Source organism: Rhinoderma darwinii, chromosome 1 (genome assembly GCF_050947455.1).
Source record: "Rhinoderma darwinii isolate aRhiDar2 chromosome 1, aRhiDar2.hap1, whole genome shotgun sequence".
NCBI classification, from domain to species: Eukaryota; Metazoa; Chordata; class Amphibia; order Anura; family Rhinodermatidae; genus Rhinoderma; species Rhinoderma darwinii.
The window spans coordinates 226,653,274-226,725,362 of NC_134687.1; positions in this window are offsets into that span (position 1 = coordinate 226,653,274).

Consider the following 72,089-nt stretch of genomic DNA (forward strand, 5'->3'; position numbering starts at 1 on the left):
AGAACTACATAATACAATTCAAGAAGATCACACACCTCATACCACCCGCAACGACACTAAACTAAATAGAATCCCATTTGTACATACATATCACCCTTTGGTTCCAAAATTCCAACAAATTATTAGAAAACATTGGCACCACCTCAGTACGGCCTACCCGACCATTCAAGAATTTACGTCGCCCGCTATGACTTTAGCAAGTCGCTTACTACCTCAACTTTACCAACTTTTGTTGCAATAAAACTTAAATTTGTTTGCATCTGGATCTCTTGTGTACCTCTGTGTGTGCTGGGGTTATATATTTCCTATACATTACCCCTTATACAGACAACCTAAATAAAGCAGTATTTTAAAAAATCCAGTTACCACATATCTTCTTTGAATTTAGCGCCGTTTGTTTACATGCACTCCAGGTCCGGTTTGTTGATGTTTCCTTCTGATGAAACTTTTTTCCCTGCATGCATTGCAGGCTGTAATGAGCGTGCATGTAGGGTCCATGTGTGACACTGTTTGTTAGACCCCGTATCTAAGCCTAACACAATGTAGGCTTAGATACAGGACCCCAGCAGACAGTAATCTTATACAGTATACTATTATAGGCTCTGCTCCGGGACTCTGTGGAATCCCCTGACATCGGAGCAGAGCCTATACTAGCATTGTGAGGCTCCTCCTTGGGTCTGCTCTGTCCTCTCCCTAGGGAGCAATGGGCAGCAGATAACAGGCTCAAGGGCCTACTATGTGTAGGCTCTGGCAGTGTATGCATACCTCCCAACTTTTGAATTTGGAAAAGAGGGATATTTTAAGCCACGCCCCCTAACCACGCCCAATATCCCGCATAAACACATCAAACACATCAAATCACGGCCAGATCCTTCTGCAAATAACAAGCGCACATTCTCACTGCAGATCACTGTCTGGATATCACAGATATTATGGATCCGGTTATATCGTCTTTACTTTACTTTTCCTAACTTGGGTATAACATTTGCTCATCATGGCGGCAGCAGCTGCAGGACAAACCAAAAGGCTGAGAACCATGAAAGTCAAGAGGGAGACCCTGTGGTTGATGACTTTTCAATTGTCAGGTAGCAGAGTTAGGGGGGATTCACACGAGCGTGTATTCGGTCCGTGCGGGCCGCGTGGTTTTCACACGGCACGCATGGACCAATACAAGTCTATGGGGCAGTACAGACAGTCTGTGCTTTTTGCGCAGCGTTTGTCTGCTGCGCAAAAAGCGCGACAGGTTCAATAACTCTGCGTATTTCGCGCATCACTCACCCATTGAAGTCAATGGGTGCGTGAAAATCACGCGCACCACACGGAAGCACTTCCGTGGGACGAGCGTGATTCGCGCAACAGCAGTGAAAAGGATGAATGAAAACAGAAAAGCACTACGTGCTTTTCTGTTTCCGAACATCCAAACGGAGTGTCTTTGCCATGAGCGAAGCCGGACAAGCGAACCGAACTTCACCGGGTTTGGCCAAACTCGTTTTGGCCGAACCCGGCAAAAAAATTATCGGTAAGCGACGTCAGGAGATAGTCACTGTCCATGGTGCTGAAAGAGTTAAACTGTTTCAGCACCATGGACCGTGACTTCCGATCCCAATATACATGAACCTGTAGAAAAAAAAACGAAGTTCTGACTTACCGATAACTCCCGGCTTCTTCCTCCAGTCTGACCTCCCGGGATGACAATTAAGTCCAAGTGACAGCTCCAGCCAATCACAGGCCAAGCACAGGCTGCAGCGGTCACATGGACTGGCGCGTCATCCAGGGAGGTGGGGCCCGATGTCAAGAGAGGCGCGTCACCAAGGACGCGTCACCAAGGACGCGTCACCAAGGCAACGGCCGGGAAGTTCTCGGTAAGTACGAACTTTTTCTTTTTTTTCTACAGGTTTTGCGATATTGTGTTCGGCATTCACTGTCGAGGGTGCTGAAAGAGTTAGCTCTTTCAGCACCTTGGACAGTGACGGCCGTCGACTAGCCTCATCTCTATGATGGCGGCTGCGCGAAAATCACGCAGCTGCGCATCAGACACAGATGACACACGCAGCTGTCAAATGGTTTTTGCGCGCGCAAAACGCAGCGTTGTTTGCGCGCGCAAAAACGCAACGTTCGTGTGTATATGCCCTTGCATGATGGGGATTTTTTTTCTTCAGTTGTGTAACTCTGCTACTGGTCAATGGAAAAATCATCCGCCAGAGCCCCCTTGTAGATTGCTCCACACACAGCCCCCCTGTAGATAGCTCCAGATACAGCCCCCCTGTAGATAGCTCTACACACAGCCCCCCTGTAAATTGCTCCACACACAGCCCCCCTGTACACAGCTCCAGACACAGCCCCACTGTAGATAGCTCCACACACAGCCCCCATGTACATAGCGCCACAGACAGCCCCCTGTAGATAGCTCCAGATACAGCCCCCCTGTAGATAGCTCTACACACAGCCACCCCTGTAGATTGCTCCACACACAGCCCCCCTGTACATAGCCCCACACACAGCCTCCCTGTACATAGCGCCAGACACAGCCCCCCTGTAGATAGCGCCACACACAGCCCCCTGTAGATAGCTCCAGATACAGACCCCCTACAGATTGTTCCACACACAGCCCCCCTGTACATTGTTCCACACACAGCCCCCCTGTACATAGCGCCACACACAGTCCCCTGTAGATAGCTCCAGATACAGCCCCCCTGTAGATAGCTCCACACACAGCCCCCCTGTAGATTGCTCCACACACAGCCCCCTGTACATAGTGCCAGACACAGCCCCCCTGTACATAGCGCCACACACAGCCCTCTGTAGATAGCTCCAGATACAGCCCCCCTGTAGATAGCTCCACACACAGCCCCCCTGTAGATTGGTCCACACACAGCCCCCCTGTAGATAGCTACACACACAGCCCCCTGTTACATAGTGCCAGACACAGCCCCCCCTGTAGAAAGCTCCGCACATAGCCCCCTGTAGATAGCACCACACACAGCCCCCTGTAGATAGCTCCACGCATAGCTTCACACACAGCCACCCTGTAGATTGCTCCACACAGCCCCCCTGTACATGGCGGCAGACACAGCCCCCCCTGTAGATAGCTTCCTGTAGGTAGCGCAACACAACCCCCTTATAAGAGGTAGCCGGCCCTACTGCTGCCACTCTCCACTCTGCTTTCACTCACCGTCAGAAGAAGGCAGGAGTCTTGCGGCGGCGTTCTCACTGGTGTCAATGCCGGCCCGGGAGTGGACCAGTCCAGTCACCTGACCGGTGAGGTCAGGTGACAGGTCAGGTGACTGGACTGGTCCACTCCCGTGCCGGCATCGATCCCAGTGAGAACACCGCCGCAAGACTCCTGCCTTCTTTTGATCGCTGCTGCAGACGTCTGGCATGCAGGGCGCCTGTTAGCAGCGATCAGCTGTTTTGATACAGCTGCAGCACCCAGCGATGATATTTTGCAGACCACCCGGGACAGTGGCACAGCGGTGAGAAGCCGGGAATGTCCCGCCGGATCCGGGACGGTTGGGAGATATGGTGTATGTAGTTCTAAAACATAAAAGTGCCGGTGCTGACATTGTACCTCGTAGACCGGGATAGTCATACGCAGGTGCCGTCCTTGTTCACTGTGAACACGCACAGGCGCGCCCACAGTAAACAACTACATAGGCTGGGTGGGCACTAAAGAACCAGCACCCGCAGAAACAACACGTCACCAGTGACGTGTCGTATACCATCCAAGGTCTCTCTGGTCCGAGACCATGTGATCGGTATACGACACGACAGTGGAGGAGACAGAAAACGTGACGTGATGTGCTCATGTGATGAGCAGGAAAAAGCTGCCAGCACGGAGAACAGAAGCAAGATTGCAAGGGTAAGTATATTATGAAATTGTAAATATCTGCAATGTGGTTTTAAATGTACAAAAAAAAAAAAATCTTGGAAAACCCCTTTAATGTCCAAGCAATTTTTTTAATTTTTTCCATTGTCTCATTTAAAGAGCAATAACTTTTTTTATTTTTGCATCGACATAGCTGTATCTTGTTTTTTACGGAACAAGTTGTAATTTTTAATAGCACCATTTTGGGGTACATAGAATTTATTGATTAACTTTTATTAACTCTTTTTGGAGAGGAATAAAAAAAAACAGCAATTTTGCAATACTTTTTTGCGTCCTAAATTTACGCAGTTTACCGTGTGGTATAAATAACACAATAACTATATTCAGAGGGCTGTTATGATTGCAATGATACCAAATTTTTATAGATGTTGTATATTTTACTACTTTTACACAGTAAAAACATTTTTTTTCAAAATTATTTTTGTGTCTCCATATTTCAAGAGCCATAACTATTTTATTTTTCTGCCAATGCAGTTGCGTGAGGGCTTTTTTATTTGCGGGACGACTTGTCGTTTTTATTGGCACCATTTTGGAGTCGATGTGACTTTTTGATCACTTTTTATCCCATTTTTTTAAAGGCAGGATTCGCAGAAAACAGCAATTTTTGCATTGTTGATTTATTTTATTTTTTACGCCGTTTACCTTTGCAGGTTACGTAATGTAATAACTTTATAGTTGGGGCCGTTACAGACGTAACGATGCCAAATAATGTGTAACTTTTTTTTTTAATAATAAAGCATTTTGTAAGGGGAAAAAGTGTGTTTTTCATTTTTTTTCACTTTTTTTTAAATTAACTATTCTTTTTTTATTTTTTTCACTTTTTTACTAGTCCCACTAGGGGACATCACTATGCAATCCTCCGATCGCTTTTATAATGTTCTGCAATACTTTTGTATTGCAGTGTATTAGTGCCTGTCCGTGTAAAATGGACAGCATCTGCTTGGCCATGCCTCTAGCATGGCCTAGCAGGCATAACTGGTGACAGGACCTGGGTGCCTTTTATAGACCCCCCAGCTGCCATAGAAACCACCGACACCATGCGATCTTACTCAGGGTGCCGGTGGGGGTGAGAGAGGGAGCTTCATATTGGGTGCCGCATCTGTGCGGTTAAACTGGCAAGATCGATACTGATATTGATCTCGCCCGTTCTCAGGTAGATGAAAGCAGGGAGATTTAACGGCTCCCTGCTCTGTTTATTTATTCTGATGCAGTGCCGTTAAAAGGCGTATGCATTGGAATAAAGTCTATTAGTGGCCGCCGTGAAATGGCGTATTGGCGGTCACTATTGGGTTGCATGTTTAGAATCCTCTGTAAATATTAGATATATGAGAATTATTCTCTTACTTTCTGATATACTTTGTATCACTGTAATTAGAGGCAGTCCTCTCATTCTCTGTATGTACAGGTAGGCTGGGTTGCTAATTTTTTCTGTGTTTTTCAGAGTCTAGTACCTCGGGTCCCATGGATTACAAAGCCAGAGAATGTGCCTGGCGATCTCTGATGTATCAGGTTTTTAGAGATGAGTCATCAATACTTCATTTTAATGGGTGTGGAAATGTGAGTGAACCTCAAAACAAATATAAGAACTTCACTGACGTATGAAGGTCTGGTGGAATAAAGTTTTTCTTGAGAATTATATACAGAGAAGCCTTATTAAAAGAGGTCTTCAAATTAAAAAATTTCCATCGTTTCCTGTGATGATACCTTTATTTCAAGATGGGTAGAGGTGTGTAATAATGGCTCAATGAAATTCATGGAACTTTTGATTGGGCCCAATCAACATATGCTTGATCAAATGGATGCTGAAATTGAAGGCATTCAATCCCAATTGATTACATCTATGTCAGCAGACAATATGTCAAATTTCAAACAATCTTTGGAAGCCCAATTTATAGAATGGGAAAAATAAATTCAAGAAACAAGAACCAAGAAATTCACAAGAGATGTGGGCGATTTTCAACAAATCAAAGTATATAGATGGAGGAGAGTTAATCCATCTGTAGGTCGTAGCCGAACTCCATCCATAACATCGATCTCAGTGTACATCGCAAAGAGTAAATCAACCACTTGGTTTAAGATCCAAAAGGAAACTTACACAGCAGCAAGCGGCCAATAAAAAGAGACCAGATACACAACTAATCGCCTCAAGGTAATTAACCTGTCTACACATGTGTTTTCTAAAAACAGATCTAGAGGTAACAGAGAGAGGTCTTACATTCTCACCATGTGCTTGTTTTGAAATTTTCTCAGCAGTAAAAGATCTCCACATTTTTGGCCGATCACTGATATATAAAAATTGGTTCCATAAGTCCGAATATGATGATCTATTCCGCACTGCCGGTGAACAACAAGTGTTATGTGTACTTGAAGACCTTTTAGATAAACAAGACCCCGACAAATCAGGTAAAATTCCATCAGTCACCCGTGTTAAATCTAAAGTTTCCTGCCTTTAGCATCCCGTTGTTGATTTATTTGTTAAATCTGTTAGCAAGGAACTTGAAAAAATTTCTAACAGTATTAAACATGATAATCTGACCTCACTGCAGCGGCAGACCTTGAACATATTGCAGAAAATGAACAACATAGTATTTAAAGTGGATAAAGGCAGTAATGTGGTAGTGTGGCCTTGCAGTATGTACGAGGCGGAGGCCAATAGGCAACTGCGGGATAGGCAGTGTTACAAAAAGCTGACCTTTACCCCATTGTTTTCTTATAGATCAGAATTACATAAGATACTCTCTCAAGCCGTACAAAATAACATAATCACAAAAGAACTGTCTGCAGCCTTGACTAATGACGAACCAACCAATCCCAAGCAATATTTACTTCCAAAAGTGCATAAAAATTAAGCAATTCCCCCAGGAAGACCGATAATCTCAGGTAGGTGCAACATCACTGAGAGAATATGCAAGTTCATTGATTTCCATCTTAAAGGGTTGGTTGAAAGTCTACCATCACATATCCGTGATACAGCAGATCTTCTACAGAAGATTACCGGCATCAGTATTGAGGATGACATGTTACTGGTCACCGTTGATGTAGAGTCTCTTTATACCAGTATACGGCATATGGATGGTATTAGGGCTGCCCCTTATTTTCTCTCTATGGCCAATTTAGGGAGACCATTGTGTGCTTTCTTGGTCAGGCTGCTTAAGTATGTTCGGATGCATAATTTTCTTGTCTTCAATGGGTCTTTCTACCTGCAGCTCCAGGGTGCGGCCATGGGGGCAGCTTGTGTACCCTCATATGCCAACTTGTTCCTGGGGCTGTGGGAGAGAGACCTGTTGGAAGATGGTCAGGATAGTTTGATGGAGCAAGTCCTCCTTTGGGTTCGGTACATTGATGACATCCTGATCATCTGGAAGGGCACATCATCAGATCTAGATTTGTTTATGACCAACCTGAACAGAAACCATTTTAATCACAAGCTCACCTACAAATATGATAAGCAATGCATTGATTTTCTTGACATCAATCTTACCAAGGATATGCATGGCTTCTTACAAAGCGATGTATACCGCAAAAAGACATCTGTGAATTCACTACTGCACTCCTCTTCTCATCCTTCACAGACCATCCAAGCTGTCCCAATTGGACAATTTTTGAGTATTAGGAGAATATGTTCCTCTGATGTGCTTTTTGAGGTGCAAGCTAAGGATTTATAAAATTGTTTCCTCAACCGTGGATATAGCGGGAGATCTATCAAGAAAGCATATCACAGGGCCAACTAGAGAGGATCTCCTATACCCAAAAAAAAATGATACACCAACACAGGTGAGATTTATAACTAATTATCATTCCAGGTGGCCACAAATGAGAGAAATTTTCAAACGTTACTGGCCGATCCTTCTAACAGATCTCACATTAGAAAAATACATTACTAGATATCCTAGCATTACAGCTAGAAGATCAAAAAATCTGAGGGACCACATTGTTAGGAGCCATTATGATCAATTTCGCTCCATTTTTATAAGCATTGACTCCTCGCGGGTATGTGTGTTTTATTCTTTTAATTCATATATCCTTTATTTTATATATCATTAACTACCCTCCTTTTTTCTTGAACTGTGTTGATATAGGCACGTTAGCTGGTGTTTGACCATTGGATGCATGAGGAATTCGTGGGAACATATATGCTGAACAGCATGGACTAAGAATTATGAGATCTAAAAGTTGCACATGTCAAGATCTATATATTTAGATATATATTTTTGTCATCACTTAATTCATGCATGTATATTACTACTTTTTTCTCTCTATGGTTACTATACATTTATTTACTGATTGTGATATTTATATCATCTTTTTTGTTTGACATCCCTTATTGAGTATATTAGCATTATCGGGTATCCATATATATACATACATCTTTTCACTCTTCATTATTCACTTTTTTCACTGTATACATGTGCACCTGTGTATGTACATGCATATGTACAGTGAAGGAAATAAGTATTTGATCCCTTGCTGATTTTGTAAGTTTGCCCACTGTCAAAGACATGAACAGTCTAGAATTTTTAGGCTAGGTTAAATTTACCAGTGAGAGATAGATTATATTAAAAAAAACAACAGAAAATCACATTGTCAAAATTATATATATTTATTTGCATTGTGCACAGAGAAATAAGTATTTGAGCCCTTTGGCAAACAAGACAATACTTGGTGGCAAAACACTTGTTGGCAAGCACAGCAGTCAGACGTTTTTTGTAGTTCATGATGAGGTTTGCACACATGTTAGATGGAATTTTGGCCCACTCCTCTTTGCAGATCATCTGTAAATCATTAAGATTTCGAGGCTGTCGCTTGGCAACTCGGATCTTCAGCTCCCTCCATAAGTTTACGATGGGATTAAGGTCTGGAGACTGGCTAGGCCACTCCATGACCTTAATGTGCTTCTTTTTGAGCCATTCCTTTGTTGCCTTGGCTGTATGTTTCGGGTCATTGTCGTGCTGGAAGACCCAGCCACGAGCCATTTTTAAAGTCCTGGTGGAGGGAAGGAGGTTGTCACTCAGGATTTGACGGTACATGGCTCCATCCATTCTCCCATTGATGCGGTGAAGTAGTCCTGTGCCCTTAGCAGAGAAACACCCCCAAAACATAATGTTTCCACCTCCATGCTTGACAGTGGGGACGGTGTTCTTTGGGTCATAGGCAGCATTTCTCTTCCTCCAAACACGGCGAGTTGAGTTAATGCCAAAGAGCTCAATTTTAGTCTCATCTGACCACAGCACCTTCTCCCAATCACTCTCAGAATCATCCAGATGTTCATTTGCAAACTTCAGACGGGCCTGTACATGTGCCTTCTTGAGCAGGGGGACCTTGCGGGCACTGTAGGATTTTAATCCATTACGGCGTAATGTGTTACCAATGGTTTTCTTGGTGACTGTGGTCCCAGCTGCCTTGAGATCATTAACATGTTCCCCCCGTGTAGTTTTCGGCTGAGCTCTCACCTTCCTCAGGATCAAGGATACCCCACGAGGTGAGATTTTGCATGGAGCCCCAGATCGATGTCGATTGACAGTCATTTTGTATGTCTTCCATTTTCTTACTATTGCACCAACAGTTGTCTCCTTCTCACCCAGCGTCTTACTTATGGTTTTGTAGCCCATTCCAGCCTTGTGCAGGTCTATGATCTTGTCCCTGACATCCTTAGAAAGCTCTTTGGTCTTGCCCATGTTGTAGAGGTTAGAGTCAGACTGATTAATTGAGTCTGTGGACAGGAGCCTTTTATGCAGGTGACCATTTAAGACAGCTGTCTTTAATGCAGGCACCAAGTTGATTTGGAGCGTGCAACTGGTCTGGAGGAGGCTGAACTCTTAATGGTTGGTAGGGGATCAAATACTTATTTCTCTGTGCACAATGCAAATAAATATATATAATTTTGACTATGTGATTTTCTTTTTTTTTATATATATATATATATATATATATATATATATATAATCTATCTCTCACTGGTAAAATTAACCTAGCCTAAAAATTCTAGACTGTTCACGACTTTGACAGTGGGCAAACTTACAAAATCAGCAAGGGATCAAATACTTATTTCCTTCACTGTACATATGTACACATACACATATCACTTTCACACTTCATTATTCAGCATGATTTTTTTTAGCCTTCATATTTATATATGATTCGTTTTCCACTAATTCAATGTTTTTTTCGTTTTTTTCTTTCCACATGACATCGGTCTCCTTTTTTAACCGTCTTCTGATTTGCGTCACTTATTTTTTAAAACTATTGGCTTCTTTAGCCTTTTTTACAGTTGTTAGTGGTTTATCATTAGCGCATCACGTTCTTATGTATAGGCATGTATTTTAATATATGGATATCTAATTATTACTGGAGGGTTTGTCTATATTATTGGGAAATGTCCATTCTTGTTTAGTATTCTGCATTCATCTACATATACATATATATCCCAGATGCCATTTTCTTTATGCGTTTGTCTATACAGGTGTTAGTTGGGGATCCTGGGGAGGGACAGTGCGCTTGCGGAGGGGGGGAGTGGCCTACACACCTTTCATCCGCTGTCTTTAATCGGCGATGGATGTGGGCAGCGATGTTAGACATCGCTGCATCACATCCTCTCTGGTGACGCGGCACCGGAAGTGGGGCAGCGGCCATCTTTGTACCCTCTGCATGATGCCGTTCTGTATCCCCTCCTCTGTGATCCTCTGACTGGTGCCTGTTTGGTCATGCAAACTTTAAAAGGGAGGTTCCCGCTGGGATGATACCACCTTCGGACAAAGACATCATCCGAAATGAGCGTCGGGTCTGGTGTCTTCCCTGTGAAGAATCATTAACATGGGTATGTATCTTACTCTCTAGGTTTATGTCCTCTTCAGCTCTGTGGTTACTTGGATCTGTGACGATGCCAATGCTCTAACCGACATTGCACACATATGCATCTGCTTTTTTACAAGTTCTACTTATATGTCAGGATCATTAATTTGACAAATTGCTAATTTATGTAGAAACCATTTATATATACACTTTCTATTCAGGTGTGTATGTTGGCCCTGTCCACATCCTTGCATCCATATGTCTGTATATTATGCTTCACCTGATTGTATTTTTCCCTGCACAGGCTGACGCCATGTTTTAGATTGTTTGACTAATTTTTAAGTGTTTTTGTATCTATCTTCTACTAAAGTGATTCTTTTTTACAATAGTTTATTATCTTTTGTGCTATTATTGACCTCTTTGTTTGTTGGTTCTATGCAGTTATTTTCGGTCAATGCACCAAATTACGCTTGGGTTACATGTTTGGATGACTCTGTAAATATTCAATGTATGAGAATTATCCTCTTATTTTCTGACATACTTTGTATCACTGTATTTAGAGGCAGTCCTCTCGTTCCCTGTATGTACAGATAGGCTGGTGTGGGTAAAGGATGCAGACTAGTTTGGGCCTTAAGGCTCAGAGCCCATTTTTTTAATCTGACGTGTCAGTTTGTGTGGTAATAACTCTGGAATGCTTATACCTATCCAAGCCATTCTGAGACTGTTTTCTAGTGACACATTGGACTTTATGTTAGTGTATAATGTCTAAATTTTGGTCGATATATTCAGTGGCTATTTGTGAAAAATGGCAAAATGTAGAGAAAAATTGGAAAAATTAGCATTTTTCTGAATTTAAATGTATCTGCTTGTAAGACAGATAGTAATAGTAATAGCACACAAAATAGTTACTAGTTCACATTTCCCATAGGTCTACTATATGTTGGCATCATTTTTTGAACATTCTTTTATTTTTCTAGGACGTTATAAGCAGCAATTTCTCATATTTTGAAGAAAATTTCAAAAGCCTTTTTTTTTAGGTACCAGTTCAGATCTGAAGTGGCTTTGAGGGGCCTATATATAAGAAACCACCATAAAACACACAATTTAAAAAGTAGACCCCTCAAAGTATTCAAAACAGCATTTAGAAAGTTTCTTAACCCTTTAGGCATTTCACAGGAATTTAAAGCAAAGTAGAGGTGAAATTTACAAATTTAATATTTTTTTCAGAAAATCCTATTTTTTCCATTTTATTCTGTAAAACAGAAGGTTTAACCAGAGAAACGCAACTCAATATTTTTTGCCCAGATTCTGCAGTTTTTAGAATATCCCACATGTGGGGGGGGGGGGAGGGGTGGAGCCAGCTTCGGACCTGCATGGACTCATCCCGCTGAGCTCTGTTACATCCAACAGCCGTTTACACCTTTTGATAGCTCATACTACCTCATTATGGTTAAAATCGGAGGCAGCAAAGCCAGAGACTCCTCTGCTTCCTCTATACCAGCTTCTTCTCTGGGAGACATGGATAAATTCCTAAAGAAACAGTTGGCTAGACTTGTAGCCCCAAGATTGCACCGGATTCTCGCCGCTCGAGGGAGGGCAGGCATTCCGACGCCTCTGATGGAGACAGCGACATGGAGGGAGCTTCACACTCAGGAGACTTACCGTTATCCCGTGACTTCTTCAAACAGGTACTCGCTGTCACGGGCACAGGGTATGTGGACCCACTAGGCCGCTCCGCCGTAGTCTAAGCAGAAGTAAATGGCAGTAAATGGCAGACAGTATGCTTGGGTACCTGAAATAGTCCGGGCAGTGGCTGTGGCTTCAGCTCTCAAGCTGATCCTCTCAACTTGCCCATTGGACTGGGGGTGATAGGCAGAGGAAAAGTCCAAACTCACATCCAGGAGTTTACAGAGGGCTCTCCAGAACTTGGAGGTAAACTGAACCCCCCGGTCGGACACAATGTGAAGAGGCAAGCCATGCAAGCGGACGATGTGCAGAATGAAGAGACTTGCCAGTCGAGGGTAGGCCGGTCAGCGGGATAAAATGTGCCATCTTAGAGAACCGGTCCACCACCACCCAGATGGTGTTGCATCCTGCTGAGAGAGGAAGGTCCGTGACGAAGTCCATAGCAATGTGCTGCCAGGGGGCACTGGGTACAGGCAGGGTTTGAAGCAGGCCGGCAGGCTTGCTGTGAGTCACTTTGTTGGAGGCACACACCGTGCAAGCAGAGACAAAGTCCAGAACATCATTAGGTAGCATGGGCCACCAGAAGTGACGAGCGACCAGGTCTTGGGTTTTATGGACACCAGCGTGCCCAGCCAGTTTAGAACAGTGTCCCCAGCGGAGAATTCTTTTTCGGTCTGCCAACCGAACAAAAGTTCTCCCCGGAGGGATATCTCTAAGCTGCAGAGGATTGGCGGTGACAACGCAGGATGGGTCTATGATCGTCTGAAGCGACTCCACCGTGTCTTCCATCTCAAATGATCTGGACAGGGCATCGGCCCTCACATTCTTGTCAGCGGGACGGTAGTGGAGCAGAAATTGGAAACGGGTGAAGAACAGTGACCACCTGGCTTGACGGGGATTCAGTCGTTGAGCAGACTGAAGGTAAGTAAGATTCTTGTGGTCGGTGAAGATCAGGATGGAGTGAGCAGCGCCCTCCAGAAGATGTCTCCACTCCTCCAGGGCCAATTTGATAGCCAGTAGCTCCCGATCTCTAATGGAATAGTTGAGCTCAGCAGAGGAAAACAGTCTTGAGTAGTAGCCACATACTACTGCCTTTCCTTTGGAGCTCCTCTGGAACAGAAGTGCGCCTGCACCAACAGAGGAAGCGTCCACTTCCAGTGAAAACTGCCGAGATACGTCAGGGTGATGGAGGATTGAAGCTGAGGTGAAGGCTTTCCTGAGGCTAATGAATGCGGACTCTGCCTCTGGAGTCCACACCTTGGCGTTCACACCCTTCTTGGTAAGGGTAGAGATGGGGGCCGTCAGAGAAGAAAAGTTCGGAATAAACTGCCGGTAGAAGTTGGCGAAACCCAGGAACCGCTGTATGACCCTTAGGCCTTGAGGATGTGGCCATTCCAGGATAGACTTTAGCTTCTCAGGGTCCATCTTAAGGCCTTGATCCGAGATGACATAGCCCAGGAAGGGCAAAGACCTCTTTTCAAAGGTGCATTTCTCTAACTTGGCATACAAGCGATTCTCTCTTAGTCGCAGAAGAACTTGACGAACATGCCTCCGATGGGTCATCAGATCTGGGGAGAAAATTAGAATATCATCGAGATAAACTACAACACACGTATAGAGGAAATCTCGGAAGATGTCATTAACGAACTCCTGAAATACTGCGGGAGCGTTACACAGTCCGAAGGGCATCACTAGGTATTCGTAGTGCCCATCGCGGGTGTTAAATGCCGTCTTCCATTCGTCACCCCGGCGAATCCGGATTAGATTATAGGCCCCCCGCAGATCTAGCTTGGAAAAAATTTTGGCTCCTCGTATGCGATCAAACAGCTCGGAAATGAGTGGCAACGGGTACTTGCTCTTGACCGTGATCTGATTGAGACCACGGTAATCAATGCAGGGTCGGAGAGATCAATCTCTCTTTTTGACGAAGAAGAATCCTGCCCCGGCCGGGGAGGAAGATTTTAGAATAAAACCCCTCTCCAAGTTCTCCTTGATATAGGCTGACATCGATAAAGTCTCTGGCAAGGAGAGAGGATACTCGTCCACGGGGAAGAGAAGCATTGGGAACCAGTTCAATGGGACAGTCGTAATTCCGATTTGGAGGCAACGTCTCAGCCTCTCGTTTGCAAAAGACATCCGCAAAACTGGCATACTGAGAAGGTAGATCGGAGAGTGACTGAGGCAGAGGAGGCACAACAGGACGGACTTGTGACAGGCAATGGCTATGGCATCTGGAACCCCATTGAAGAACTTCTCCAGAACTCCAGTCGAGTGTCGGGGTGTGTAGACGGAGCCATGGCAGACCCAGCAGGATAGGATTGATAGCCTTGGGTAGTACCAGGAAGGAGATCTGTTCCGAGTGAAGAGCTCCGACCCGTAGTGTCAACGGCTCAGTGATGAGATGATTCCTCAGGTAGTGCACTAGGAGTGGACAATAGTGGTCTCTGGGCAGAGGGTGCTGGTCTGTGGGCCCGGCTCTCCTGACAAACCTCTTGAGAGCGCTCCCGGATTCTCATGTCAACCCGGGTGGCTAACAGGATGAGGGCATCCAAGGTAGAAGGAAGGTCGCGGGCTGCCAGTTTGTCCTTGATGTGAGAGGACAGTCCCTGCCAGAAGGTCGCCACCAGTGCCTCATTGTTTCATGCCAGCTCGGCTGCTAAGGTTCGGAAGGAGATAGCATACTCCCCTACTGTGGAGCCCTTTTGCTTGAGGGTCAGCAGAGTGGCTGCGGCAGAGGATGTTCGACCCGGCTCCATGAACACGGCACGAAAGGACTGCAGGAACAAGGCTAGGTCCGCGGATACAGGTTCTTGTTGCTCCAAGATTGGGTTTGCCCATGCGAGGGCCTTGCCAGCGAGGAGGGAGATAATAAATGCCACTTTGGCCTCCTCGGAGGGGAAGAGATGAGGCCGTAGCCTAAAATGCACTGTGCATTGGTTGAGAAATCCTCTACATGCTCTGGGGTCACCGTCGTAGCGAGGAGGAAGAGGCAGAGGAACTGAGGATCCGGAACAAACAGGGGGAGCAACAGGCAGTGGCACGGCAACAGCTTCAGGGGGAAGAACCGAGGGTGGAACAGCGAGTAGATCCAGGCGGACCAGGATAGAATTCACCGCCTCAAGGAGTTGATCCTGACGTGTGCGGAGGTCCTGCATCTCTGTCTGAATCTTCTGTACTGGGGTCTTGGGCTGGCCAGCGGGTTCCATGGCCTGAGCGTACTGTCACGGGCACAGGGTATGTGGACGCTAGCGGGGAGGCAGCTGACCAGCTCACAGTCTAAGCAGAAGTAAATGGCAGACAGTATGCTTGGGTACCTGAAATAGTCCGGGCGGTGGCTGTGGCTTCAGCATGGATGGAGGCAGGTGCGGCAAGTGGCGCCAGACGTGGCAGGCAGTATCCGATGACACTTGATGTGGCAGATGGCACTTGACGTGGCAGATGGCACTTGACGTGGCAGAAGGCACTTGACGTGGCAGAAGACACTTGACGTGGCAGATGGCACTTGACGTGGCAGATGGCACTTGACGTGGCAGAAGACACTTGACGTGCAGATGGCACTTGACGTGGCAGATGGCACTTGACGTGGCAGAAGACACTTGAACGCGGGTAGGCACAGGAACAACACGGAATACAGGAACGGTAACAGGGCACGGGCAACAGCTGGAACGGGAGACACTACGGAACCATTTGCGAGACAGACTGGGAAAGACTAACAACGCTCAGGCAAGGATTAGAAGGCCTGGGGCCTTCTTATAGACCAGGAAATCGTGGCAGTTGATGGTGATGACGATTTCCTAATTGCGCGCGCTAGCCCTTTATGGCCGGGCGCGAGCGTGCGCGCGCACCCTACGAGATCCAGCCGAACGGAGCGGAAGTGAGCGCTGGCATCTCCTAGGAGGGAGACGGAGGCCAGCGCTCACAGATCCATGGCTGCGGGTGTCGGGAGGTGAGTAAACCCGACGGCCCGAGGCCATGAGCGCTACACTCGCTAAAGCCCTTGAGCCTGCCATTAGAGATTTATCCGACATTAAGCAGGATATTCTCCATATAGGCCAATGAATTGAAACCCAAGAAAGTATGAAGATTTCAAACACTATAATGAAGATCTGCCTGTAATGGCAGGAAGTAGGTGAAGGGAAAGTGAGCCCTAATCTACCCACCGCCCTGTCCCTGCCTACTTGCAACGACCCGCCCTAGGCGACGGGGTACAACTGGGCGGCGGTCCCTACGCTGTCTAAGTGCACGGGAGAACAAACAGGGAACACGCAAGGGAAGGGGCAGTAGCCCACGGAACGCCGCGAGGAAACGGAGCGGTGAATGAGTAGTCCGGACCAGGAAGAAGTGGAGTATACCCAAGTGAGCACGGAGGAGGAAGCAAGCCAGAGGCAAAGCAAAGCAGGTTAAGCGATACTGCAGCAAGGCAGAAGCACGGCAGAAGCAGGCTGGAGCAAGCAGCAGTGGGGCCAGGAATCCAGAAGAATTACAAGCACTGAGGAGGAGAACACGGCAGGTAATAAAGGACAGGGGGCGGAGCTAACTCCGACTGACCAGGCCGCGATAGGCTCTCCCACTCCTGAGCCTGCCACCCTGGTTGGTGGGAGATGGTGTCAGTCGAACAGGTCTGGCCTCAGGTGTGGATTGATTAATCCCAGGAGTATACCTAGACGTAGTACCTGGCAGATCCCTAACAGTACTCCCCCTTTTATGAGGGGCCACCGGACCCTTACTAAGAGGACCCGGTTTAGTAGGGAAGAGAAGGTGGAACCTCCTGATCAATACCCCAGCGTGAACATCACGGGCAGGTACCCAAGTCCTCTCCTCCGGCCCGTATCCTCTCCAATGGACCAGGTACTGGAGGGAGCCCTGGACCATCCTACTGTCCATAATCTTGGCCACCTCGAATTCCACCCCCTCAGGGGTGAGAACGGGAACAGGAGGTTTCCTCGAGGGGGACCAGGACGGGGAGAAGCGTTTAAGGAGGGAGGCATGGAAGACGTCATGTATGCGAAAGGATGGGGGCAGCTCCAGACGGAAGGATACAGGATTGAGGACTTCAATGATCTTATAAGGTCCAATAAATCGGGGAGCAAACTTCCTGGACGGGACCTTATAGCTCAAGTTCCTGGACGACAACCAGACCAAATCCCCGACGACAAACCGGGGGTTAGCAGAACATCTACTATCCGTCTGAATCTTTTGTGCGCTCTGGGACGCCTCTAGGTTCTTCTGAACCTGGGCCCAGACAGTGCACAGTTCCCGATGACCATCCTCTACCTCAGGATTATTGGAACAACCAGGGGAAATGGAGGAGAACCTTGGGTTAAACCCGAAATTACAGAAAAACGGGGAGACCCCTGACGAGTTACTGACCCGGTTATTCAGGGAAAATTCAGCAAGGGGAAGGAATGAGACCCAATCGAATTGACAGTCAGAGATGAAACACCTTAAATATTGTTCCAGGGATTGGTTAGTCCTTTCCGTTTGGCCATTAGTTTCGGGAAGGAAGGCGGAGGAGAAGGACAGATCAATCTCCAACTTTTTACAAAAAGCTCTTCAAAATAAGGAAACAAATTGTACCCCCTGTCAGAAACGATATTGACTGGGGCCCCATGGAGACGCAGGATGTGTTTCACAAACAAAGAAGCTAACGTCTTGGCGTTAGGTAGCTTCTTAAGGGGCACAAAGTGGCACATCTTGCTGAAGCGGTCTACTACCACCCACACCACCGACTTGCCCTGAGATGGAGGCAAATCGGTGATAAAATCCATGGAGATATGGGTCCAAGGTCTCTGGGGAATGGGCAAGGAACGTAGTAGGCCCGCAGGTCGGGACCTAGGGGTTTTGGACCTAGCGCAAACCTCACAAGCGGCGACGTAAGCCCTAACGTCTTTAGGCAACCCAGGCCACCAATAGTTTCTGGTAATGAGGTGTTTGGTGCCCAAGATGCCAGGATGACCAGATAGAGCGGAGTCATGGTTTTCCCTGAGTACCCTTAGCCGGTATTGCAGGGGAACAAACAGTTTGTCCCCAGGGACGTTCCCGGGAGCTGCACCCTGATCAGACGCGATATCAGAAGCTAAATCAGAATCCGTGGCAGACACGATTATACCAGGGGGTAAAATACAAGCAGGATCCTTCTCGGAAGGAGGATTGGCCATGAAACTACGTGACAGGGCATCAGCCTTAATATTCTTGGACCCAGCCCTATAGGTAACCAAGAAATTAAATCTGGTAAAGAATAGTGCCCACCGAGCTTGTCTAGGATTAAGCCTCCAGGCCGATTCTAGGAAAACCAGATTCTTGTGATCCGTAAGGACCGTTACCTGGTGTCTGGCCCCCTCCAGGAAGTGCCGCCACTCTTCAAAAGCCCATTTAATGGCTAGAAGTTCGCGGTTGCCAATATCCATCAAAAAACGAAGAAGGAGGGGCGGCAAGAAACATAGACCGACAGGATCAGGTCCAAAGCCGTCACCTCCGATCTCGCAAATACCAGTCCTAGATATGAATGTCACAAACCTGTCATCCTGTACTCTTACATTACCACAAATCGAAGTGCTCTCAATGGGAATGAATTTTGCTCCTAATAATAATTTTGACCCTTTCAACACCCTTCTTGATATTAACAAATTTATTCGGAACCTAACAATCAAGAGGCATTTTCTCACACATGAATCTGAGATCCAGGAAGAAGAGAACACACCCTCAATTTTTCCAATAATTCAATCATCTACGGAACATATTGAACAGTCATATCAAGAGCTTCCCCAAACAGCAAAGGAATTTTCATTTCAAGAACTCCAAACCATTGTTTGCCTAGACAGCTTACGCACGGAAGACTTGGACACACTTACTAACAACAGTATTGATTTCCACACTTCAAATCCAAAATATTACCCCAAACAATCAAGGACAGAGTCCATGGAGTGGTTCCAATCTACGGTGGAAAAAGAACTTCAAAAACTATCCAACGAACTCAAGGAAACCAAAACTGAATTTAACCTTCCCCTACGCCTAAAAAACGCAGTTAAATCACTTAAAAATAATAAAGAAATAATCATAAAAATGTCCGACAAGGGAGGAGGAATAACTGTTATGAATAGAACAGACTACAAAAATTCCATCCTAGATTTACTATCAGACGAAAATACATATAAACGTCTAGACAACAATCCCACAGTAAGAATCCAGAACAAAATGAAGGATCTTCTAAAAGAGGGTGTCACAAAAGGCTTCATCAATCAAAAACAAGCAGACTACATTTTTGTGGAACAACCAATCACACCCATTTTTCACGCTCTACCGAAAACCCATAAAAATCAGTTTCCTCCACCAATGCGACCTATCGTTTCGGGCATAGGTTCCATATTGGAAAGATTATCGGAGTGGTTGGACACATTACTCCAACCATTAGCCCAACGAACACCTGGGTTCATAAAAGATACTAAAGATGTCCTAATACATTTTCAAAACAGAGTGTGGAACGAAGACGATGTGTGGCTGACCTGTGATGTCGTTGCTCTATATACAAGTATCCCCCACCAGACTGCCTATGCTGCATTAACACACCATCTAGCCATACATAGTACTTTCACTAAAAATTTTCAAATGTATATACTGGACATTTTAATGTTCCTGATGACACACAATTTCTTCCAATTTGACAAAGATTTTTATCTACAACTAAGGGGGGTGTCAATGGGAGCAAAATTCTCCCCGTCAATAGCTAACCTGACCATGGCCTGGTGGGAGGAACAGTACATTTTTTCACTAAACAACCCATTTGGAGATAACATTGCCTGGTTTGGCAGATATATTGACGACCTCCTTTTCATCTGGAGGGGTGAAACGTCGAGTATCCCCAATTTTGTAGAATTTTTGAACTGCAATCCGTACAACCTACAATTCACCTTTAATCACGACAAAACAACAATAACATTTCTAGATCTAGTCCTAGAGGGAAAGATAGGATCTATCATAGAAACGAAAACCTACAGGAAACCTACCACAGCCAATACAATACTTCATGCCAGAAGTAATCATTCAAAGAAAACCATCATGGCCATCCCCATAGGTGAAATGTACAGAGCAAAGAGAAACTGCAGCTCGGAAGCACAATACATGGTGGAACAACAACAGATACACTCAAGACTAAAAAATAGAGGATACCCCAACTGGTCACTGAACCGCGCAAATGACATTACCACAAAAACTTCCAGAGTCAATCTACTCAAACAGTCAACTAAAAACAAGAAACTAGACCCTAAAACACCTGTACTAGTACTACAACAAAGTAACCAGTTCACACAAATCAAACAAATAATAAATAAGTACTTACCCATTCTGATGGAGGATGATGGATTGAGGACCATTCTACAAGGAGGCTGCAAGATAGTGGCTCGGAAAGCGCCCACATTGGGAAACACACTGTCCCCTTCTCTTTTCAGTTCAGAGGAAACCAAATCCACCTGGCTAGAAAGCAAAGGTTTCTTCAAATGCGGTCAACACCCGTGTAAAACATGTACCACTGTTCACACCACCAAATCCTTCTCCAACTCAAACAATTCTGAAACCTTCAAGATTCAAAACTATATTAATTGCAATACCATCTCGGTAGTATATATAATTGAATGTACCATATGCAGTCTGAAATATGTAGGATGTACCAGCAGAAAATTAAAAACGCGAATTCTGGAACATTTAAGTTACATAAGGAATCCAAACATCTGTAACATATCCAATGCAGCCAGACACTTTATAACACATCACAATAGAACAATAAAATCGCTAATATGTTACGCTATAGAAAAAGTACATTCTCCCAAGAGAGGCGGCGACTGGCAACATAAAATTCACCAAAGAGAGGCCTTCTGGATTTACAGATTAGACACCCGAGTACCTAATGGCCTGAATTTAAAAAAGGAACTTATGTTCCATTATTGAACCTACTGTTGAAAGGGAACAAAAAGATGAATGTTACTGATAGAATCTAGTCCTTCCAGTAACTCTCATGAATAATTGAATATTATTCACCCCAAATATATTTTTAGCCTTACACAAATGACCAGCCTGTATAATTCTTAAGTAACATTATCTCATCAAGGATATCGTCCTGAATTCTCCATAAGGCCCTCAATAGACAACAAGTACCACTTTCAAAATTTATAACAAGGTCACTGAGCAAATAGTAATTACACAACAGAAATAGTGAAAATAAAATAAAATGAAAACCACCCTCAACATTATGATCTCCATATCTACCATCCCATATTTTAAAAACTACATGTTGAATAAAATATTTATTATTTTTCTTTTTGTACTTAATATAATTTGTTTATAGATATATACCTAGCACAGGTATAAGCTTTTAGCCCACCCCCTTATCATACCTATACCCCATTCCCATCACATTGCTTTTCACCTCCTACTCCTAGTTGGCGCAATTTAACAACTATAACTGACCTCCACGACAATACATCAATTACTTGAATGAGCAAATAAAACAACAGACATAATAATTATAAACACAAAAAAGTATATAAATAAACAACTAAATATATAAACAACAACCGTGTTTACTATTGTCAACTTCTGTCTCGGTAATTTTTGACAAACGTTATCATCTGTTCTAAACATTACATCGCAATTCAACTAATACCGGTTTAAACTTACACACAACATATCCTTCGATCTCCTCATTGCATTGATATTTCTGTTATATCGTTTATAATACAATATAAAAAATACATACTTACAAAGAATCTATGCAGAACTCGGGATCCCCTTTCACGACGTAACTTAGCAGAGCTACTTCCGGTTTGCGTTCCATGAAACACAGGTGACACTGAAACGCAAATATAACAACAACTCACTTCAGACCGGAAACGACACTCATTCCATGACAGATTTGAGGAGTCACGTAGCTCAGCGCTATTTCAACTCCTATAAACTTATTCTTCCTCACACATTTATAAGAAATAGACCGCACTCTTATACATTTAATTAAAACTTTGTACCTACAGTTTAATAATTAATGCATTTCTATAAAATCAACCATGCCCCGACACATGAGGAACGCATAGTAAATTAGACTTCCGGCTTGCGCTCCAGGAGATTGCAAGCACCTGGAACGCAATTAAATACAAATGTAGATACAGATAAATACACGAGACAAGCCAGTCAGTTCAATCCAGCCATGATTAAGAACGCAGGAAGCGTTTGAAACGCGTAGGCTCCTTCAAATTTCCTCACATCTCTCCTAAGCACCTCAGGACATCATTCAGATTGCTCCTGAATTTTTTAAGAAAATCGTTCATTAAACTTGGAACAAGTTCCGTTTTATTCACAGCTCCGCTGGATCCACATCGTCCTTGTCTTCCACTCAGCACATCGCGCGCCGACGCGAGGATCCGTGCGGCATTCGAAGTGCAAAGTCTACACACCTAAGGTGAGCTGGAGGTTTCGTCTCCCCCTCTTGTTTCCACAATTTGTCGGCTTATATCTCACGTGCTCACCCACCTTGGGAATACTAAACACAGGTTGCTTCCCAAAGTAGTAATTATATGCATTTAAATTCATCATATGCATACTACAGTGTCTTAGGAGAATTGAGTCATGCATGCCTTCTATCAGCAAAAGCAATAAATGAATGAATAGATAAACGAAGTGGCTAAAACCTTACCATTGTTTTTAAACTTACCCAATCATTTCTTTGGAGACAACACTAAAAAGAGGAAATACTCAAACTATAAGCATGACCCAAGAAGTATTGCTCACAAGAGCCCAAATGGCCGCCAAAGTGTTTGGAAACCTGAATAGCACAACTATACAAGACCAGGATTTAGAAGTTTTGTTCCACAACCTTGAGAAAGACAAGGCACAACAAGCTAAAATCTGGTGGGACCTCACTACCTTGAATAACTACATAACCAAGAATATGATTCCCAGAGGTTTGAGGATAAGGAAAACACCATCCTTTAACTATTCAGAAACCTTCAATGAAAATTGGAATAACATTCTGTCAGAATGCTCAATCAAGCTTATGAAGTTAATAACTGATCAAGAAAAAATCAAATTAACAGAACTAGAAATCAAAATATCGGAAACAGAGGGTAAACTAGATGGCTTCTCAAACTCACCAGATTTTGCACTTCTTGAGATCCGCACTTCTCAATATATAGACAAGCTAGACAGAGCAATAGCCGAAACTAAAAAAACAAAGTTTCAAAGAGATACACGAGACTATAGCTCCAATGAAGTCTACAATTGGCACAACAAAGACAGAAGTAGATCCAGACCCAAACCCATTCTCAAACAGCGGAGCCAGTACAGAAGACAAAGAGACATATCCCATAGAGTCAGCTTCAGCTCCACTGAGCCAGATTCAAATGAAGGACTATCAGAGGATGATTCAATCAGAACCCGAACAAAATATAATTATAGACAAGACACTAACCAATATCCATCAAAAAACGAAGAAGGAGGGGCGGCAAGAAACATAGACCGACAGGATCAGGTCCAAAGCCGTCACCTCCGATCTCGCAAATACCAGTCCTAGATATGAATGTCACAAACCTGTCATCCTGTACTCTTACATTACCACAAATCGAAGTGCTCTCAATGGGAATGAATTTTGCTCCTAATAATAATTTTGACCCTTTCAACACCCTTCTTGATATTAACAAATTTATTCGGAACCTAACAATCAAGAGGCATTTTCTCACACATGAATCTGAGATCCAGGAAGAAGAGAACACACCCTCAATTTTTCCAATAATTCAATCATCTACGGAACATATTGAACAGTCATATCAAGAGCTTCCCCAAACAGCAAAGGAATTTTCATTTCAAGAACTCCAAACCATTGTTTGCCTAGACAGCTTACGCACGGAAGACTTGGACACACTTACTAACAACAGTATTGATTTCCACACTTCAAATCCAAAATATTACCCCAAACAATCAAGGACAGAGTCCATGGAGTGGTTCCAATCTACGGTGGAAAAAGAACTTCAAAAACTATCCAACGAACTCAAGGAAACCAAAACTGAATTTAACCTTCCCCTACGCCTAAAAAACGCAGTTAAATCACTTAAAAATAATAAAGAAATAATCATAAAAATGTCCGACAAGGGAGGAGGAATAACTGTTATGAATAGAACAGACTACAAAAATTCCATCCTAGATTTACTATCAGACGAAAATACATATAAACGTCTAGACAACAATCCCACAGTAAGAATCCAGAACAAAATGAAGGATCTTCTAAAAGAGGGTGTCACAAAAGGCTTCATCAATCAAAAACAAGCAGACTACATTTTTGTGGAACAACCAATCACACCCATTTTTCACGCTCTACCGAAAACCCATAAAAATCAGTTTCCTCCACCAATGCGACCTATCGTTTCGGGCATAGGTTCCATATTGGAAAGATTATCGGAGTGGTTGGACACATTACTCCAACCATTAGCCCAACGAACACCTGGGTTCATAAAAGATACTAAAGATGTCCTAATACATTTTCAAAACAGAGTGTGGAACGAAGACGATGTGTGGCTGACCTGTGATGTCGTTGCTCTATATACAAGTATCCCCCACCAGACTGCCTATGCTGCATTAACACACCATCTAGCCATACATAGTACTTTCACTAAAAATTTTCAAATGTATATACTGGACATTTTAATGTTCCTGATGACACACAATTTCTTCCAATTTGACAAAGATTTTTATCTACAACTAAGGGGGGTGTCAATGGGAGCAAAATTCTCCCCGTCAATAGCTAACCTGACCATGGCCTGGTGGGAGGAACAGTACATTTTTTCACTAAACAACCCATTTGGAGATAACATTGCCTGGTTTGGCAGATATATTGACGACCTCCTTTTCATCTGGAGGGGTGAAACGTCGAGTATCCCCAATTTTGTAGAATTTTTGAACTGCAATCCGTACAACCTACAATTCACCTTTAATCACGACAAAACAACAATAACATTTCTAGATCTAGTCCTAGAGGGAAAGATAGGATCTATCATAGAAACAAAAACCTACAGGAAACCTACCACAGCCAATACAATACTTCATGCCAGAAGTAATCATTCAAAGAAAACCATCATGGCCATCCCCATAGGTGAAATGTACAGAGCAAAGAGAAACTGCAGCTCGGAAGCACAATACATGGTGGAACAACAACAGATACACTCAAGACTAAAAAATAGAGGATACCCCAACTGGTCACTGAACCGCGCAAATGACATTACCACAAAAACTTCCAGAGTCAATCTACTCAAACAGTCAACTAAAAACAAGAAACTAGACCCTAAAACACCTGTACTAGTACTACAACAAAGTAACCAGTTCACACAAATCAAACAAATAATAAATAAGTACTTACCCATTCTGATGGAGGATGATGGATTGAGGACCATTCTACAAGGAGGCTGCAAGATAGTGGCTCGGAAAGCGCCCACATTGGGAAACACACTGTCCCCTTCTCTTTTCAGTTCAGAGGAAACCAAATCCACCTGGCTAGAAAGCAAAGGTTTCTTCAAATGCGGTCAACACCCGTGTAAAACATGTACCACTGTTCACACCACCAAATCCTTCTCCAACTCAAACAATTCTGAAACCTTCAAGATTCAAAACTATATTAATTGCAATACCATCTCGGTAGTATATATAATTGAATGTACCATATGCAGTCTGAAATATGTAGGATGTACCAGCAGAAAATTAAAAACGCGAATTCTGGAACATTTAAGTTACATAAGGAATCCAAACATCTGTAACATATCCAATGCAGCCAGACACTTTATAACACATCACAATAGAACAATAAAATCGCTAATATGTTACGCTATAGAAAAAGTACATTCTCCCAAGAGAGGCGGCGACTGGCAACATAAAATTCACCAAAGAGAGGCCTTCTGGATTTACAGATTAGACACCCGAGTACCTAATGGCCTGAATTTAAAAAAGGAACTTATGTTCCATTATTGAACCTACTGTTGAAAGGGAACAAAAAGATGAATGTTACTGATAGAATCTAGTCCTTCCAGTAACTCTCATGAATAATTGAATATTATTCACCCCAAATATATTTTTAGCCTTACACAAATGACCAGCCTGTATAATTCTTAAGTAACATTATCTCATCAAGGATATCGTCCTGAATTCTCCATAAGGCCCTCAATAGACAACAAGTACCACTTTCAAAATTTATAACAAGGTCACTGAGCAAATAGTAATTACACAACAGAAATAGTGAAAATAAAATAAAATGAAAACCACCCTCAACATTATGATCTCCATATCTACCATCCCATATTTTAAAAACTACATGTTGAATAAAATATTTATTATTTTTCTTTTTGTACTTAATATAATTTGTTTATAGATATATACCTAGCACAGGTATAAGCTTTTAGCCCACCCCCTTATCATACCTATACCCCATTCCCATCACATTGCTTTTCACCTCCTACTCCTAGTTGGCGCAATTTAACAACTATAACTGACCTCCACGACAATACATCAATTACTTGAATGAGCAAATAAAACAACAGACATAATAATTATAAACACAAAAAAGTATATAAATAAACAACTAAATATATAAACAACAACCGTGTTTACTATTGTCAACTTCTGTCTCGGTAATTTTTGACAAACGTTATCATCTGTTCTAAACATTACATCGCAATTCAACTAATACCGGTTTAAACTTACACACAACATATCCTTCGATCTCCTCATTGCATTGATATTTCTGTTATATCGTTTATAATACAATATAAAAAATACATACTTACAAAGAATCTATGCAGAACTCGGGATCCCCTTTCACGACGTAACTTAGCAGAGCTACTTCCGGTTTGCGTTCCATGAAACACAGGTGACACTGAAACGCAAATATAACAACAACTCACTTCAGACCGGAAACGACACTCATTCCATGACAGATTTGAGGAGTCACGTAGCTCAGCGCTATTTCAACTCCTATAAACTTATTCTTCCTCACACATTTATAAGAAATAGACCGCACTCTTATACATTTAATTAAAACTTTGTACCTACAGTTTAATAATTAATGCATTTCTATAAAATCAACCATGCCCCGACACATGAGGAACGCATAGTAAATTAGACTTCCGGCTTGCGCTCCAGGAGATTGCAAGCACCTGGAACGCAATTAAATACAAATGTAGATACAGATAAATACACGAGACAAGCCAGTCAGTTCAATCCAGCCATGATTAAGAACGCAGGAAGCATTTGAAACGCGTAGGCTCCTTCAAATTTCCTCACATCTCTCCTAAGCACCTCAGGACATCGTTCAGATTGCTCCTGAATTTTTTAAGAAAATCGTTCATTAAACTTGGAACAAGTTCCGTTTTATTCACAGCTCCGCTGGATCCACATCGTCCTTGTCTTCCACTCAGCACATCGCGCGCCGACGCGAGGATCCGTGCGGCATTCGAAGTGCAAAGTCTACACACCTAAGGTGAGCTGGAGGTTTCGTCTCCCCCTCTTGTTTCCACAATTTGTCGGCTTATATCTCACGTGCTCACCCACCTTGGGAATACTAAACACAGGTTGCTTCCCAAAGTAGTAATTATATGCATTTAAATTCATCATATGCATACTACAGTGTCTTAGGAGAATTGAGTCATGCATGCCTTCTATCAGCAAAAGCAATAAATGAATGAATAGATAAACGAAGTGGCTAAAACCTTACCATTGTTTTTAAACTTACCCAATCATTTCTTTGGAGACAACACTAAAAAGAGGAAATACTCAAACTATAAGCATGACCCAAGAAGTATTGCTCACAAGAGCCCAAATGGCCGCCAAAGTGTTTGGAAACCTGAATAGCACAACTATACAAGACCAGGATTTAGAAGTTTTGTTCCACAACCTTGAGAAAGACAAGGCACAACAAGCTAAAATCTGGTGGGACCTCACTACCTTGAATAACTACATAACCAAGAATATGATTCCCAGAGGTTTGAGGATAAGGAAAACACCATCCTTTAACTATTCAGAAACCTTCAATGAAAATTGGAATAACATTCTGTCAGAATGCTCAATCAAGCTTATGAAGTTAATAACTGATCAAGAAAAAATCAAATTAACAGAACTAGAAATCAAAATATCGGAAACAGAGGGTAAACTAGATGGCTTCTCAAACTCACCAGATTTTGCACTTCTTGAGATCCGCACTTCTCAATATATAGACAAGCTAGACAGAGCAATAGCCGAAACTAAAAAAACAAGTTTCAAAGAGATTCACGAGACTATAGCTCCAATGAAGTCTACAATTGGCACAACAAAGACAGAAGTAGATCCAGACCCAAACCCATTCTCAAACAGCGGAGCCAGTACAGAAGACAAAGAGACATATCCCATAGAGTCAGCTTCAGCTCCACTGAGCCAGATTCAAATGAAGGACTATCAGAGGATGATTCAATCAGAACCCGAACAAAATATAATTATAGACAAGACACTAACCAATATCCATCAAAAAACGAAGAAGGAGGGGCGGCAAGAAACATAGACCGACAGGATCAGGTCCAAAGCCGTCACCTCCGATCTCGCAAATACCAGTCCTAGATATGAATGTCACAAACCTGTCATCCTGTACTCTTACATTACCACAAATCGAAGTGCTCTCAATGGGAATGAATTTTGCTCCTAATAATAATTTTGACCCTTTCAACACCCTTCTTGATATTAACAAATTTATTCGGAACCTAACAATCAAGAGGCATTTTCTCACACATGAATCTGAGATCCAGGAAGAAGAGAACACACCCTCAATTTTTCCAATAATTCAATCATCTACGGAACATATTGAACAGTCATATCAAGAGCTTCCCCAAACAGCAAAGGAATTTTCATTTCAAGAACTCCAAACCATTGTTTGCCTAGACAGCTTACGCACGGAAGACTTGGACACACTTACTAACAACAGTATTGATTTCCACACTTCAAATCCAAAATATTACCCCAAACAATCAAGGACAGAGTCCATGGAGTGGTTCCAATCTACGGTGGAAAAAGAACTTCAAAAACTATCCAACGAACTCAAGGAAACCAAAACTGAATTTAACCTTCCCCTACGCCTAAAAAACGCAGTTAAATCACTTAAAAATAATAAAGAAATAATCATAAAAATGTCCGACAAGGGAGGAGGAATAACTGTTATGAATAGAACAGACTACAAAAATTCCATCCTAGATTTACTATCAGACGAAAATACATATAAACGTCTAGACAACAATCCCACAGTAAGAATCCAGAACAAAATGAAGGATCTTCTAAAAGAGGGTGTCACAAAAGGCTTCATCAATCAAAAACAAGCAGACTACATTTTTGTGGAACAACCAATCACACCCATTTTTCACGCTCTACCGAAAACCCATAAAAATCAGTTTCCTCCACCAATGCGACCTATCGTTTCGGGCATAGGTTCCATATTGGAAAGATTATCGGAGTGGTTGGACACATTACTCCAACCATTAGCCCAACGAACACCTGGGTTCATAAAAGATACTAAAGATGTCCTAATACATTTTCAAAACAGAGTGTGGAACGAAGACGATGTGTGGCTGACCTGTGATGTCGTTGCTCTATATACAAGTATCCCCCACCAGACTGCCTATGCTGCATTAACACACCATCTAGCCATACATAGTACTTTCACTAAAAATTTTCAAATGTATATACTGGACATTTTAATGTTCCTGATGACACACAATTTCTTCCAATTTGACAAAGATTTTTATCTACAACTAAGGGGGGTGTCAATGGGAGCAAAATTCTCCCCGTCAATAGCTAACCTGACCATGGCCTGGTGGGAGGAACAGTACATTTTTTCACTAAACAACCCATTTGGAGATAACATTGCCTGGTTTGGCAGATATATTGACGACCTCCTTTTCATCTGGAGGGGTGAAACGTCGAGTATCCCCAATTTTGTAGAATTTTTGAACTGCAATCCGTACAACCTACAATTCACCTTTAATCACGACAAAACAACAATAACATTTCTAGATCTAGTCCTAGAGGGAAAGATAGGATCTATCATAGAAACGAAAACCTACAGGAAACCTACCACAGCCAATACAATACTTCATGCCAGAAGTAATCATTCAAAGAAAACCATCATGGCCATCCCCATAGGTGAAATGTACAGAGCAAAGAGAAACTGCAGCTCGGAAGCACAATACATGGTGGAACAACAACAGATACACTCAAGACTAAAAAATAGAGGATACCCCAACTGGTCACTGAACCGCGCAAATGACATTACCACAAAAACTTCCAGAGTCAATCTACTCAAACAGTCAACTAAAAACAAGAAACTAGACCCTAAAACACCTGTACTAGTACTACAACAAAGTAACCAGTTCACACAAATCAAACAAATAATAAATAAGTACTTACCCATTCTGATGGAGGATGATGGATTGAGGACCATTCTACAAGGAGGCTGCAAGATAGTGGCTCGGAAAGCGCCCACATTGGGAAACACACTGTCCCCTTCTCTTTTCAGTTCAGAGGAAACCAAATCCACCTGGCTAGAAAGCAAAGGTTTCTTCAAATGCGGTCAACACCCGTGTAAAACATGTACCACTGTTCACACCACCAAATCCTTCTCCAACTCAAACAATTCTGAAACCTTCAAGATTCAAAACTATATTAATTGCAATACCATCTCGGTAGTATATATAATTGAATGTACCATATGCAGTCTGAAATATGTAGGATGTACCAGCAGAAAATTAAAAACGCGAATTCTGGAACATTTAAGTTACATAAGGAATCCAAACATCTGTAACATATCCAATGCAGCCAGACACTTTATAACACATCACAATAGAACAATAAAATCGCTAATATGTTACGCTATAGAAAAAGTACATTCTCCCAAGAGAGGCGGCGACTGGCAACATAAAATTCACCAAAGAGAGGCCTTCTGGATTTACAGATTAGACACCCGAGTACCTAATGGCCTGAATTTAAAAAAGGAACTTATGTTCCATTATTGAACCTACTGTTGAAAGGGAACAAAAAGATGAATGTTACTGATAGAATCTAGTCCTTCCAGTAACTCTCATGAATAATTGAATATTATTCACCCCAAATATATTTTTAGCCTTACACAAATGACCAGCCTGTATAATTCTTAAGTAACATTATCTCATCAAGGATATCGTCCTGAATTCTCCATAAGGCCCTCAATAGACAACAAGTACCACTTTCAAAATTTATAACAAGGTCACTGAGCAAATAGTAATTACACAACAGAAATAGTGAAAATAAAATAAAATGAAAACCACCCTCAACATTATGATCTCCATATCTACCATCCCATATTTTAAAAACTACATGTTGAATAAAATATTTATTATTTTTCTTTTTGTACTTAATATAATTTGTTTATAGATATATACCTAGCACAGGTATAAGCTTTTAGCCCACCCCCTTATCATACCTATACCCCATTCCCATCACATTGCTTTTCACCTCCTACTCCTAGTTGGCGCAATTTAACAACTATAACTGACCTCCACGACAATACATCAATTACTTGAATGAGCAAATAAAACAACAGACATAATAATTATAAACACAAAAAAGTATATAAATAAACAACTAAATATATAAACAACAACCGTGTTTACTATTGTCAACTTCTGTCTCGGTAATTTTTGACAAACGTTATCATCTGTTCTAAACATTACATCGCAATTCAACTAATACCGGTTTAAACTTACACACAACATATCCTTCGATCTCCTCATTGCATTGATATTTCTGTTATATCGTTTATAATACAATATAAAAAATACATACTTACAAAGAATCTATGCAGAACTCGGGATCCCCTTTCACGACGTAACTTAGCAGAGCTACTTCCGGTTTGCGTTCCATGAAACACAGGTGACACTGAAACGCAAATATAACAACAACTCACTTCAGACCGGAAACGACACTCATTCCATGACAGATTTGAGGAGTCACGTAGCTCAGCGCTATTTCAACTCCTATAAACTTATTCTTCCTCACACATTTATAAGAAATAGACCGCACTCTTATACATTTAATTAAAACTTTGTACCTACAGTTTAATAATTAATGCATTTCTATAAAATCAACCATGCCCCGACACATGAGGAACGCATAGTAAATTAGACTTCCGGCTTGCGCTCCAGGAGATTGCAAGCACCTGGAACGCAATTAAATACAAATGTAGATACAGATAAATACACGAGACAAGCCAGTCAGTTCAATCCAGCCATGATTAAGAACGCAGGAAGCGTTTGAAACGCGTAGGCTCCTTCAAATTTCCTCACATCTCTCCTAAGCACCTCAGGACATCGTTCAGATTGCTCCTGAATTTTTTAAGAAAATCGTTCATTAAACTTGGAACAAGTTCCGTTTTATTCACAGCTCCGCTGGATCCACATCGTCCTTGTCTTCCACCCTGCCAATATCATAGTTACTCTCCGTGGGCGAAAACTTCCTAGAGAAGTAAGCACAGGGGCGGAGATGGGTGAGGGAGCTGGTACCCTGGGACAAGACGGCCCCCACTCCCACCTCGGATGCGTCAACCTCCACAATAAATGGCTCCTCTTGGTTGGGCTGAATCAGCACGGGGGCCGAGATAAAGCACTTCTTGAGGGTCTCAAAGGCCTGGACAGCCTCAGGGGGCCAATGGAGGACATCAGCACCCTTGCGAGTAAGGTCCGTAAGAGGCTTAGCGACGACCGAGAAGTTGGCAATAAATCTCCTGTAATAGTTGGCGAAGCCTAAAAAACACTGTAACGCCTTAAGGGAGGCAGGTTGGACCCATTCCGCCACAGCCTGAACCTAGGCAGGGTCCATGCGGAATTCATGAGGAGTGAGGATTTGCCCTGAAAATGGTATCTCCTGTACCCCAAAGACACATTTTTCAGTCTTAGCAAACAGATTATTCTCCCGAAGGACCTGGAGCACCTTCCTGAAATGCTCCACGTGGGAGGACCAGTCCTTGGAAAACACCAGTATGTCATCAAGGTACACAACAAGAAAATTACCCAGGTAATCTCTCAGGATTTCATTAATAAAATTCTGGAAGACAGCAGGGGCATTACACAACCCAAAGGGCATGACCAGGTATTCGAAATGACCCTCGGGTGTGTTGAACACAGTTTTCCACTCATCCCCCTCTTTGATGCGGATAAGGTTATATGCCCCCCGTAGATCGAACTTAGAAAACTATTGGGCTCCCTGAACCTGATTAAAAAGATCCGGAATCAAAGGAAGTGGGTACTGGTTCCTTACGGTGACCTTATTCAGGTTACGATAATCAATGCACGGCCTAAGACCACCATCCTTCTTCCCCACGAAGAAGAAGCCAGCACCTACAGGAGAAGTCGAGGGGCGAATGAAACCCTTGGCCAAGCATTCTTGTATATTCATAGCTTCACGTTCAGGACATGAAAGATTAAATATCCTACCCTTAGGAAGCTTGGCACCAGGCACCAAATTGATGGCGCAATCGTAATCTCTATGGGGGGGGCAACACCTCGGAGGCCTCCTTAGAAAACACATCGGCGAAGTCCTGAACAAACTCAGGAAGCGTGTTTACCTCCTCCCGGGGAGAAATAGAGTTAACAGAAAGACATGACATAAGACATTCACTACCCCATTTGGTGAGATCCCCAGTATTCCAATCAAACGTGGGATTATGCAACTGCAACCAGAGAAGACCTAATACCAGATCAGACGATAATCCCTGCATCACCAGTACCGAGCACTGCTCCAAATGTATGGAGCCAACCAGGAGTTCAAAAACAGGAGTATACTGAGTAAAATAACCATTAGCAAGGGGAGTTGAGTGGATACCTACTACAGGGATAGGATAAGGTAAATCAATAAATGGCATCTTTAGAGACATAGCAAATTCCACTGACATGATATTAGCAGATAAGCCAGAATCCACGAAAGCACTGCCCGTGGCAGACCGGCCAGCAAACGAGACCTGAAAGGGAAGCAAAATTTTATTGCGTTTCACATTAACGGGAAATACCTGTGCGCCCAAGTGACCTCCCCGATGATCACTTAGGCGCGGAAGTTTTCCGGCTTTTTATTCTTGCGCCTGGGAAAGGTGTTCAGAAGATGCTTGTCGTCCCCACAGTAGAAGCAGAGACCATTCATTCTGCGAAACTCCCTACGTTGTCGAGGGGACATGGAGGCCCCGAGTTGCATAGGTACCTCCGAGTCCTCCGTGGAGGGGCGAGGAGACGGGACCTCGGGGGGGATCGCAGAAAAGTCAGAGGGGAGCACATTGAAGCGTTCAAGCTGACGTTCCCTGAGACGTCGGTCAAGTCGTACTGCTAGGGCCATAACCTGGTCAAGGGAGTCAGAAGACGGGTAGCTAAACAGCAGATCCTTCAGAGCGTCAGATAATCCTAACCTAAACTGGCACCTTAGGGCCGGATCGTTCCACCGAGAAGCTACGCACCACTTTCTAAAGTCAGAACAGTATTCCTCCACCGGTCTCCTACCCTGACGTAAGGTCACCATCTGACTCTCGGCTAAAGCAGTCCTGTCAGTCTCGTCGTAAATGAGTCCGAGGGCAGAGAAAAAACGATCAACAGAGGAAAGTTCAGGGGCGTCAGGAGCCAAGGAGAAGGCCCACTCTTGGGGCCCTTCCTGGAGTCGGGATATGATGATACCCACCCGCTGGTTCTCGGATCCTGAGGAGTGGGGTTTTAGGCGGAAATACAGTCTGCAACTCTCCCGGAAGGAGAGAAACGTCTTACGGTCCCCTGAGAATCGGTCAGGTAACTTGAGGTCGGGTTCTAGAGGTGAGGTGAGGGGAACTACTAAGGCAGCGTCACCCTGGTTGACCCTCTGGGCCAGGGCCTGGACCTGTAGGGAGAGGCCTTGCATCTGCTGGGTCAGGGTCTCAAGGGGGTCCATGATAGCGTCAGCGTAGGAGAAATGGTAGACTAGGTATGGGCTTGTAATTATGTAGGCTCTTCCACTCCTGAGCCTGCCACCCTGGTTGGTGGGAGATGGTGTCAGTCGAACAGGTCTGGCCTCAGGTGTGGATTGATTAATCCCAGGAGTATACCTAGACGTAGTACCTGGCAGATCCCTAACACTGCCGTTCCATGTTGGGATCTGACCACCCTGTTGACCTGATTATTGAACGGGCCCACATGGCGTTACGCCCCAAACCTAAAGCGAATGACCCTCCGAGAGACATAATTTGCCGTTCCCTAAGTTTTAAGGATAAGGATATGATTTTGCTGAAGACGAGAAATTCCTCCTATTCTCTTTAAGGACTCTGTGGTGACAATATTTCAGGATCTGGCAGCCATCACTATTCAAAAGCGCAGAATGCTAAAACCACTGACAGATTGTCTGAGAAGTCGGAATATAATTTACAGATGGACATTCCCATTTGGTCTCTCCTTCTACTCTGATGGTCGGCGTTTCTTTATTTCCTCGATTACTGATCAGGAAGAGGTTTATACTCATTTAGATATCGCACCTTTGGAAATTGAGGACTGGCATTCGGTGAAAGATTTGGCCTCCCTCCCTTCTGTCGTCTCAACGACTCCATGGAAGCGTGCTCCTGCTACGAAACATCATAAAGCAAAGAAAATAATTGGTCGTCTGTCTCCTAGAAAGCTCTTACCTGATAAGACCTGAACAGAGGTTCCTGAACGTGATTACTTATCCACCGCTATGATCTTATTTACAGATCTTCGTTTCAATCGTTGACATGTTCCGCAGACTTCTGTTTCTTCAACGTGTTTATACCTGAGAAATGCTATATCTCTTCATACTTAAAGACTGGTGAGGAGTCGTGAGTGGTATTCCTATTACCTGACTTTTCTATTTCTTCCTAATTGTGTTTTAGTGCCGTTCTTTGTGCTGCCCATATGAGGTTTATAGCCTTACCAGGCTTGGAATAATTTGAAATTGAATCTTATTCCCCCCCTGGAATTGGATCCCCTCATCCATATGATGTAATATGGATTTCTTTACCTATACCTCTTAGGAATTGTAGCCTATCTGTTACATTTTTGTTGTGCTTTTCGTTGCAACTATTACTGATTTTTCTTTTATCAGTTTATTTTACTTTACTTCATGTGCCTCAATATTTGATTGTAGCCAATGGATGGGTTCCTGTCGGTTTCACTTATGCTCATCTCCCTGGTTTTTCTTTCTTTAATATTTGTATATTGCTAACTTCGCTTTTTCCACTATACTTTACAGTTGCTTTGTTACTTCCATATTATGGCTTCCTTAACACTAGCAACTTATAATGTTAAAGGCTTAAATTCGCCGTCCAAACGGTGCCAAATATTTTCACTCCATAAAAAAGCTTCCTGCGACATTTTGATGTTACAGGAAACACACTTCAAGTTCAATCATTATCCTAATTTATTGTTCTCCAATTTCCCTACCCGGCACCATCGTGGTTCCAATAGTTCTGCTTCTAGAGGGGTGACCATAGGCTTCCGGCAGAGTGTCCCATTTGTATATTCCTCCCATTTAGAGGACCCTGATGGACGTTATTTATTTTTGAACGGTAAAATAATATCTCAGACATTCATGTTGGTCAATATATAAGCTCCCAATACAGAACAGGTGGAGTGGTTTCTTAATCTTCTCTCCTTATTGGAAACATTTTCGGAGGGCTTAGTTTTAATTGGTGGAGACATCAACCTGTTCATGGACCCGCTTTTGGATTCCACTTTCAAAAATTCACCTTTATCGTACAGAGCACTACGTAGGGTTAAGTCTCATCTTGTGGACCGTGGCCTGGTTGATGTCTGGAGATGCCTCAACCCAACTCAAATAGACTATACCTTTTTCTCCCTGGTCCATTCCTCAGATCAGAGGTTGGACTATTTTTTTATTTCTAAATCCTGTCTTCAATTCTGTTCTAAAGTCTGAATTGGTATCGAATTGCTTTCAGACGACGCCCCTGTATTTCTTAAACTTCATCTCCCAAACACACAGAAAATAAATATTACTTGGCGTTTGAACTACTCCATATTTAGTTCTGAGACAGTTAGACATTCTTTTCGCACCAAACTTACGGAATATTTTCGGATTAATGAGACTCCTGATGTATCACCAGTGGCATAGCTATAGGGGTCGCAGCAGTCGCAGTTGCGACCGGGCCCCGGCAGCGCGCTAATACAAAGTTTGTATGTACCGTGATGCCGGCACTTCCTGGTTACATGCATGGTTTGTTTAGACGTCACAGTCACATGGTACACTCAGTGAACCATGTGACCGTGACGTCACGAGAGGGGGTGTTCCAGCCACTGTGGAAGAGCCGATGTGGAAGAGCATGGAAGGTTGCAGGTGAGCTGCAGAGGGGGCCCGTAATGTATGTGTGTTGTATTGTATTGTATTGTACTGTCTGTTATATTGTACTGTCTGTGTTTCCGGTGGAGAGAGGGGCGTTAAATTACAGGCCCCCCTCTCCTTTCTCCAGCGCAAACACAAACCACTCACCGAGGTCATGCTTCCAACTGTATTCGCGTCCTCAGGACGCAGGTCCAGTTGAATTTAATCCTGGAGCAAGGAGCTGATGGCTCCTTCCTCTGGCATTCACTACTGTGAGCTATTTGCTTCATCGCGCCTGTCTGCGCCGAGTCACTCATAACACAGGGCAAAGGAGGAGAAGGATCTCCTCCTCCACCCATCGTGGGAACGGGGATAGGTAATTAACTTTATTATTTTTCTATTATACACATATGGAGGAATTATACTGTATAAGGAGGGGGGCTGATATGGTGGCAGCTATGAGGGGCATTACTATATGGGGGCTGATATGGTGCCAGCTATGAGGGGCATTATACTGTATGGGGGGCTGATATGGTGGCAGCTATGAGGGACATTATACCACATGGGGGCATTATACTGTCGGGGGGGGCTGATATGGTGGCAGCTATGGGGGCATTACACTGTAGGGAGACAGCTATGGGGGCTTTATACTGTGTGGGGGCAGCTAAAGGGGGCATTATACTGTATGGGGCATTATACTGTGTGGGGCAGCGAAGGAGGGCATTATACTGTGTGGGGGCAGCTATGAAGGGTATTATATTGTATGGGGCTGCTATGGGGGCATTATACTATATGAGGGCATTTATGGGGGGCATTATATAGTATGGGGCAGCTATGGAGGCATTATACTGTATGAGGCTGCTATGGGGGCATTATACTGTATGAGGGCATTTATGGGGGGCATTATACTGTATGGGGCAGCTATGGAAGCATTATACTGTATGGGGCCGCTATGGGGCATCATACTTTATGGGGGCATTATACTGTGTGGGGGCAGCTATGAGGGGCATTATACTGTATGGGGCTTCTATGGGGGCATTATACTGTATGGGGCTGCTATGGGGGTATTATACTGTATGGGGCTGCTATGGGGGCATTATACTATATGGGTGAATTTATGAGGGGCATTATACTGTATGGGGTCTGCTATGGGGGGCATTATACTATGTGGGGGGTAGCTATGGGAGCATTATACTGTGTGGGGGCAGCTACGGGGAGCATTATACTGTATAGGGGCAGTTACAGGGAGCATTATACTGTATGTGGACAGTTACAGGGAGCATTATACTGTGTGGGGGCAGCCACGGGGAGCATTATACTGTATAGGGGCAGTTACAGGGAGCATTATACTGTATAAGGACAGTTACAGGGAGCATTATACTGTATGGGGGCAGTTATGGGGAGCATTATACTGTATGGGGACAGTTACAGGGAGCTTTATACTGTATGGGGGCAGCTACGGGGAGCATTATACTGTATGGGGCAGCTACGGGGGGCATTATACTGTGTGGGGGCGGCTATGGGGGAAGTATACTGGGGGGAGCTGTTGGGCAAGGCGGCTGGCCATAGGCGCGGCAGGGGGGCCCAAGCTGAATTTTTGCACCAGGGCCCATGAGCCTTTAGCTACGCCCCTGTGTATCACCTAGGGTTATATGGGATGCTCATAAGGCATTTATCCGGAGTCACATTATTAGTTTTTGTTGTCACCAAGAAAGAGAACACACTAAACAGGTAGATGCTCTTTTGACTCAGATTCAGATGCTTGAAAGATTACACAAAGCCTCTTTGGCTCTCCAACACTCTCGTGAGTTAGCAAAACTGAGAACTCGGCTAAAAAATAGTCTTAATGTTTCTTCAGCGAAATTCTATCTACACACACAGCATAAATTTTATGCACATGGAAAGAAGGCCTCAAAGTTCATGGCAAAAAGGATGAAACAGAGGCAAGCACATAATTATGTGCATATGTTAAAACAACCAAATGGAGACTTGATTTACTCCTTTGACATGATATCTAAACAGTTTCGTGCTTTCTACCAGAACTTGTACAATTTAGATGATAGCTGTTCTCAGGGGCGTAACTAGGAAAGACTGGGCCCCATAGCAAACTTTTGACTGGGGCCCCCCCTCCCCTGGGTGTCACACAAACCCCCTTGTAGATAGTGCCTTTTTTACAGCCCCCCTGTAGATAACGCCATACAGCCCCCTCTGTAGATAACGTCATACAGCCCCCTCTGTAGATAGCGCCATACAGGGGGGGGCTGTATGGTGTTCTCTACAGGGGGGCTGTATGGCGTTATCTACAGAAGGGGCTGTATGGCGTTATCTATAGAGGGGGTCTGTATGGCGTTCTCTACAGGGGGGGCTGTATGGCGCTAACGCCATACAGGCCCCCCTGTAGAGAACGCCATACAGCCCCCCCTGTAGAGAACGCCATAAAGCCCCCCTCTGTAGAGAATGGCATACAGCCCCCCCTGTAGAGAACACCATACAGCCCCCTCTGTAGATAGCGCCATACAGCCCCCCCCTGTAGAGAACGCCATACAGCCCCCCCTGTAGAGAACGCCATAAAGCCCCCCTCTGTAGAGAATGGCATACAGCCCCCCCTGTAGAGAACGCCATACAGCCCCCTCTGTAGATAGCGCCATACAGCCCCCCTGTAGAGAACGCCATACAGCCCCCCCCTGTAGGGAACACCATACAGCCCCCCCCTGTAGGAAACGCTATACAGCGTCCCCAACCCCCCAAAAAAATGCGACCTACAGTGTGAAAAGACATGTATCCCCTAACCACAGGATAGGGGATACATGTGTGATCGCTGGCAGCGATAGGGAGAACGGGGGACCGAAAGTCCCCCCAAGTTCTCCATGACTAACATCTGACTTCCGGCGTCTGCGCAGCTCAATAAAAATGAAAGGAGCGCTGGTCACGCATGCGCACAAGCGCGACCGGTGCTCCATTCATTTCTACGGAGCTGCCGACACAGACCCCGGAAGTCTGAGGTTTGTGATGGAGAACTTCAGGGGACTTTCAGTCCCCCGTTCTCCCTATCACTGCCAGCGATCACACATGTATCCCCTGTCCTGTGGATAGGGGATACATGTCTTTTGTTTAATGGCAGAGCGGGGAGATACCTCCCTGCTCTGCCGTAGTGTTCAGTGGCGTCGCGCTGTAGCAGCCATAGCGGCTGCTAGCGGAGACTCCGGCCATGGTGGGGGCCCGTGCCGGCGGGCGACATGGGCCCCCTCATGCCGCGGGCCCCGTAGCAGCCGCTACGGCTGCTATAGCGGTAGTTACACCACTGGCTGTTCTAACACTAGCAATGATGCTTCTCCTGACCTTATGTCTACATTCTTAGACACACTTTCTCTCCCTACTATCTCTAATGTACAAAGAGATAAATTAGCCTGCCTATTCACTACATCAGAACTAGAGATAGCCCTTCGCCAATCCCCCTCGTGTAAGATTCCAGGCCCAGATAGTTTTTCTGTAGTCTACTACTCCACTTTTAAAGATATTTTATTACCCAGTCTACTTTCCATAGCAAATCTCTCTCTCTCCTGGGAGAACCCCTTTACTCCAGTATGACACATGCCCACATATCCATTATACCCAACGAGGGAAAATATCTTTCCTTGTGTTTCAACTACAGACCCATCTCTCTACTTAATATTGACCTAAAATTAATGGCAAAAATGTTAGCTAATAGATTGAATACCATCCTTCCTGATATTATCTCTCCTGATCAAGTCAGTTTTATTAAAAATAGGGAGGGTAAAGATAATACCACGAGACTCCTACATATCCTACATCATTGCCAAAAGTGCAAACTACCTTTGGTCCTTCTAAGCACTGATGCCGAGAAGGCCTTTGATAGAATTAATTGGTCTTGTTAGCTTTTCGTTTTCCTATACCTTTTGTTGACGCTGTTTTTAGTATGTATGCCTCCCCTTCAGCCGCAGTATCAGTGAATGGAGTGCTCTCAGATTCTTTTGAGATACATAATGGCATTCGTCAGGGATGCCCCTTATCCCCATTATTATTTTTAACTGTTATGCAATCTTTAACCCTTATGCAATCTTTAAGACAGGATGGAGATATTTCTGGGGTACACCTGGGTGGTAGGGAACATAAGTTGCCCGCTTATGCAGATGACTTATTAATAATAACTACTTATCCGGAAATAGCGTTTCCTAAGATACAGAGTATTTAGACCCATTTGGAGTGATGTCTAACTTTAAAATAAATGCAGGGAAATCCCAGGCTTTGGGCTTTTCCTTATCTCCTTCACTTAAAGATTCCTTAACGCATATTTCTGCTTTTAATTGGTCTTCACACGTTACCTATTTAGGAATAAAGATTAGTTGCGATCTAAACCAATTATTCTCTCTTAATTATGCTCATTTTTTAGTTTCCCTCACAGACATACTGAAACATCTTGATTTTACATATTTGTCCTGGTTTGGGCGAAAAAATTTAGTTATGTCATTTATTCTACCCAATGGTGGATCATCGTAGGGCGTTTTGGGTGGCCGCCCGGGGCCCGAGGCTCCTAAAGTACAATGTCGTTTTGTCGCATTTTTGCGGCAAAAACCGCGATGAGACTGCATTGTATTTGTCCTGCAAAAGGACCTTTAGACATAAGGTCACATTACCTCATCTCTGAAGTTCTTACTACTGATTAGAGACCTGCTGGTCACATGACCTCATCTCTGAAGTTCTTATTATTAATATCTGTATATTTAGGGGTTTGTGTTAGTTTAAGGGGTCTGTGGTCTGTATGAGTTTGATGTCTGTGGTCAGTATTTAGGGGGCCTGTTCTAGGGTCTGTACTAGTTTAGGGGTCTTTAGTTAGGGGTCTGTATTTAGGGGTCTGGTCTGGGGTCATTATTAGTGTAGGGGTTCAGGTCTAGGGTCTGTATTTAGGGGGTCTGTATTAGTTTGAGGTCTGGGGTCTGTATTTAGGGGGTCTGTATTTAAGGGTCTGGGTCTGGTCTGTATTAGTTTATGGGGTCTGTATTTTGGGGGCCTGGTCTAGGGTCTGTATTAGTTTAGGGGTCATTATTTAGGGGTCTGTATTAGTTTAGTGGGTCTGGTCTGGGGCCTGTATTAAGGGAGTCAGGTCTGGGGTTTATTATTAGTGTAGGGGGTCTGGTCTGAGGTCTGTATTTATTTAGGGTGCTTGTTCTGTGGTCTGTATTTTTTAGGGGGGTCTGGTCTGTGGACTGCAATAGTTTAGAAGGTCTGGGGTCTGTATGTATTCTATTATCTAGTGTGGGGTCCAAATTTATTAGTCTAAGTAAAAGGGGTTGTCCGGGCACATCTATAGATCATCACTATAAAAACCGGTCTGTGCCCAGACAACCCCTTTAATTTATGGTCCTGGGCCTTGGTGTCTAAATTTGTGTGTTTCTATAGAGGCTGGAAATGGCTGCAGAAGTGATGGGCAAAGATGTATCATCAGGAGAAGTCGCCATAACGGTCTGCGTCAGATGGAGAAGAAAAGAGAACGACTCCCATCAGAGAAGACATCACTTGTGAGTCACTGGATCTATAGGGGATCTGTCCCTTCTCCTGACATGTCTGTTGTAGGAAATCCTTGTATTCTACATATCTATGTGTACCCAGGACTAATAGATAAATGTGTGTTACCATTCCCATTGTCAAGAGGAAGTGTCCCTGGACAGTGTGATACTGTCAGCGATGGTTGGAGACTGTCAATATGTAGGGACACAGCCCTTTGACAAGGGGAATCGTTACAACCATTTGTCAATGGTCGCACAAAAAAGTGGTGTTCACTATAGACACAGCAGTGCGGCGGTGGGGAAGAGGGGCCCAAGTTTGTGAAACAGCACAGGGCCTATGGTCTCCTTAATTCGCCACTGATTCTACCCAAACTCACCCACCTTATGAAAACATTGCCTATACCCCTCCCTAGAGTGTTCTTTTCCAGAATAAACAAATTGTTTTCAAGGTTTATATGGCAAGGTAAAAAAGCCCGTATTTCTTGAGACATCTTATCTCGTCAGAAACAGTGTGGTGGCATAGGTATGCCAGACCCTGAACGGTATTACCATGTCATTCACATAGCTAGAGTTGTGGACTGGATTCGTGCCCCATCTCATAAATTATGGATTGACATAGAAAATTCGTTATCTTCAGTCCCCCTTAGGACATTGGATTTAGTTAACAAATTATGGGCATTTGTTTTCTTAACTCCCTCACTAAAGCGACTCTAGCGGTCTGGTATAAATTTCCATCTACTTTTGATATCTCTCTCTTACCATCTCCCCTGCTTCATATTAGAGATGTTATAGGTCTTGCTCCTATCGTTCTCCAAGACAGTGTTCCTGGGATTGTTAGTGGGTCACACTGCCCTGTTCTACATTTATTGGATGACTCTGGCTGTGTACTTGATGATGCTTCAATCACCTCTAAACTGAATTTCCCTTCCCTTCATGTTCCTCTGATCGCCCACATTAAAAAATGTACGCTATCTTTCTGCAGGACCCCAGCTTGTAACAGATCTCTTACTTGGTTTGAGGACCTTTTGTCGCAAACGACCGCTGTGAACAAGATCATATCCCTGTTGTACAAGAGTTTAACGTCCCACAACCTTTCTAAGGTCGTTCACCGTGTGGGATAAATAATGAAATACTTTTGTTGGCCAGGCTGTTACGGACGCGGTGATACCAATTATGTATAGTTTATTTTTATTTATTTTTAATAATAAAGGACTGATAAGGGAAAAAGGGAGAATTTTACTTTTATTTCTTTATACCTTCTATTTCTTTATTTTTATCCAAAAAGTGTTTTACTTTTTTTTTGTCCCACTAGGGGACTTTAAGGTAGGAGGCCCTGAGCGCTATTCTAACACACTGCACTACATGTGTAATGCAATGTATTAGAGCTGTCAGCTACTCACTCACTGACAGCAAGCATAGTGGGTCCTGCCTTTGTCGGGACCTAATAGATCGCATAGCCGGAGGCCATTGTTAGGCGTAGCATAGTTGTATTAGATGTGGTGAAAGAGATGCGAAATCAATCCATGTGTCATGGAGGTATCCAAAACTTGTTAATTATTGATTATATATCAAAAGTTTATAGTATTCAGACTCTGTATGATATTAGATATGTGTATTGGGAAATCCTCTCTGTTGAAGCAGCAAAGAAAATACATTGCTAGATCTGTTGAAAAGTTACTTTTCATGGCAAAAAAACTGATTGACAAATATTGGATGGCCAAAATAGGCCCCTGTTTATGGGAATGGATATCTCAATCTTATGAGTTATAATAATAGATTTTGATCCAGAGGGACAAATGTCTCTTGGGGCTCAATATAAAGAGACATGGCAGTGCTGGGACTGATGTTCATGGCATTTCTATAGTGAAATGAAGTTTTTCGTTATAGTTCTTTTTTTTTTTTTTTACTACACTTGTGGGATACTGAGAGGGAAAGGGGGTAAGCTAAATAGAGGTTCTGCTTTTTGTTATATAAATCCTCATAGGATCAATTTCTTATACGATGTATATGTAATTTATGTTCGGATTTTTCGACTGTTTATGTTTTTATCGATGATGGATTAACGAATAGAAAGAGAAAATAAAGAATAATTTAAAAAAAAATGTTTTTAAAAGTCTATGCCGTCATTTGTGTGCTGTTATATCTAGTAGTGTTTGTCTGTGTTCTTAAACTGTATTTTACAGTGCTGATGTCACAATAGTGTCTGCCAATATTCCTAGGTTGTATTATATTGTAATGATGTCACAATGGCCTGTATCATTACTTATAAACTGTGTTCTAATGTGATGGTGTCATAATGGCCTGTGCCTTCATTTATAAGCTGAATTTTATTGGGATAATGTTACAATGGCATGTGTCTTTCGTTTATAAGCTGTGGTTATTCTGATGTTGTCACAATAGACTATGCATTCAGTTTTATTTTGTGTTCTATTGTGATAAAATTAAAATAGTGTTTGTCGGAACTCAAAACCTGTATTTCATAGTAATGGTGTCACAGTTATGTTAAACCTGTATTCCTAGTATATGTTCTATTGTGATGATATCACACCAGCCTGTGTCTTTATTAATGAACTGGGTTCTATTGATATGGTTAAGGGGAAAAAATAGAAAGAGGATGACGAGGAACAAGATTATAATAGTAGTTCTAATACTTGGTAGTTATTGCTATATTCACCTTTAATCCTAGTAGCTACTTTCCACCCATGGATGTTATTGGGAAAACAATGCTGATATGTCAGCAGTCTGTATCTCTTTGGAGTATTCTGGGAAAATAATGCTTCATTTAAGTTCTAAGTTCAGTGGAAAAAGAAATATTCAGTTCCTTTCTGTAAAGCAATATTAACTTAAGGGCACTGACTATGTGCAGTCGTGAATCCTACTTTATGAGTTAACAGGACAGTGTGCCAGTAGCTGGATAGAACATATTCGATATCAGCTTGTAATTACTGTTTTATTATTAGTCAAGTTTCTGGTCTTACAGCCCCAAGAATACTATACAAATTTTCAATTCTAGGTTCAGGAACTGTGATAGAAAATTTAGAAACATAACCATCAGTAGTCTGAAATCTTATAGGTTTATATCAACATTACTTTTTGTCCAACTGAAGTAATAGAAACAAGTTTGATACTAATTTACATCAATGCCAATACTTGGTTAATACATATTGTCATGCTTTTGATTCTTGAAGATCTGTGCATATGGCAGCCAGTCTTTTTTTTATTCATTTTAGGTGGGGAGCTTCATAACCCTGTAACACGGCACCAGAGCATATGTTAGTTATTAAATGTCTAAATTAATAAAGGTACAGTTCAAGCCAGTAATGTTTAGACTTACTAATACTATTTTTAGTACATTAGTCAGTTAACAATACAGTCCATCAATCTTTATACTAACTTACAATGCTAAAAATTTCAGCACAAATTTTGCCATGAAAATCCTATGGATCCTAAATCAATCACACTGTGTCTTCAACAGTTTCATCAAAATAACTTTCTTCCATCCTGTGCTTATTATATTGTCTTCATCAACCTCCTACAGTGCTTCCAGATGTGTTCTCGCTTTGCTTTTGCTGTATATGTTTCAATTTGAAAGTTGTTAAAAGTTTAAATGGAAAAGTTAAATTTTTTTATGTTTAGTGTTAAATTGTGTAATTTGCAGAATCTCATTTCACAACATAAGATAAAATCACAAAGGGCCATTGGGTAAATTTCCATAATTTTCAGAATCAGTGTTTAATAATATTTGTCATGATAGCAGAATATCGTGTTACACATATAAAATAAATTAATTGATTTCCACCAAATTGTTAAAATGCCCACCAGAGTAACAGAGGACCCAATAGTGGGCCCAAGTAATGACACAATAATGGGCCTTTACAATAACATATCAGTAATTATATGACCTGTGTGCACAATATTAACAGTAAGCTTTACAATGCAAATAATACTGGAGGTGCACATGTTCTGTATAAAATGACAGAGGAGTTTGGAATCTCTATGAAAAAAACAAACTTCTGATTTACTAATACACAGTTATTTCTATATTTCAGTATATAAAATCTCTATTAATGATATACCTATGGTGGCAAAATGCTTCAATTGAAGTTTTATATTGGTTGGTTGGTTGGTTGGTTGGTTGGTTGGTTGGTTGGTTGGTTGGTTGGTTGGTTGGTTGGCTTCAGCATCTCAGACAGCTATCCATTAGTCAGTGAGGGAACAACACTTGAGGTACATACAAAAAATGATCTCAGAACTGTTTATTATAATCATCCTTTACTCTGGTAATACTGTAATTCAGGAAGGCTGCAAGAGAGAAATAATATATGTTCGAACATTGCAACAATCATATGTTCACAATAAGGAGATAATATTCAAAGGTAAAATTATCAATTTATAATGCGATCATAGGAGACTTGAAATCAGGTCTTGCACTAACTGATATTTAATGGTGAAGAATAAGTGACTCCCAAATTAACTCCGGACTCTTGAGAGGATTGCTGTAAGGACAATATACTAATAAAAATATTAGGATTTTTGTTTATAATATGAGAGCTTTTTTGTCTTAAGTTTGGATTAAATTAGTGACTATCCTTTATAAAGAATGAAGCGGCACAAAAGATTAATTTTGTTATTCTAGCATTAGCATAACGATTATGCAGGAGCCCATTTTTGGTATAACCTATTAAACGTCTAAATAATGATGTTTCTCCTAGCACATATTGCTCATTTGCAGAATGTCAGACCTACCCTGTTAAAAAAAATGACAATAAAACCCTTTGGCAATATTACTCATTCTACTCATCTAAAGGTAGGAAAATGCAAGGAAAAGAAAAGCCCCGAAGCTTCCTTATTTCACACTCACATCATTAAAGCTTCAATAACTCTTCAATTAGATTTCCCTGGTTGATGCTATTGTTTTAGATTGATAGATGTCCTTGGTTCAACCTCAGTAGGACACCATGTTACTGCTGAGGCACACTGTCAGAACTAATTAACTGTGTAATATCGCTGATAATCTAACATGATCCTACTTATTGCTGAAAATAGTGTGTCAACCCCAATTTAGAACCTAGAAAACATGTGTACCAAAGAAAAGTCAGTCATATAGGCTTTAAAGTACACCATGATCCCTAAAGTAACTTTGAAAATATATTTAGGTTTCAATATCTTCAATATGCTACCTTAAAGAGACAAAATACGACTGCGTTCCTGAATTTATAAATATGTATTTAATTTATATTCTATTATATTTCATGGCATAGAGACATCAATACTTCATATTCTATTATTAAATAAATAGTAAAAATAAAGTAGAATATTTTGTGTATTTTAGTTCATTGCTTTCTCTGCTGCACAATAGAGATATTTTTTGGGGAGAATTCATTCCTGCCCTTATTGTATTTTGGATAATTAAGTTTTTCCATTTGTAGAACACCTGAAGTTTTATATGTGAAAGCACAATACAATTACAATATGTTTCGCAGGCTAATGAACTCAAAAAGGTTTACTTCTAAAGTCTACTCATACACTTATATTAACAATACACCTTTATTGTACAAGAAAGTTAAAGTAAAAATGTAAATAAAACATGACTAATGTGACATGTATTTTACTGCTTAACCAAGATTTAGCTATTTATATGCTGAAGATCTCAACTATACAGCCAACTTCTAATATAAAGTGTATGTTTCAATCTAAAGGGGTTGTCTAATTAAAGTGCTTGTCCGGGCACGGACAACTGATGACCTATCCACAGGAGAGATCACCAGTATATGTTTGGTGGGGGTCCGACACCTGGACCCCGCACCGATCAGCTGCTCCGGCTGCCTCCGGGCACCAGATGTCCATGCCGGAAGCAGATGCCTCCGATCCAGAATAGCGGCCGAGTTGCAGTACTGCAGCTCTGCTCCTATTTAAGTGAATAGGAGCAGATCAGAGCTGAAGTTCTGTAGCAAGGCCGCTATGCAGTGTACGGAGTGGCCATCTGCTTCTGGCTTCGAACTCTGCATACACTGCATAACATCCGGCGCTAAGAGGTAGCCAGAGCAGCTGCTTGCTGTGGGGTCCGGTTGTCGGACCCCCACGATCATATACTGATGACCTATCCTGTGGATAGGTCATCAGTTGTCCGTGCCCGGAAAACCCCATTAAGACAACCCCTGTCCATATGTCCTATTAAGGCATATAGACATCATAGAAGACATCATTCACAAATGTATTGTAAATGGCTTAAATTGCAATATATAGTGTCTTTGAACCCTAGGAGCAGTTAACACTGAAGCGCAGCTGTGAGAATTTAATTTTTTTGGAGGAGTGGTGCACAGGGTAGAATTATCATTGGAGCTATTGGAGCTCCAACTTCAGGACCGCTCTAAACCTGACTGGGCCCGATTCACGCTGGCTCAGGGGGGCACTCCTACCCGACATAGAACTTCCGCAGGCTGACTGCGACGTGACTTGGCAAATGATCTCTGTTCTCTTCTGTGCGGTATATATGTAATGAGCTTGTTTCTGGTACTGTATTTGTTATGAGTAGGTGGTACACCAGTGCAACTGCACAGAGACCATGAGGGAAGGGGGCACCTTTGCCGCAATTGACTTTGACTTTGAGCCTATCTCTTTTCTCTGCCCTTCTGCCTATCAGGTGTATGGTTAGTATTTATACTTGGCTTCCTCCACCTGTTGTTTTACATGTGATTTTCCTGTCTGCATGTGTTTTGATCAAGCTACTTACCGACACCCTTTACCTCTGACTTCTGAACTGCTTGGAAATTGACCTCGGAGCGTAATTGGATAACCCTTTGTTTACCGATTTTGATTATCTGCTCCCGGCTGGTTCTGACCTCTGCTTTACCTGATATCCACTTGCTTACTGTTTTGGATGTTGTTTACCCTCTGGCTGTCTGGTTCCTGTTCGGGTTTGCCTGCATTGCACCTCTTATCCAACACTGAACTCTGCTCAGATAACCTGGGTTCTATGCAGCAAAAACCATCCAGCCTTGCAGTCAGCTCTGGCGAAAACCTTGGAGTAGCCTTAGACTCTGTCGATCACAGTTGTGACGGATTTGAGGTTGCGGATTTATTTGCATGCTTTCACCCAGCAGTCTCCAGCAGCCTTTGGGGAATTGCTCAACTTGCAATAACATAACAGTCTCTCTCTAGCCTGAAGGGATTCAATCAGGAGTCAGCAATAGGAAAAAGATATGTGAGTGATTTGTCTGAAGTGTGACAACATGCGCGTGTGTATGTGTGAAAGCTCGGTGTGTGTGCGACATGTCTTCATGGAGTGAGTGGCACGAGTGCCACATTTGTTTGGCATGTCAATGTCGCATGTGCACTTAGGGTCAAGTACTGCAAATTTATCAACTTCACTGTAATTTTTAAAGAAGCACTACACTTTTTCTTTTATTGCTCCCCTATTTGTACAATGGTGTTTTAGTGGGGTGCTGTGTGCAGAAATACTTACTGATCCCTGCATCATGTCGTTTTTGGATCCAGCGCCGTCCTGGTGATCTTCACTCTTACCTGTCTGGAATCACTGTGCTTTTCAGAAAACTGGAAATCAGGCTCCCAATGCATTCCTACATGAGCCAACGAGGCTTTCATTGAGAGCCTGAGTTCCGGTCTTTATATTAAACACTCTGGGAATCGCTCAACTAGTAATTCCATAACATTACCTATAGCAAACAATCAGATTACTGCTGGATGTGTTTTCAAATTAGAAGATAAAACCAGCAACCATTTATTATGGGAATCTTCTTAATGTTTGTATACATTTTGATAAATGTCCTCAAAAGAGTTTTCGAGAATGTTATTGTTGTCTATAGCAACCAATCGTATCTGTTTTTTCTAGTGATGTTTAGGAAATCAAAGGTGAAGTGGTTACTACGGGCAACAAGGCTACTCTTAAGGTATGTTCACTCCGGTGAAATTTGCTATGGAAAACACTGCAGCAAATCTGATCAAGATTCCAAAGGGAATTCAGTCCAAATGTTTTTACAGATTTTCAGCCGGATTTGCCACTGTGGAGAAGAAGAGGAGAGCAGAAGGGATAAAAAAAAAAACAAGAAAAAAAAAAACACAACACTCACCTCCGCAAAGAGTCCCTGTTCCCCCGGCTGGTGTGTGTTGAGCCTGCCACCTCGGGTGACGATTCTATGAGTTTGTTTAATTTCATCAACTTTGCTGCTACTGTAATACACTGCAGATTTTATGCCTGCAAAAACAGCAGCAATTATGCTACGTGTCACCATAGCCTTAGGCCTCCTTAACACGGCAGTGTTTTGGCCAGTATTTTGAATCAGCATTTATATCCCTAAACTAGGACTGGAACCGTCAGAGAAAAGTATAATGAAAAGATTTGTACCTCTTCCATGTTTTGGACAAACTCCTGGTTTTGGCTTCCAAATACTGATGCTAAATACTGACCAAAATACTGCCGTGTGAAAGAGGCCTAATAATGAGGCCGTTTTGATTCATCAGGCCAAGAGGGCAAGCTACCTGAGAAAAATATATTTTTCTCACATTTTATTTTCTGATGTAAATGAATGTATTCAAACTTTGTAGTTCTCTTCTAATATTTCTAACATTTTTAAATAAATATGCATGCACTCATACATATGAATGCATATCTTTGTGCACATGTAAAATAACCTCTAGGTTAACACCTGCCACATGCATTTTCTAGAAGAAATGTGATTGCCATTAAGGAAATCTCTTTACTGTTTATCTGTATTTTGCAAAACAAATTACATTCAGATGCTGTTTTAAAGCACAGATTCCAATTGCTCTACCTCTGAAAGCAGCTCACAAAATGTTAAGTAGATGTCTGTATTGGAGCAGTGACTTGAAGGACACCTACAGCCGCCTGGTTCATCTGCATAAAATTCACCCTCGAAGCAATACAACTTTTTGATTTCAAAATATTAGCCACCTAAATTGAAATCAAGCCTTGCATAACAAAATAAGTTCTTATGAATACACTATTTAATAATTCCCTACATCATTTCTGTGTTGGTGTGTGGCCAGAAGTACATTTTTAAATATTTATAAAGTCATTGCTTACTGGTTTTACCTTCTCAGATTCAGGTTTCCATAATTGTATAACAACGTTTTTTATTTACAAGGTCACGTTGTCAAAAATTGTTATAAACTGTGCAACCAAAAAGCTTAAATGCCAAAGTAACCTAGACAAAAAAAAAAGCATTGTAGTCTTATAGAAAACCCAGAAAGTAGATTTCAGATGATCTAGATGAATTGTAACCTACCAACTTGATTTTAGACTTAACTTTGTTGGATTAACTTTTGCGTACACCCATGCATTGTAATGTCCGGCGTTGTACTATACATTGTGAGCAGTGGCATAACTACCGCTGTAGCAGCCGTAGCAGCCTGCAGCATGAGGGGGCCTGTGCCGCCAGCCAGAACAGCCCCCCCCCCATGCCCAGAGGCTCCACTAGCAGCCGCCATGGCTGCTACAGCGTTAGCGACACAACATTCAATATTATCTGCATTCTTCGGACGTAGATACTATTGAACACTATGATGACAGAGCAGGGAGATATCTCTCTGCTCTGCCATAGGCTACATATACCCCCCAACTGCCCGGATTCAGTGTCCTGCTGTCCCGGGGCGGCCGGGGGTATGTCCCGCTATCATCTGTATCTGCGTCCTCATGACGCAGATACAGTTGAACCCAATGCTGAAGCAGGGAACCATCAGCTCCCTGCTTCAGAATTAGTTCAGAGCGTAGAAGCAGAGGGAGCTCCTCCGCTCGCCGAGGACTCCCCGGGCACATCGCTACTTTAAGCTCTGTGCTCAGTGAAGCCCCTGACGCCAGTTTCCATATATGGACAGTGACGTTAGTGGCTACTCCTTGAGCGGAATCCCCGTTGCCGATTATTTGGCCGGGGATTCTGCTCCTAGAGGAAACCCTTGAGGTCACTGTCCATATATGGACATAGACATCAAGGGCTCGTCCTGGAGCGCAATCCCCGGCCAGTGTCGGCAACGGGCATTCCACTTAATAAGTAGACACTGACATCACTGTCCATATATATCAACAGTGACATCAGGGTTTCCCTCTAGGAGTGGAATCCCCAGCCTATGCTCTGGCTGCAGATTCCACTCCTATAGGAAGTCCCAATGGCGCTATCTACAGGAGAGGGGTTATCTTCAAGGGAGATGTGGCACTATCTACATGGACACTGTGGCCCTTTAAAGAGGCACGATCTACATATCTACGCGGGCACTGTACTACACGGGCAGCTAGGGGGCATTATACCCTATGGGGGCAGCTATGGGGGCAGCTATGGGGGCATTATACTGTATGTGGGCATCTGTGTGGGCATTATACTATATGGGGGCATTATACTGTATGGGGCAGCTATGGGACATTATTCTGTATGGGGGAATTTGTTTGGGCATTGTACTGCATCGGAGCATCTGTGTGGGCATTATACTGTATGGGGGCATCTGTGTGGGCATTATACTGTATGTGGCTCCTAGGTGGGCATTATACTGTATGGGGGCATCTTTGTTAGCTTTATACTGTATAGGGGCATCTATGGGTCAATATACTCAATGATGGCAGCTATGACCGCATTTTACTATATGGTGGGAGTTAGAAGGCATTATACTGTGTGGGGGCAGCTATTTGATATTATACTGTGTGGGAGGCACTATGGGAGCATGATACTGTGTAGGCTATCTACAAGGGCGGGATTTGTGTGGCACCCAGGGAAGGGGGGTCCAGTCAAAAGTTTGCTATGGTGCCCAGTGTTTCCTAGTTACGCTCCTGATTGTGAGGCTGAAATCGAAATTTATCCCTGATTATTTGTTGTGTTACCTGTTAAATGTCTGTTTACCTGTACAAATCTAACAACCCATGATTCAACTCCAGCATCCAATAACCATTTACCACCCAGACATTGCATTCAGTCCCTGTTTTTTTTTCAGCTGCTCCACTCTCTGGATCAATCATAAGTGCAGTGATTTTGCTAGAAATATCTCTGTAGGGCCAAATTCACATGAACGAGTGCAAACTCGGACAGGAAAAACGGTAGTAGGTTTTCACGTCCAAGTTGCACCCGCGCGGGTCCCGTTTTCACGGATCCCTCATAGACATGAGTCTATAGAATGATCCGTGAAAACGGAAGAAAATACGACATGTTCTATTTTTCAACAGATCCTTCACACAGACGCAGTGGCGTAACTATAGGGGTCGCATCGGTCACAATTGCGACCGGGCCCCAAAGCCAGGGGGCCCGCCGCCCACCCGCACAACACATCAATGAAAAATTACTATAGTAACTGGGAGCTATGTAATAAATTACACGGGCCCCCGTTACTATAGTAACTGACAGTACTTACATTCTTCCATCCGGAGTGCATTGGCGGTCCTGACGTCACAGCGATGTATGACATCACAACACTATGAGCTGTGCCCAGCATCCCGACCCTGGATGGAGTCAGAACCTCCGCTGCGGTCGAAGAGAAGGGTAAGATTAATATTACTGTCTGTGTGTTAATATTACTGCCTGGAGTTGATGGGTTGGGGTCCAACTCCCCTGCCTATCAGCTGTTTTGAAGGGGTGCAGAGCTCGTACGAGAATGCCACTGGACTATAAAAGGGGTCTGCCCTCTTGATCTGTGCCTAAGCGTTGTTGTGTACCTGTCTTGCAAATGGTCTCCTAGTGTTTTCCAGTTCCCAGTGTTACCTGTTCCTGCTGCCTGTACCCTGTATCCTGTGCTACTGTGCTTCCGGGTGTCCGTCTACTGCCGGAGCTTTATCTTCAGCCTGAATTGTCAGGGATCATTAGCCTGTATATTGCTTGCAAAAACATTATTACTTTATATAAACTTGCCCTCTGAAGGAGCCTGATCACCTCCACAATAACACGGTAAGTCAGTTGATTTTATAAATCTTCGTCCCTATCTGTGTTAGTGGACGCTCTTTTGGGAATCTGTATAACCCTTGTCGATTGGCTGGATTAGCTCAGGCGACAGGAGCGACATCCCCGCTGTGTGGTCACGAGCCCGTAAGACATTAGTCGCGCCCGGCTAACCATGCTCTGGGTAATTAGTGTAGCGCACATGGCCGCGGGCCGTCGGGTTCACTCACCTCCCGACGCCCGCAGCCATGGATCTGTGAGCGCTGGCCTCCGTCTCCCTCCTAGGAGATGCCAGCGCTCACTTCCGCTCCGTCCGGCCGGGTCCCGTAAGGTGCGCGCGCACGCTCGCGCACGATCTTAAAGGGCCAGCGCGCGCACATGAAAACAATGATCATTAACCCACGTGATTCCCTGCTCTATAAGAATGCCCCAGCCCTTCTGATCCTTGCCTGAGCATTGTTAGTCTTTCCCTGTCTGTCTCGCAAATGGTCCCTTAGTGTCTCCGTTCCAGCTGTTACCCGTGCCCTGTTACCGTTCCTGTATTCCGCATTGTTCCTGTGTCTACCCGTGTTCAAGTGTCATCTGCCACGTCAAGTGCCATCTGCCACGTCAAGTGCCGTCTTCCACATCAAGTGCCATCTGCCACGTCAAGTGCCATCTGCCACGTTAAGTGCCATCTGCTCATCAAATACTGCCCGCCACGTCTGGCGCCACTTTCCGCACCTGCCTCCATCCGTGCTGAAGCCACAGTCACCGTCTGGACTATTTCAGGTACCTAAGCATTACTGTCTGCAATCTTACTTTCACATAGACTGTGACCTGGTCAGCTGCCTCCCCGCTACGGCGGAGCGGCCTAGTGGGTCCACAAACCCAGTGTCCATGACAATTAGGAACTAGATAGAAAATATAACCTGTCTTATACAGGGGCACGCGGGCACGATAAGTCGTGTGATAAGTCGTGGGTAATATATTGGCCAGACCAAAGGGTTGCAGACCAAAAATTTTTATATATTGGCCAGACCAAAGGGTTGCAGACCAAAAATTGTTATATATTGGCCAGGCCAGAGGGTTGCAGACCAAAAATTTTTAGATTTTGGCCAGACCAAAGGGTTGCAGACCAAAACATTTTATATATTGGCCAGACCAAAGGGTTGCAGACCAAAAAGTTGTTATATTTTGGCTAGACCAGAGGGTTGCAGACCAAGAGTTGTTATATAAATTACGTGAAGGATATAGAAGGTTAGAATGGATGGTTTACGGTCCATATTCAAATCATCAGGAACACCCGTACCCGGACGATCCTATTTGTATGATTTGGTGAAGTGAAGGGAAGGGAAACAGTATGTGAATAAAACGAAGAAATTGATGGAAGTGTGCGGGATGCATAAGGGAGGGCGGCTACAAGCCGGAGACTGGGAAAAATTTATTCGAGAGAACAAAGGGAAGTTAGGAATAAGAAAGGCATTGTATTATGTTATATGTATTAGAAACCACAGGACCAGCCACCGCCCTATAATGGCATCGGTCCCTCATGTTAAATGTGTCCTCATTGTGGGCAGCAAAACTCCCTCACAGCTGAGCAATGTGTTTCCTGTGGGAGAGGACACCCCCACCCCCTGATGAGGTCACGCCCCCGGCCCAACCAAATCAGTATGAAATGATAGCCTTGTTAATTTTGTCATTTCCCTCAGTAAAGAGTTGACAGTAACACATGCTGCAATGTTTTCTTCTATTCCAGACTCAGTTTCCGTCCCAGGGGTGCACAAGCTACAACTAGGAGACTGTACTGGTGAAAAGACACGTAGTCATAATATAGAGATAGTGGCCGACGGATTGGACACAGTTACAGATTATGTGTTTGATCTTTTGAACGTAGATAATTCCTATACAATAGTGTGATGAATGATTGCAGACGTACGTTATCTTGAGTAGTTGTACAGATGTGTGACTCTTGGAGGTTCATTGTATGGGAGAATTTTTGCCAGCATTGAAATTGTTACAATTGTGAGAACAGAAGCTGTGAGGAGTGAGTGCGTGACCCCCTCCTGTAGAATGTGATGACTAATATAGAGTGTGACGGAGAGGGGAGCTGTGTGATCTAACGTGTCTGTGATAGAACGTGTGCAGTGTGAAGTCTGAAAAGCAGACTGGTATAAGCTTATATATACACCGCGTTCCAAATTATTATGCAAATGTTATTTTTCGCTGATTTTCCTAAATAGTCGAAGCAAATGACAGTCAGTATAATCTTCAAGCCATCAACCGTTGGAGTATAATGCAAATTTTATTGAACAAATCTCCTAATGATAACAGATTTTTTTTAGAAGTAGAAAACTCAAAATGTACTGTTTCAAATTATTATGCACAACAGAGATCAAAACATTTTAAAGGTTGTAAAGAAAACTAAAATGGTAATTTGTTGAATTTGCAGCATCAGGAGGTCATATTTACAGAAATCAAAAGCTCTTTCAATCAAAAAAAACTTAACAGGCCAAGTTACATGTTAACATAGGACCCCTTCTTTGATATCACCTTCACAATTCTTGCATCCATTGAATTTGTGAGTATTTGGACAGTTTCTGCTTGAATATCTTTGCAGGATGTCAGAATAACCTCCCAGAGCTTCTGTTTTGATGTGAACTGCCTCCCACCCTCATAGATATTTTGCTTGAGGATGCTCCAAAGGTTCTCAATAGGGTTGAGGTCAGGGGAACCTGGGGGCCACACCATGAGTTTCTCTCCTTTTATGCCCATAGCAGCCAATGACACAGAGGTATTCTTTGGAGCATGAGATGGTGCATTGTCATGCATGAAGATAATTTTGCTCCGGAAGGCACGGTTCTTCTTTTTGTACCACGGAAGAAAGTGGTCAGTCATAAACTCTACGTACTTTGCAGAGGTCATTTTCACACCGTCAGGGACCCTAAAGGGGCCTACCAGCTCTCTCCCCATGACTCCAGCCAAAAACATGACTCCGCCACCTCCTTGCTGATGTTGCAGCCTTGTTGGGACATGGTGGCCATTCACCAACCATCCACTACTCCATCCATCTGGATCATCCAGGGTTGCACGGCACTCATCAGTAAACAACACGGTTTGAAAATTAGTCTTCGTGTATTTCTGAGCCCACTGCAACCGTTTCTGCTTGTGAGCATGGTTTAGGGGTGGCCGAATAATAGCTTTATGCACACTTGCGAACCTCTGGAGGATCCTACACCTTGAGGTTCGCTGGACTCCAGAGGCACCAAATACCTGTTTGCTGCTTTGCAATGGCATTTTAGCAGCTGCTCTCCTAATCCTATTAATTTGTCTGGCAAAAAACCTTCCTCATTATGCCTTTATCTGAACGAACCCGTCTGTGCTCTGAATCAGCCACAAATCTTTTCACATTACGATGATCACGCTTACATTTTCTTGAAATATCCAATGTTTTCATACCTTGTCCAAGGTATCGCACTATTTCACGCTTTTCGGCAGCAGAGAGATCCTTTTTCTTTCCCATATTGCTTGAAACCTGAGGCCTGCTTAATAATGTGGAACGTCCTTCTTAAGTAGTTTTCCTTTGATTGGGCACACCTGGCAAACTAATTATCACAGGTGTCTGAGATTGATTACAATGATCCAAAGAGCTCATACCATCCATGAGTTTAATTGAAAAACTAATAATTAAATGTTTATGACACTTAAATCCAATGTGCATAATAATTTGGAACACGGTGTAGAGCATGGACTGATGAGACAAGGGATTACAATATTGCACTGATTTTAGATCTATATTGTATGCTCTTATTTTCAACAGCAGTAACGTCTTAAAAAAAAAAAAAGACAAAAGTTACGCTGCATATTTGTGTGTTATGATGTGAATGTTTTGATGTTAATTCAAATGAATTAAAATACAGATATTGTTAGACACTGGGTCTTGAAAATGTATGTACCCCCACTGTTCCCTATTCTTATATATAGTTTATTGGTTTGCAGTAATTAATATTACCAGATATATTATTTTCTGTTTTATTAAATAATTAATTACAATTGTTTTGTTTTTGTTTTCACACATGAGGCGCGTGCTATAGTGCTGCCTAAATGCTATTTTGGAAAATGTAAGATGTTTTACAGGTTAATTATTGCAAGTCATTTTAAAGATAAAATGTATTTTTGTCAGGAGAAATTCATTTTTGTTCCAGGCTGTTGTGTATTACAGGGGATTAAAGTAGTGCCCCCCAGATAGAGTGCCCAACCTTATTATGTTGAGATGTAGTTTTGAACCCTGCTACATTACTTTCGCAGAGTCCAAAAAGGGGGGGAATGGTGAAGGAACTGATCAGGTACAATTTTGGTTTGTTTTGAATTAATGAATTTGGTTCCAGGAGATCTACAAAATGTGCATGAGACCCCAATGAGTAATCCACATTAAATGTGTATGAGAGTAACCTAAATGTTGAGGTTTTTCTGTGTAGATTCTTCCAGAACAGTAAATATGGCACTGGGTTTGCTGTTCTGTAGTCTCCACCCAATATGAGGTATTGTGTAAGGGACCATCCCCCTCCAGCAACTTTACACAAGAGGCCGAGGTCACTCACAGATGAGTGTGTGTATGAGGGAAGGGAAGAGGGAGAAAGTGTGTGATCTGAAATTAATATTTAACTTTTATTAATATGCATTAAGATAGAAATAAACACTAAAAAGTCCAATGGTGTAAGAGGTATGTGTGAGTGACCCCCAAACTCACATACCTAAGGCCATGTATAATTGTGATGTTGTAAATTGTGAATTATATCAAGAGTGTTCAACCGAAGAACACATAAGCTACTATGCTTCCAGAGCAGCAATTGTAATCTCAGGTTGCGGCAGTGCAAAAATTTGGGCAATGGTAGCCTGTTGTACCACCCTGCAGCTGCACTGCGGCAAAGTGTGAACATGAGCCTTCAAACTGCGCCCTCACGCTGAGTGTCAGTGCGCCAGAGCAGGAGCGTTAACCGCAGCCCAGGCTGCACTGCTATGGTATGCAAGAAACCGTGGTTGTGATACTGTTGTGTAGAGAGCTATATAGTAAGCGATTGATTTAATTATTGAACAAAACAGTCGGTTTCAATGTAAGGTGACGGCAGCATAAATTTAGAATGCACGGGTTGGAATTGTTAGAACCACTCGTGCCAATGATACTCCTGCAGGGCATGGCAATGCTGTGAGTCAGGGTAAATGTCCTGCCGCACCTCTGTGCATGGCTGCCGCAGAAGGTGTGAATAGTCAGCAGACAGCTGCACTTTCACGCCGCAGTCCCTGTGTACCAGAGCAGCAGCGTGGAGATCAGCTGTGGTTCCCTTACTGTGCCCGCGCCCAGTCTGGGCTGAGACGCGGCACAAACTCTGTACCAAAGCACAGGTCCACTGTGAGTGGACCTGAATTCAGCGTGTGGCCCTATTCCCATAAATAAACGGGGTAGGCAACAGTGAGGGAGCCGAACGGCAATTACACCGGGGGTCAGATTAGAACGGCGGCTGGAAGGAAACACACAACCAGCCGCTCGTGTTTGACTGCAGGGTACGTTGCGCTAGCTAACAGCACAGTCGTGCTGTCAGCTGGCAGCGGGCTGCTGTCAGCCAAGTATTAGAAGCAATAGTAAGTTCACAATCGATTGGCCTGAATACGGCAACTCAGGCCATGTGTTACACCAAGGAGAGTTTTAAAAGGATTGAGCACCCGACGCGCGTTTCGCCAGCATTCTGGCTTCTTCTAGGGGTCACAGATGAGTCTTTACAGATTTAGTAGGGAAGGAGGTGAAAATTATCTGAACATTGTTCATTTTATGTAAAGATTTTAGTAATTTTTATTTGTTTTTGTATTAATCAAGTATTTACAGAACCTGATAGAGGTGAGATTCTCAAAGTGTTCTGGATTATCAGATGAGTGTGGAGAAGCGTATAACATTTGTTTTTATTTTAGAGAATGAAGATGCCATCCCTTTGAAATGTTCTATCTATATGTGACATGGGTTTCCAATGTAAATTTGTAATGTAGAAATACTTCATCATATACAGTATGTACAAGACAGGATACGAGGCACAAGGTGATCCAAAATGATCCAGAAACTACTCTCACCTGCTTGTTCATCTCAAGGAGCAGAGCTGGAGGTGCTCGCTGAGGCTTGTAACCTGGCAAAAGGTAAGACCGCCGACATTTACACTAACTCTAGGTACGCTTTTGGCATCGACCACAATTATGGGCCCATTGGTAGTTGGAACTTTATTGGATCATCAGGGAAGCCAATTGAGAGAGCAAGAGAAGACAGAACTGACAACAAGGGTATGTGCAGCCAGGTATCAGTAAATTGGCTTGTCCCTAGATACAATAATGCCACCACTAGGTTTGTTGCAGCCTGCATGATGTGCGCACAGCATGACATAGGTAAAACAGCAAAGGTACCTGTGAAAAGTGCAGCCCGGCCAGATTACCCGTCCCAACGACTGCAGAACATACAACTACCCGAGGTAGAAATGTATGACAATGTGCTTGTGTGTGTAGACCTGTTCTCAGGGTGGTCTGAAGCCCGGCTGGTATCTTCCCCACTGCAGACGTTGTGTGTAGTGAAAGGGGAACTGTGCTTATCCCAAGTATAGAACTGGTGTTTATACAATGATAGGATGTCAGCAGTTCTCCAGATGTTATTCCGAAGTTAGTTTGTTTAATAACGATATTCAGAAAGTGTTGTGGGAATATTAAATACTGAGGTTAAGTTTTATGTAAAGTTCTGGACCAGCCTTAGCATTGGACTATTGGAGGCATGCGTCAGTATTATGTTTGTGTAAATGATAACTTCTCAGTGCAAGTAGATTCCCATTTGAAAATATTTTTGTTGTGAAAGGAAAATTTTAGAGCAGAGAATTCTGTGCAGTGTATATGTGTATGTATAGATATATATAAAGAAGAAAAATGAGTTTGCATGTATCACTTCTAGTTATTGCTCAATGTGAACGTTTAATGTAAAGATGTTATTTGTTAATGTTTTTTTTTTTCAAATTAATTATCTGATTAAGATCAATTAATGATTATACAATGAAAAAGCTTGTTCTCCACAGGAAGTCTCCAACTGGGAGCGGAAGGCGTGAGAATCAGATTCTAACAGAATGTGGACGGATAAAGGAAGGTAAACCGGTAGCATCCAAGGCACTCTTGATGGCTCTTGTATTGATGGTGTGACCTCACATATGCCCCAAGACTGCAATGATCGATGTGGTAAGATCTAATTGGTATGTCCCAGGCTTTACAGCTGTTGCTGGTAAATTCTGTTAGGGCTGTTTGATTTGCCTACAGAACAGTCCTGGCAGACTGGTGCCAACCTTATCATACCCGCCTCACACAAAGAGAAGAGACCTTGAGAGGCCTTCACAGGTAGAACAAACCAGAGTAGGGGAGAAGAATTTGTTTGAGACACTTGTCAGATAAACATGTGGAATCTGTGTATATTTCTGTGAATAGGAGATGTTCCAGGTAATCAGCTGAGAATAATATATAAACTCTGCTGAAAAGTGTAACACCAAGTGCAAATACATTGTACCCAGTAACTACACATTGTCTAGGTGCCCTGTCCAGTGGAACAGATTAGTTTTTCTTATATAAAGGTGTGTGTTTGATTTAGTTTAAGGGCCTGTCATTGTTATTGTATGTACTTAGAACAACTTTTATAATGTATGCGGATAATGTTATCACCAGATTAGCATTTATTTTAACAATTGACAAGGGTTGGGTCCCCAGCAAGTGCCAGTAAACATGAACTAGTAGACTTTTAATATGATGAACTCCATCACTGAGATGCGGCAGGCGCAGCTTGAGCGAGTACAACGCCAGTGTCATGAACAAGCAGCCGTGCAGACAAGTAACTTGCCAGAGGAAGAGGACAGCTGCGGAGGGTTTGTGGTAGTAACAATTAAACTCCACTAATCCGTCTACGTGGGAACTCATCCCAGGCTCACAGCATGAGGTGGTATGTGCAGCCAGTTGACGTATACTAAAAGAGACGGTGTCTGACAGATGAGAAGGACCAAACCAAGTCCTGATGACATCAGCAAAGATCAAGGTAAACACCAAACACCTGAGTGAATCCGTCAGCAGTATCAAGTATTTTAATAAGTAAGTGACCAGGGGGGGGGGGGGTAATAATAAATCCCCCATTGGACACCACTGTGCAGTCTGACTCCACAATTGTGTGTGTTACCCTGAGGGCGACAGTCAGTGATGAGCAGAAGACAGAAGAAAAAGATGACGATGATGTACAGGACTTGCAATGAACTGATGGGACCCAAAACCTGAGGGTGATAGCATGAGATTGGTGATAGCATTATATTATTAATTGAGGCCCTATTGTTTGTATTGTCTGAGGTTTATAATTATAATGTGTGTAAATATGCTACGGAACTGCAAAATACGATCTGAGGAGTTTTATATGGAGGTGTGAGGTGAAGGTCACTGGTTGTTGTCACTTATATGTAAGAAGTACATGGCAGCAATGAGAGCCCGGAGGTTATGTTACCTGGGTGTCTTTAGGTTTGGGGAATATGCTGCCCATAACCTGTTATATCTGCAGGGGTAAAAGTCCCATTAGAACAGTAAGTGGCAGTGCGACAATTATGACCAATACAAGTGCCGTGGAGGAGAAGTTTGGATTATTGCCAATATTGGTAGGTTTAACAGTAAAGAATGCGAGGGGCTTAGAAGCCAGATTCGAGGGTCCATTCCAGGTCCTCCTGATCTCGCCCACTGCAGTTAAGCTGGAAGGAAGGCCGACATGGATCCACGCCTCGAACTGCAAGAGGGTCTCTTCCAAAGAATGACTATCACCATATACATCCTGTATCCCAAGGAGAATAGGAGCAGCAGCAGCGTGGAGATCAGCTCTGGTTCCCTTACTGTGCCCGCGCCCAGTCTGGGCTGAGACGCGGCACAAACTCTGTGCCAAAGCACAGGTCCACTGTGAGTGGACCTGAATTCAGCGTGTGGCCCTATTCCCGTAAATAAACGGGGTAGGCAACAGTGAGGGAGCCGAACGGCAATTACACCGGCGGTCAGATTAGAACGGCGGCTGGAAGGAAACACACAACCAGCCGCTCGTGTTTGACAGCAGGGTACGTTGCGCTAACAGCACAGTCATGCTGTCAGCTGGCAGCGGGCTGCTGTCAGCCAAGTATTAGAAGCAATAGTAAGTTCACAATCGATTGGCCTGAATACGGCAACTCAGGCCATGTGTTACACCAAGGAGAGTTTTAAAAGGATTGAGCACCCGACACGCATTTCGCCAGCATTCTGGCTTCTTCTAGGGGTCACAGATGAGTCTTTACAGATTTAGTAGGGAAGGAGGTGAAAATTATCTGAACATTGTTAATTTTATGTAAAGATTTTAGTAATTTTTATTTGTTTTTGTATTAATCAAGTATTTACAGAACCTGATAGAGGTGAGATTCTCAAAGTGTTCTGGATTATCAGATGAATGTGGAGAAGCGTATAACATTTGTTTTTATTTTAGAGAATGAAGATGCCACCCCTTTGAAATGTTCTATCTATATGTGACATGGGTTTCCAATGTAAATTTGTAATGTAGAAATACTTAATCATATACAGTATGTACAAGACAGGATACGAGGCACAAGGTGATCCAAAATGATCCAGAAACTACTCTCACCTTCTTGTTCATCTCAAGGAGCAGAGCTGGAGGTGCTCGCTGAGGCTTGTAACCTGGCAAAAGGTAAGGCCGCCGACATTTACACTAACTCTAGGTACGCTTTTGGCATCGACCACAATTATGGGCCCATTGGTAGTTGGAACTTTATTGGATCATCAGGGAAGCCAATTGAGAGAGCAAGAGAAGACAGAACTGACAACAAGGGTATGTGCAGCCAGGTATCAGTAAATTGGCTTGTCCCTAGATACAATAATGCCACCACTAGGTTTGTTGCAGCCTGCATGATGTGCGCACAGCATGACATAGGTAAAACAGCAAAGGTACCTGTGAAAAGTGCAGCCCGCCCAGATTACCCGTCCCAACGACTGCAGAACATACAACTACCCGAGGTAGAAGTGTATGACAATGTGCTTGTGTGTGTAGACCTGTTCTCAGGGTGGTCTGAAGCCCGGCTGGTATCTTCCCCACTGCAGATGTTGTGTGTAGTGAAAGGAGAACTGTGCTTATCCCAAGTATAGAACTGGTGTTTATACAATGATAGGATGTCAGCAGTTCTCCAGATGTTATTCCAAAGTTAGTTTGTTTAATAACGATATTCAGAAAGTGTTGTGGGAATATTAAATACTGAGGTTAAGTTTTATGTAAAGTTCTGGACCAGCCTTAGCATTGGACTATTGGAGGCATGCGTCAGTATTATGTTTGTGTAAATGATAACTTCTCAGTGCAAGTAGATTCCCATTTGAAAATATTTTTGTTGTGAAAGGAAAATTTTAGAGCAGAGAATTCTGTGCAGTGTATATGTGTATGTATAGATATATATATAAAGAAGAAAAATGAGTTTGCATGTATCACTTCTAGTTATTGCTCAATGTGAACGTTTAATGTAAAGATGTTATTTGTTAATGTTTTTCTTCAAATTAATTATCTGATTAAGATCAATTAATGATTATACAATGAAAAAGCTTGTTCTCCACAGGAAGTCTCCAACTGGGAGCGGAAGGCGTGAGAATCAGATTCTAACAGAATGTGGACGGATAAAGGAAGGTAAACCGGTAGCATCCAAGGCACTCTTGATGGCTCTTGTATTGATGGTGTGACCTCACATATGCCCCAAGACTGCAATGATCGATGTGGTAAGATCTAATTGGTATGTCCCAGGCTTTACAGCTGTTGCTGGTAAATTCTGTTAGAGCTGTTTGATTTGCCTACAGAACAGTCCTGGCAGACTGGTGCCAACCTTATCATACCCGCCTCATACAAGGAGAAGAGACCTTGAGAGGCCTTCCCAGGTAGAACAAACCAGAGTAGGGGAGAAGAATTGGTTAGAGACACTTGTCAGATAAACATGTGGAATCTGTGTATATTTCTGTGAATAGGAGATGTTCCAGGTAATCAGCTGAGAATAATATATAAACTCTGCTGAAAAGTGTAACACCAAGTGCAAATACAATGTGCCCAGTAACTACACATTGTCTAGGTGCCCTGTCCAGTGGAACAGATTAGTTTTTCTTATATAAAGGTGTGTGTTTGATTTAGTTTAAGGGCCTGTCATTGTTATTGTATGTACTTAGAACAACTTTTATAGTGTATGCGGATAATGTTATCACCAGATTAGCATTTATTTTAACAATTGACAAGGGTTGGGTCCCCAGCAAGTGCCAGTAAACATGAACTAGTAGACTTTTAATATGATGAACTCCATCACTGAGATGCGGCAGGCGCAGCTTGAGCGAGTACAACGCCAGTGTCATGAACAAGCAGCCGTGCAGACAAGTAACTTGCCAGAGGAAGAGGACAGCTGCAGAGGGTTTGTGGTAGTAACAATTAAACTCCACTAATCCGTCTACGTGGGAACTCACCCCAGGCTCACAGCATGAGGTGGTATGTGCAGCCAGTTGACGTATACTAAAAGAGACGGTGTCTGACAGATGAGAAGGACCAAACCAAGTCCTGATGACATCAGCAAAGATCAAGGTAAACGCCAAACACCTGAGTGAATCCGTCAGCAGTATCAAGTATTTTAATAAGTAAGTGACCAGGGGGGAGGGGTAATAATAAATCCCCCATTGGACACCACTGTGCAGTCTGACTCCACAATTGTGTGGGTTACCCTGAGGGCGACAGTCAGTGAAGAGCAGAAGACAGAAGAAAAAGATGACGATGATGTACAGGACTTGCAATGAACTGATGGGACCCAAAACCCGAGGGTGATAGCATGAGATTGGTGATAGCATTATATTATTAATTGAGGCCCTATTGTTTGTATTGTCTGAGGTTTATAATTATAATGTGTGTAAATATGCTACGGTACTGCAAAATACGATCTGAGGAGTTTTATATGGAGGTGTGAGGTGAAGGTCACTGGTTGTTGTCACTTATATGTAAGAAGTACATGGCAGCAATGAGAGCCCGGAGGTTATGTTACCTGGGTGTCTTTAGGTTTGGGGAATATGCTGCCCATAACCTGTTATATCTGCAGGGGTAAAAGTCCCATTAGAACAGTAAGTGGCAGTGCGACAATTATGACCAATACAAGTGCCGTGGAGGAGAAGTTTGGATTATTGCCAATATTGGTAGGTTTAACAGTAAAGAATGCGCGGGGCTTAGAAGCCAGATTCGAGGGTCCATTCCAGGTCCTCCTGATCTCGCCCACTGCAGTTAAGCTGGAAGGAAGGCCGACATGTATCCACGCCTCACACTGCAAGAGGGTCTCTTCCAAAGAATGACTATCACCATATACATCCTGTATCCCGAGGAGAATAGAGAAAGTTAGGACCATTCCGAAACCTTGGAAGTCCAGGTACAAAGGGGGGTTACTCATAAGGAGTAGCTCGTCTCAAGCTGGTGAAGAAATCCAAAACCCCTACCCGCCTGGTTCGAGTGGTCCGTAGTAGGTTGCTAGGCAAGACTCAGGGATAGAGTAATAATATTTTTAGGGGGGACTGTCAGGGATCATTAGCCTGTATATTGCTTGCAAAAACATTATTACTTTATATAAACTAAATATCAGTATATTACACAAAGAACTTGAATGTATGTAACAAGATGGAGTCTGTATAAGGAACACGCCTATGGAAGACACCGCCCCTGGAATGCAAGAGGAGTGTACAGATGAACTCATAGCTGAATAGAGCCAATAGGTGTTAAGGATCTGCCAGGCACAGCTTCTGTGTCTACGCCCAAAGTTGTTTAGTCTACACCTGCTTCTATGTCTGTGAGACTGACTCCATCTTCCACCACTCAGGATGGCAGGCTTAGGAGTGGGAGAGCCTATCACAGCCTGGCCAGACGAAGCTCCTGTTCTTCCTTGCTTGTGATTCTTCTCGTTTGGTTTCCTAGCCCTGCTGCAGCTTCTGTACTATTTGACCCTGCTTCATATGACCCTGGCTTACTGACTACTCTCCTGCTCTGCGTTTGGTACCTCGTACACTCCTGGTTTGACTCGTCTTGTTCACTACTCTCCTGCTCCGCGATTTGTACCTCGTACACTCCTGGTTTGACTCGGATCGTTCACCACTCTTGTTGTTCACGGTGTTGCCGTGGGCAACTGCCCCATTTCCCCTTGCTTCTGTGTACCCTTGTCTGTTTGTCTGTCGTGCACTTATTGAGCGTAGGGACCGTCGCCCAGTTGTACCCCTTCGCCTAGGGCGGGTCGTTGCAAGTAGGCAGGGACTGAATGTCGGGTAGATTAGGGCTCACTTGTCTGTTTCCCTACCCCCATCATTACAATAGGGCTTAAGCACGCCCCACCTTCTTACAGAGAAGATTTTTTCTAACTCTTTGTTCAATAAAGTTTAGTTGTACTTCCTACTTCACTGAGGGAGGATCTCTACCAACATTTGTCTGTCTGGTATATCTCTTCCATGCATGCCCTCAGTTTCCAATTTACAGAGGTGGTTATTCGGTGTGCAATAACAGGGAAAAAGGAAGGAACCCTGACAGAATGACCGCTACTGTCTGCATTGCCTCAGGTACCCTTTCTAGACTATAGACTTTGTACTGTACCTGTTTGGCCAGCTGCTATCCTGCTACTCGGTACGGCCCAGTGGGTCCACGCCCCGCACCGTGACAACAGCACAGATGGACAATGACCCAAAACATACTGCGAAGGTAACCCAGAAGTTTTTTAAGGCAAAGAAGTGGAATATTCTGCCATGGCCAAGTCAATCACCAGATCTCAACCCGATCGAGCAGGCATTTCACTTGCTTAAAGGAACAGTGTCATCACAATTTTTTTTTTAATATGTTAAAGATGTTAGTGCTTTATTAAAAACTTTGGATTAATTAGTGTGTTTGTGTGTTACTTTTTCTTATTTTTACACTTTTTCTTCCCTATGGGGGCTGCCATTTTTTTTTCCATTTCTGTATGTGTCGATTAACGACACATACAGACATGGAATACGGCAGCCACAGTCCCATAGGGACTGCGAACGGGTCCCGTCCCATCCACTTCTGTGTACGCCGTCTGTGTGGGAACTGCGCATGCGCCGCTCCCACACAGTCCAATTTGAAATGCGCGCCGTCTGGCGCCATTTTCCTGTGGACCGGAAGTCGCGGCCGGACAGTAAGATTACTACTTCCGGCCGCGGCTTCCGGACTTGTGCACTTGGACCAGCGGCAGCAGACGGAGCGGACGGGCCAGAGGGAGCCGCGGCGGCAGGAGCAGGTAAGAGATTTCTATGTATGTTCGTGTTTGTGTGTGTTTACTACTGTATGTAAACCTACTGCACTGTGTGTTAGCTCAAAAAATGGCGACACACAGTGTAGGAGGTTAGACCGTTCAATCCCCTCGTTTATCCCGGCACTAGCCAGGATAAAGGAGGGGGGGATTCTCAGAGCTCACTAGAGCGAGTGCTTTTTTCCCAATTTTGCAGCAAAAAGCAATGTGGTTGCTTTACCACATGCAATGCTGCAATTTTGGGAATAGCTCCATCTAGTGACCAGCAATGGAAAATATTATAAATTAGAATCTAATTTATAATATTTCCTGACTTGTGAAAAAAAAAAAAAAATTTGAACAATGTTTAATCACCTACACACTAAATGTTTAATTAAAAAAAAAAAAAAAACATGTTTTGCTGGCAACACATTCCCTTTAAGACAAAACTTAAGGCAGAAAGACCCGCAAACAAGCAACAAGTGAAGACAGCTACAGTAAAGGCCAGGTAAAACATCACAAAGGAGGAAACCCAGCGTTTGGTGAAGTCCATGGGTTTCAGACTTTAGGCAGTCATTGCCTGCAAAGGATTCTCTACAAAGTATTAACAAAAACACATTTTATTTATGGTAACGTTAATTTGTCCAATTACTTTTGAGCCCCTGAAATGTGAAGGCCGTGTAGAAAAATGGTTGCAATTCCTAAACGTTTCACAGGATATTTTTGTTCAACTAAACCTGAAAGTCTACACTTCAATTGCATCTCAGTTCATTCATTTCAAATTCAATGTGGTGGCATGCAGAGCCCAAATCATGAAGATTGTGTCACTGTCCAAAGAATTCTGGACCTAACTGTATATGGCTGTTATGAAAAATGGGGGGGACACAACGTCATTTAAAAAAAAATGTAAAAAAAAAATTGGAAAGAACGATGTGGGGTTCCCACATTTTTATAACCAACCAAATACAACATAGCAGCAGCAGGCTAGCATTACCTAGGTGGGAAGGGCCACTGTTAGTGTGGGGGTTAGTGTTAGCCTCTTCATGTCTGACATTAAGCCTCGCCTTAGTAATGAATGTTGTCAATCAGCCAGCGGCCATTACTAAGGTGGCAGTAATAAAGTTTAGAAAAATACAAAGACATAGATATTTTATTGAAATAAACATCCCACACACAAGCCTCGTTATCCATTTTATTGAGAATAAAAAAAAGCTGTCATCGAAGTAGTCCTCGAATCCGACATAGTCCAACAATCGAACCTGTAAAAAAACACAAACGCACAAAAATAATTAGTAACACATAAAAAAGCAAAACAATTATTATTCTCATCTTTCCTGGGTCCAGCACTGAAGCCGCAATGTCAGCGAGCTGAGTTCTATATCTAATCCTATCGTGTGTGATACCTGTCTCCTGAGCTACTGTATCTAATCCCATCATCTGTGATACTGTCTGCTGGGCCTTATATCTAATCCTATCATTTGTGATACTGTCTGCTGAGCCACTGTATCTAATCCTATCATGTGTGATACTGTCTACTGAGCCACTGTATCTAATCCTATCCATAGCCATAGGGTCGTAGTGCTATAGATATGCTGTCTCTTATATACAAATAAACATACACACACACACATTTTTTTTTGGGGGGGACACACATAGGTATTGGGGCTAGGGATGTCACGATACCAGAATTTGGACTTTGATACCGATACTTCATGTAGTACTGCGATTTCGATACCAAAACGATACTTTGCCAACAGTAATAAAAAAAAAAGTTCTTCCGTTTTCTGATGTGAAGCATGAGGTGTGATGAATTTTGAATGTGCCTCACATTAATAGTAATTAATCCCATCATGTTTCTCAGTCATAATGGGTTAATGTGTAAGGTACATGATGGGGTTAATTACTATTAATGTGAGGCACATGGAGGTTAAATTCATCAAACCTCATGCCCCACAATAAGGTCGGATTCACACGAGCGTGTTCAGTCCGTGATATACGGTCCGCAGTTCAGCCACATTTCCTGGACTGAGCACACCGCAGGGAGCCGGGCTCCCAGCATCATCGTTATCTATGATGCTAGAAGTCGCTGCCTCGCTGTGGGAAAACTGTCACGTACTGAAAACATTTTTTTTAGCACGGGACAGTAGTTCTGCGGAGAGGCAGGGACTCCTAGCGTCATAGATAACGATGATGCTAGGAGCCCGGCTCCCTGCAGTGTGCTCAGTCCGGAAAATGCGGCCGACCTGCGGACTGTATATCACGGACTGAACACGCTCGTGTGAATCCGGCCTAAGTGAAAGAAAGACGTTTTTTTCGTTTGTTTTTTTTACAGCGTACACATCATAAATTATGCAAAAAAATTGTTGTGTAGGTTATTACGGCCGCGCCAATACCCAATATGTGAATATTTTATGTATTGAGACTTATTTTAATGTTTATTGTAAAAAAGGTCTATGTGTATTTTTTTTTAATTTAACATTACTTTGTTTTTACTTTATTTTTAAACTTTAATGTATTGGCATATATCTATATGCCAGTACATTAGCCTATGTACGGATAGTACACAGGCAGTTGTTAGGACATTAAGTATGCCCTAACAGGAAATATGGTAGGACAG